Genomic DNA, 69370 nt, shown 5'->3' on the forward strand with positions numbered 1-69370 from the left:
TGCTGAATTTTGCTTTCTTCCTTCAGCAGCACTGCACTGATGGTGGCTGGCCTAACAGCCACATACAGATACAAAGTTTCTCCCTCTGTTGGGCTAGCCAGCGTTGGGAGTTGAGCCAGATACTCCCGAAGCTGCTTGAAGGCTTCTTTTTGCTCTTCCTCCCAAACGAGCTCTTTTGTTTTCGGGAGTTTCAGGGCTTTGAAGAAAGGTAACCCCTTATCCGAAGCTCTCAAAAAATGAACCTCGAGAGGGCTGCCATTCTTCCGGTGAGCCGCTGAACATCCCGCTTTGTTTTCGGCTCAGGAAGGTCGAGCGCTGCTTTGACTTTGGAGGGATTGGCATCAATCCCCCTCTTGCTGACCATGAACCCAAGGAATTTCCCTGACTTCACGCCGAAGACACACTTCTTCGGATTCAGCTTCATTTGATGTTTTCTTAAGGTGGCGAAGGTTTCAGCCAGGTCCTTAACATGGTCCTCAGATTTTTTGCTTTTGACGATCGAATCGTCAACATAGACTTCTATGTTTCGGCCCTTTTGATCGGCGAAAACTTGATCCACCAGCCTTTGATAGGTTGCCCCCGCATTTTTCAATCCGAAGGGCACCATTTTATAATTGTACACCCCGGCGTTCGTGACGAATGTCGTCTTTGCTCGATCGTCAGGGTGCATGAAGATCTGATGATACCCCGAGAATGCGTCCATGAAACTAAGCAAGGCATGGCCACTTGTCGAATCGACTAGCTGATCGATCCTCGGCAAGGGATAGAAATCCTTCGGACAAGCCTTATTTAGGTCCGTGAAGTCAACGCACATCCTCCAGGTACCATTGGCCTTCTGAACCATCACCACATTTGCCAGCCATTCTGGATATTGGCAAGGCTCGATGAAGCCTACCTCCAGCAACTTTTTGACCTCGGCTGCGATGTCTCGGTTCTTATTAGCGGAGTAATTCCGCTTCTTTTTCTTAATTGGTCGACATGTTGGGTCAACATTAAGCTTATGGGAGATGAGGTCTGGACTTATCCCGGGCATATCAGCTGCCGAGAAAGCGAACACATCTCTGTTGTCCCGAAGGAGTTGAATTAGTTCACAACGGGTGTTCGGATCAAGGTCCATCCCGATTGTTACACATTTCTCAACGTCTCCTTCGGCCAACCGAATTGTTTCAGTCTGTTAGTTCATATCCATTGCTGATGGACTGGACTCTTCAGAATTTGGCATGCTGCCTATGTCAGCAGGTGTCTCAGTCTTTTTGTTCTTCGGCTGGCTCTCTGAATCTTTCGGTTCAGCTGAAGAGCTAGCCTTTTCCCTTTCGAGCCCTTTTTCTCTGGGCACAGATCCTTGGGCCGAAGCACTTAGGCCTTTCGCCTTTTTTGTGCTTGGCTCTCTTTCTTCTTCTTTCTCCTCCTCATCCTTGTCGTCGTCATCTGGGCGACTAGTGGATGGCTTGAGGTAGTTGCACCTTTGGGCGTCCTTTTGGCTGCCCTGGATCCTTTCGGGGAAGCCGACGTCTGAGACGTAAATCATCAGCTGATGATAAGTTGAGACGACCCCTTGGATCTCGTGAATTATGGGTCTCCCCAAAATCACGTTGTACACTGAAGGACCGTCAATGACCAAAAATTCAGTCATGACATTCCTGGCTACCTCATCGCAGCCGATGGTGACAGGAAGTGTCACCTTCCCATCTGGATAAGTTGAAGCCCCGTTGAATCCGGATACCGGGTAGGGTACCGGCGTAAGGTGCTTGGGCTTCAGCTTGATTTGATTGTAGGCCTTTCGGAACAGAATGTTTGCTCCGCTGCCACCGTCAACAAGGACCTTGCTGACGTCGTGGTTGGCCACCGTGGCGATGATCACCAACGGATCCTCGTGAGGGAACGTTACCCCCCGGCAGTCGGCGGCTGTGAACGTCATGTTCGGCACCGGCGATTGGGGAGGCTGAATGTCGGCGTTGTTCACCTGGTGGGTCAGAGCCCTAAGGTGTCGCTTGTGTTCCCTCCGAGAGCATATTCCTCCCGAGATAACATTGATCGGAGAGAATTTTCCCTCCGCATTTTTACTGTTCTTCCGGGGGAAATCGAGGTCTTGCCGAGGGTCCTTTGCTGACTTCTCGGCCTCCTTTTTCTCGCGATGATCCGCGATGTATTTTTTCAAGTATCCCTTCCGGACCATGTCCTCGATCTGGTCCTTCAGTTGGATACACTCCTCAGTGTTATGTCCCGAAGATTCGTGGAACTCGCACCACTGATTTTTATTTCTTCGCTGATACCACTCTGGGAGTGGTCTCGGCTTTCGGTAACTCTGCTCTTCCTTCGTCACGCTGTTAATTTTGGCGCGTGGAAGAGAGAGCGGAGTGTAGGACTCGTATCTGCCTGTGTATGAGGCAGATTTTTCCTTCTTCGGCTCGTTGGCCGAAGATTGTTCCGAGGCCTTGGCCTTTCCCTTTGTCCTCTGGCCTTGGCCTTCAGACAAGAGTGCTTGTTTTTGCTTCCCTCCCCCAGATTAAGGTTGGGTTTTTGTTTTGTTCCACTCTTCGGCTCGAATGAATTTATCCGAGGCGTTCAGAGCTTCCTCCAAGGTCTGCGGGGTATGTATGACCATGAAGTCTAGGAACTTCCCAGGCCGAAGGCCATTCTGCATTGCAAAAACGGCTAGCCCTTGGTCCAGCTGAGAAACGCTGGATGACTCATTGCTGAAACGGGTCAGATAGTCTCGGAGGCTTTCGGCCTCCCCCTGTTGCAGACCCATGAGTTCTGCAGTAGTCTTCTCTCTGCGGTTTGCCGTGGAAAACTTGCTCCTAAATTTGGAGGACAGATCGTCCCACCCTGTTATAGAGCCTTGCTTCACTCCCTTGGAGATCCATGCTTGCGCGACCCCCTTGAGAGTGGTTGGAAAATATTTGCACCAAGTCGCTTCGGATCTGGGGCAAAGATGCATATGAGCCTTATACGAGGCAATGTGGTCCTTCGGATCCGAAGTCCCATCATATGTGATGTGCGACGGTATTTTAACCGTGGGCACGTGCTCTTCCAGTATCCATTGCTCGAATGGGGAACTGGTGGGTAGCATAACGGCCTTGCCCTTGTTCCTGGCCGAAGGGACCGCGCTCCGCCCTCTTAGAGAGGTAGGAGTGGTTTTCGTCCCTGGCTGGGAAGTCTGGGCCTCGGCTGCAGGGAACGAGAGGCGACTGTGCACGCTCGATTCCTTGTCGATCGAGGACGCTTCGGCGAACAGTCTCAGGTTGTTCTCGGCGAGCAGATTCTAGCCGAGAAGCTGAGCTGCTGCTCTTATGCGTTTCTGGTCGGGAGGTTGAGGATCCTCTGAAAAAATTGAGGGTTCTTTTTCCTCTCTCTTTCAGTTCTCCAGGTATCCTCTTCCCACTTTTCCAGTTCCCGGAAGGAAGGAGGTTTCCCACCATCATGGTCTAGCTTCCTCCGTTGATGCCGGGTATGCGGAGGAGTTCGATCGCGAGGTGGAGGCATATTTTGTGCCCTCATTGCCTCCATGAGCACTGCCAGCACTCTCGCCACCTCCTCCGAGCTGAGCCCCGTCAAAGGGGTCCTCGGCTGAGTGTGGGAATGAGAGCGGATGGTCGATGGTTGGCTTTGGGGCACTGAATGAGTCCTATGATCGGACTGACCTCTGCTAGACCGAGAGGGACTCGGCCTATGATGAGAGTTGTGAATTACGGGAGAAAGGGAATCCTCCCTGTATGATCCTCCCCCCGAACTGGCACCCTTGGGAGAGTTCCGGTCCGGTGAGGGTGATGGTGTAGGAGTTTTAGGCTTTTCGCCTGCTCCTTGACGGAGGCTTTTGCTCTTGCGGTTCTTAGCCATTGCTACTAAGATGATTGCAAGATGATTTTGATTAAAGATTTGGCTTAAAGATTTTTGAAAGTCTTCCCCACAGACGGCGCCAAATTGTTTCGGAAGAAAATAATGGGACATTGTCGAAGGTCCGATAAAGTGGTGAAGACTGGATTTGGTCCAAGTGATGTTGGGCCGAAGGTTTCCTGCACAGCAAACACACGTAAACTAGCCTCGGGGGTGTTGCCGAGGAAGGCCCCTCCGATGCTAAAGTCAGTACAGTGTGTAGAGAGAGAAAGCTATGCAAGAGAATTAATTGCTTGAGGCTTTGTGTGTATTGTTCGTACCAATGTAATATTGATGGTTTTTATACCTTTGTATATATGGAGTATGTGGGTCTTGGCCCAATTGACTTGCCTTGTAGACTGATCTTGACTTTAGCACAATTGGAGAGTTGAACCTTGACCTTGGGCTTTTAATTGGATCATTTAATGACTAGGCCCAATTGGACTAAATTGGACCCAAACACCGAGTATGATATTATGCATCAGCTTTGATTAATACCAATTCCATACGTAACAACACCTTAATACATTGAACATGAAAGTATTTCCTCCGTCTTTATTTGTTCTTCCAATTTCCTTTTTTTACTTCTCGAAAAATTCAGAATCAGAAGAACAAATGGAGACAAGGTTGTTTATAAAATATAAGTTCTTTATAAAATAATTTGTGGGCAATTTGGCAAAGTAATCCAACGCGGTGGATGTTCAAGTGATCTTTCCTTCAACTATTGAGCTAAGGGAGACAGGGATATCAAAATGGGCCACTTTTTACATTTGGGTTTGCTTGCATTGGGCTTTTGTTTAGCCCATTTGTATCCGATTGCATTATTTAATAAAACCATATAGCATGTACAGAACAATAAGCAGTATTACAATAAGTCATGAAGCATTAATTTAAAATAATTCAAATAGCTTAATAGCACAATCTCTCCAAAATTACTCTTTCCAAATAGTGATGTTACATATGCATAATTGCACAAGTGAGGGTGCACATAGCAGATTCGCGAGGTTTGAAATAAAGGATTACAGTTACAGTCTAAGTTTTAGGCAACTAAAACCAACACAGAAAGAAAATATACAAGTAACAAGTAGCTTAAGAAGGCAAGTGCAATTAATCATTTACATGAGTCTAACAGCAGCTGGAGCATATACCTGTAGATGGGCATTACCACCCTTTGCCTGTGAATATTATATTTAACTATGCAAGACTTCCTCCCAAACTATCGCAAAGAGTTGAGGCCAAACAGCCTTCCAAATTCGTGAGCCAAATTCGTGAGAAAGAGTCTAAACAAAAAAGTGCCATCGTATGTCAATTTTTCCAATGGCCATCGCGAGATGCAGCATTTTGCTGGTGTGGATCAGTATAAGAAAGCCAGGTCATCGTCTATACAGGTATCTTGAAATGGGAAACTTGAGACTTCTTGCAATCTGAGCAGATTTAAAAGGAAAGAGCATATAAAATGACATAAATTTGTAAGAAAGAAACTCTGTTCAATATCAACCACATCAGAAAGTTACCTTCACAGCCAATTCTTCAGAAACAGTAGACTTGTAACGAATTGAGCCCTCCAGTGGACAACTGCTTCCCTTACTTAAAAAATTAGCATTACAGAGACTGGACACTTGCAAAAGAACACTAGAAGTGAGGTCATTCTGAGCTCCTTGGTTTCCCAGAGAGCCATCATCATCATCATGCACTTCTTCGTCAACAGACTCATCTATCCCATATGTGATGCACTGGAAGATAGCTAATAACCTTTCCAATGGAAAAGTCCCAGGGCCCTTCAAAAGTAATTCCTGCTCTGCCATTTCCTTCTGCTCCGTTGACTTCTCAGAACACCTGCAGAGTCATTATATGAGAAAAACTAACGCATGCACGCACACATACACCTTTTTCAGAACAGCTTTGCTTAGAACCAAAGCAAGACAGATATATTGCCAATATTGCAGGTCTGTCGAATACTATGGGTGGCTAAAAATCATAAAAAAGACGGGCAAACTCTAGAATGTTAGCATCTTGGGAAGACATCCCCATACATGAAACGACATACACACTAGCAGGCAATATTGTTATATCAAGTATGTCTCACTATTTAAGCTATAGCCACTAGCCAACCCTCATCATAAAAATGACAGCCATTTGAATTGACAGACCTAACTCAGAATGACAAGACTAATGATGCACTGCTTATTGAAAGCTTGGAAAAAACTTACTTTCTCTTCTTTCTCCCATTAGATTGACCTCCGGTTGAATCAAAAAATGAAGCATCAAGAGTAGCAGGATTTCTTGAAGCAAGAAATGCTGAAATAAGAAGATACTTTGCTGAAACAGACATGTGGAAATCCAACTCTTCATCCTGAGCTCCCAACTTCTTTGCACCTGCCTTTCCCTTCACTACATTTGTTTTAGCTTCAACATCAAGTGATGAAATTTTAAAAACTTCATTAAGAGAAGGGCGAATATGTGGCACAAGATGACTAAAAAGTCTTCGCTTTGCATCTTCTCTTTTTTGTTTGGTTTCCCAGCTAAAGTTAGATCCTGGGTCATTCAAGGGCTCACAGTATCTCTCATAAAGTGGATGGAAAGCGACAGATAATTCATCAACTTGCCTTGTGACTCTAGAGAAAGGCTTCAGAACAATACTGTAGGCAAGAACACAATCACATGAGCACAAACATACCCTCATTACCAATCATTAAGTTCAATAATTAGAAGAACTTAACAAAATTTAAATCTAGTATAAGTGAAACTTACTCTAGGAAACAGGAATTAAGCTCTGGTTTTTCTCTTTTCAGCATGAAAATTTGACGAAGATCCTTCTCCGTATATCCAGGGAAATATAGAGAGACAGGCTCAAAATGACCAGAATTTGTGTAGTAAACATCAGGAGACACTTTACTTAAGAAGATTATACCAACTTCAGGCAAACCCAGCATACGATAGAGACCAAACAGAAAAGGCAAAACAGTAGAGCTTTTATCCCAGGCTCGAACAAGCTCAAAATCATCGAAAATTAAGTAAATCATATTCCCTAAATCATCTATAGACCTTCTCTTCGAACTCAATTTGGCAGATTTCCCCTTCAAAATATCCAAAACACTAACCAATGCTTCTCTAACAAAGTTGGCAAAATCAGAGGGTTTATCACACTTCTTCACACTCAAGTAACCATTTTGCTCACTCCTTTTATGAAATGCCAACTGATTCAATATAGACTCAAACAAAATCCTAGGACTATAACACGAAACACAGCTCGAATACACGAATGGCCGCTTAAGATATCGAAAAATCTCAAGGATGATGCTAGTTTTCCCGGTTGAAGTACCACCATAAATGAATAAAGGAAGCATAGGAGAATTCAAGGGACCCAAATGACCTAAAACCTCAGTAATCTGGGTATTTCTACCAGGGAAGCTAGAAATAAGATCATCCAAGCTTAAATTTTTATCATCACCATTTCTAGAACTATATATAAAATCATAAACTGTTGGTTTATAAGAAATACTCTTTCTAGGTTTTTCTGAACAATTATCAGCAGAAGCCAAAGATCTTGTTGTTCTTCTACTAGATTGTGGGGTTTCTTCATTACCCATTTGAATTCAACTGCTAATTAACCAAATTCAATACGTTAATCCAATACCCAAATCCTCAATTGAAAGATAATCCTATAACTAAACATCAATCGTTCAGTTTCAAATTCACCCTGAAAAAAACCTAATTCAAAGCTGCGACGCCGCAGGAAGAGAGTAAGTATGTGAGTGAGGAAATTAAGCAATGAATCAAAGTAAGACGAACCTACCTAAAGAGAAACAGGGATTTTGAAGTTGATTTCTCGTCGGAAATGTTTGAATTTGGCCGGAATCCTGCTTATTTGTTCCTCAAATTGGAGCCCTAGAAAGCCTCGAAAATTAAAATAAATGAAAGCGGGATACTTTCCCTCTTTTTTTCCTTTGTATGCCATAAATAATCTCACTACAGTCTGGCTTGCTAGCCCGGCCCAAAAAAAAAAGACGGGTTTTTTCGGTGCATTTTTTATGTGGTACACCCCCACATATTCTTAGGTGCACAATCATGCACCTAGAAATAGGTGTAACAACAACACAATATGAATATTAGCTTTTTAGAAAGTGAACATTAGGTTTCTTCTCCTTTATTTTTCTCCTTCATTTTTTTATTTTCTCTCTCCTCTGTTTTTTTAATTTTTCTCCCTTTTTTACACTTTTTTTGATTGAATTTGTTTCTTACAACATGAAAGTAGTTATTAAGTATGAATTTTTGTGTGAATTTCAATTTTGTGCTTTAATTTCGATTGATTAAGGTGTATATGAATATTTGAATTCACAAATTATACTCTATTTTTCTCCTTCCTTCTTTAATTCCTTTTTCCTCATTTTTTATTTTTTATTTTTTTTTCTATTTTTCTCAGTTTTTCGATTTAACGATTGAATATGTTACTTACTATATGGAATTGGTTGTTTATTTGATTTTTTAAATTCATATGAATTGATTTTTTTTTAAAGCTTCGATCAATTTCATTTGTGTATGAATTTCATTTGATTTTCTGTATTTTTTTTTATCAATGAACATAATCATGCAAAATATGAACATATGCATAGGTTCCCTTAAATGTGAACATTAGCTTTTCAGAAAGTGAACATAAGCATAAAATATATGAACATATGCATTTTAGAAGGTAAACATAAAAATTCAAAATATGAACGTAAGCATTGGTTTCCTTAAAGTGAATATAACCATTTAAAAGGTGAACATATGCGTAAAAAATATGATCATATGCATTAAGAGAGAGAAGATATGCATAAACAGACTTAATGAGAACACCAAATACTTACATTATGAACATATAAAATATTATTATGAATATAAGGCATTTTATTATGAACATTAAAAATTGAAGAAATAAAAATAATATGATTATGAAACATATGCATCATAATTCATAAGTATTAAAATATATGAACATATGAATTTCAAAATATGAACATATGCATTGGTTCATTTTTGAATGCGTATGAACATAATTAAGCATTTCAGAAGGTGAACATATACATAAAAAAATATGAACATATGAATTTAGAAAGTGAATATAAGCATTTCAGAAAGTTTACAAACGGATTCAAAATATGAACATAAGAATTCAAATTATAAACATATGCATTTCGAAATGTGAACATAAAATATCCGTTTGATTTCACTATTTTTTTTTTTTACAATTCCAATAATAAATTTCGAACAATATTCAAACAAAATTAAGTGAAATTTACATAAAATTGTCATTTTGGGGAGGATCCTTTTGATTTTGCATCTCTTTCCTAATGTTTATTGAAGTTTTTGCAGTTTTTTAGTAAAAGAATGAAATAGAGTAGAGAGAAAGTGAAAAAGAGGAGAGAGAAAATCATATAGAAAAAGAAGATTTTTGATACACTTATTGGGTGTGGGTGGGTGTATTGCAGTTTTCGTGTTTTTTAGTTTTAGGGCTTTTTTTTAATTGGGTTGTGTGTAATTAGGCTTTTGGGCTACGTTGTTACACCTATTTAAGGTGCACAAGGGTGCACCTTAGACTAATTGGGTACACCCCACAACACTAAATGGGTAAATTCTAACCAATTGAGTAAATATTACTTGACTAAGTAAACCCCTGAATAAATAACCTCGTACACATTGTGTGGCCAACCATATATGAGATTTTGTGAATTTTTTTTTTGATAAAACCCCCCAAAAAAACCAACTTTGTCCCGACATGCCTGCCCCCAACATGCCTGCCACTTTTAGCGTGTTTTGAGGCTTTGAGCATGAAAATTGATGTTAAGCTCCAGCTCAGACCAATTTTTTATCACCTCTAACATGATCTAAAGTTGTGCAGCTCTATTTTATTTAGGTTACATTGACCAATTTTTGCATGCAATAATTACATTCATTAGGCAATAATGGAATAATGGTACAACAAAGAAAAAGTAAAAAATAACACACAATTCATGTTTATCGTACAAAATAAAAAAATTGTGCAAAGCTCTTAGGTTATAAATACATACAATTTATTTAAAAATTATCCAACAAACTTGTTCAAATGGTCTACTTTGTATTTGGAAATTTGAAACCCCAAATGAGATCTTAGGCAGAAAATGCCCGCATATTTCACAATGACAATTGTACAAATGCCAACACAAAATTACTGTACAGCTTAAACCATCATGTGCAGAATTTTTACCAAGTAATTAGACCTTTTTGCAATTAAGCTAAGTTCAGACCACTCCCATCTCCATTCAGAAAGGCCATTTTCCAGGAACCATAAGCTATAATCCCGCTAATAATATAATACAGCAACGTAAATCAAGCAAAAGTATTAAAAGCTATTTTAGCTCCATGAGAATATCATCTGAATCATCACACTCCAGCATCAATCTCCCATGGTATGTCGTATCTCACGTTTCTCTCACAATCATCAATTGTCGTCATCATCTCAATGGTCAGCTGGGGCAGCAGTGATATATGTACTTCGGCGACTTCCTCCAACAATCACATCTTTCAGGCGTGATAATATCCTTCCTGATTTCTGTCAAGATAAATTCACATATGTTAACCATGAGCCATCACATATATTAATACTTACATTCTATCCATTCCTATACAAGTGTATATTAAACTCATGCAACTAAGCAGCAGCTGTGGTCACTGGCAAAAAGTTTGGCATTAAAAAAGGGACATTAGTTCAGGATCAAATCCTATACAAGTCTCTCTCTCTCTCTCAGTTGAGAGAAAACAGTAATTTTACACTAAATGAATAATCAATTTACTCACCTGATTCAGAACGAAATAAAATTGCCCTAAATTTTTCTTAAGATATTTGGGTTGGTTCAGGGATTGAGATTAATATAGATCACCCACACACATTAATGTGCACGTTAGCAGAACTTTTCTTGGTGGTCACCCTTTGACGAATACAGTTTTCGGCATCTTACTTTGAATTGTCTCAGAATTCTCCTAAGAGAAGTGCTTATTGGGAGCCTGATTCAAAGAGAATTGCAACAAGGATGGAAGAGGAAGAGGAAGAGTTCAGTTTTACATGGGAATCTACACCATTGTCTTCTCCTCTTACTTTCATTATGGCACAGTTGTAGTACGGGAAGAGAGAATAAGAAGCCTCATGGGAAGCAGAAGAGAAGTTACCGCTATGCAGTGCATCATGCCTATAAGCTAGATACTCGCAGGTCAAGTTTATGGTAACTCTCTCTTGGGTAAATGTCGGTGTGTGTATCTCACATTCTCACTGAAACCTGACTAACTCTCCCGGCTATCAGGGAGCAGCCTTCCAAGGTGTAACTACAATAAGTTAGCAAGACCTCGTGCTTCATAGATAACCCCTAGGCAGTTTTTAAATCAGTTCATAGCACTTGCATTTTGCTCTCATAAATAAGACAGGAGATTAGTAACTCTTCTTACTTTTTTAGTACCCCACTTAATTTACACCTATAGTTAGTTAATTACCCCCTTACAAGTTCCACTTCTGTTTAAATTGCTAACTCCAACAAGACAACTTCCATGCCAAAAACCAGAATACAACTTAAAATATGACAAAGACCTAAGAATAATTCTCCTGGCACCAAATGTCCTATCACTTGATTCTCTACAAAATAGCTTCTTTAATGTGGAGTGTGGACCCATCACCTCAACAATTGCAGTTTTTATAAGGAATTTCATAAGTAGATTAGAGTAATTGAAGAACTAGAGCACCTGCAAACTTGTAATTCGACCTTGGGAAGTGTAACAGAGAAAATGTACGAGAATACGGCTGGAAAGGAATAATACTGTACCATGCATCTGCAAGCATATATTCTAAATTCTAACGTTTCTTGGCAAGTAACTATCTTTTGGACTTACTATCTACAACTACTGTTTTGTATCTACTTAAATTTCAGCAGAGGACCTATAAACTGTTTCACCTTTCAGTAGAAAAAGATTTCCTTATCTAACATGGGAGAATAAAATAAATACATATGGTCACACAGGTTCTCCAATAGCAATCTAGGCTGTTATTTAAGGACAGCTACAATTGTAATTTCATTTCTACAGCTGAATTAAGAATTAAATAATCATCAATCATATCTTAACTTAAAAGTAACAAACAAACAAGCAAACAATACCTCATTGCCAACACTGAGCTGCCACCTTTGTTGCAAAACCTCCCACCTCTCTTGTTGCCATCGTTGCCCAAGTATGACAAGACCCATCACAGCAGCAGCAACGAAAACAGACCAAAATGCATTTGTATCTTTAACTTGAGCACATAAAGAGGCAACACTTCTTTTCCACCAAGCCCCACAAGGGAGCCCAGAGTCATCGATTTCTCCAAACTCTTCTTCTCCAGACTTGGGTGGCCTCGATATAAAAGATGAAGGATCTAAGCCATGGTCAGATGGCTCATCAAAATTCTCAACTAAACTTTCACCATAAGCGGCTGATCCACCAATCTCTGTTCCGCTGTTAAATGAGCTAAATGTAGCAGCCTCGTACACATTTTGTTCTTTGTCATCAACAGCCAGTCGATGTAGAGTTGTCGAATCATCAAATCCTGAACCATGAACTGATAGCAGCCTACTGCTTTTCTCTTCAAGAAATGGAATACCAAGAAACTCCTCAGGAACATTCAATCCTTCTATACTCCAGTTTTCCTCTTCCTTCTGCTCAGCTTTACTCTCTTTAGCCACATTCAGGTCACCAACATCATCCTCTCCTTTGGAATTTTTAAGGCTTTCAGATTCTATGGGCAAATTTTCATGCTGACTTGGTGGAAAAACAAAGTGACCAGACATAAAAAGAGCTCTAGAAGTTTCTGCTTCATAATCTTCACCTAATGTAGGATCCTTCTCCTCGTGAATTGATTCATCCCCTCTTGGTCCAGGAGCAGCAGCGTAAGCAGAAGCTGTTAGTGACACAACTTCCCATTCATTTCCACGTGGCATGGCTTCCTCTCCCTCTTCACTTTCAGCAGCCTTGTAAACATTCTGTTCATTTCCTTGAGAGGTGGTCTCCTCTCCATCGTCATTATTAACCATCTTATTTATCAAACTATCAGATCATTCAAGGATCCGTAAAACTATGTTAGATAATTGAAAAAAAAAAACTTTATAATTCCACCATATACAACACAATTGCAACAATCATTAAGCCGCAAAGCCCAAAAAAAAAACTTTATAATTCCACCATATACAACACAATTGAAACAATCATTAAGCCGCAAAGCCCAAAAAAAAAACAAAAACCTTCAACCAGTGAGTTAACTAAATTCTAGGACATCAAAACAACAAACCACAGCTCCGACTGACGAACAAGATCAACACTACACGGCTTCAAAGAAAACTAAAAGTGTCATATTGTGCAACATTTCTCATTCACCAAGCAACAATCATTATCAAAAGGCCACAAGATGATGATTATAAATTTACAATCATGTAAAAAGAATCAAAGGTGCAACATCAAGTAATGCCCAAATATTCATTCCATAATTCGAATGCACTCAATTACCAACTTCATATGCATTCAAATGATAAACCTTCTCATATACTGTTTCGATTACCATCAAATTCGTTCATGAAAGCAATCAATCAAAGCTAATATAAATCAGCAAAATCCAATCAGAAATCTGCATATCAATCGAAAGCGACAACAGCAATTCGAACTTCAAGCTCACAAAAACGAACATCAACATCCATGCTCTCAACAAATCACAAATTCACTAAAACATCCTTCACATCATTCAATTCAGTCAGATATTCACAAATTCAATAAACATCCTAAAATTAACAAAAACTGGCATAGGAAAAATCAAATAAATCCGAAAAAATGAAACCCTAATAGATGAAAACCAAATCAAATCAAATCAAAAGTAATCCAAACAACAAAACTGATGCCAATAATAGAAATAATTGAATCAAACAACAATTGAGTGGTTCAAATATGTAATAATCCGATGATTGAAGAAATTAGAGAAGACAGAGAAAATGAAAACATACATAGAAATCGAAGGTGATCGCCGGAGAAAAGGGGAAGATGAGTAGGAGATAGAAACTGACTTTGGGAAATGCGAAAATTATAAATGAGTTAATTAAATTAAAAAAAACAATAATAATAAATACAGTAAATCAGGATGAGATGAGATAAAGGAAAACCGGTAGAACCGGTGACAGGTTGGTTTGGAGTTTTTGTGTACCGGCTTTCGTCGGTGAGTGTTTGTCACGTAAATACGTAATCAGAGAGGTGACCTAGTATTGGGAGTCAGGATTTTGTTATACAATGGTGTTTGCGTGCAAAGAGAGATAACACTGTACGATGCTCCATAACAAAACTACACTCGAAATACTACTTTTTAACTCCGTTACTCCCTCCGTTTTTAAATACTTGCTCCATTTCTATTTTTTACACTATCGTATTCATTTATCCTACTTATAAATTATTAATTTTCAATTGTTAGAATTTATGCTTATCATAAAACTAATATATAAAGCTAAACTTTTAGCCAGGTCACGAGGCAACGACACTTGGCGTTATAACTTTTCGCCAAGTGTCGCGCCACGTTGGATAGATTTAATAAACCTCATAAGATAAAAAAAAATTAAATTAGAATTCTATTTGGATAAAATACCAGTATTTCAAATGTACAAATTCAATTATAAATTATTAAAAAAAATATTAGATTATAATTCTCAAAAATTATCAAATAAATTATTTTTTGTATTATAATATTTTTTGGACAAAGGAAATAGTTCAAAGCGTAAAACATACATTATAATATATATTGATCGGTTAAAATAATATAGTTCACAATCTAGCAAATCGTATAAAGATTAAAAATTTATTTTAAAATTTAAAAAACAACCTGGGCATCGCACGGGTACAAAACTAGTTGATAATTAAAGATATTAGTGATCAAAGATTAGCATCGGCATTTGTGTCCAAGAGAAATGGAGCAAGTATTTAAAAACGGAGGGCGTATATATTAGCTGCAATAATTAGGGTAATATACTACTATTTGTATTTGTGACATTAAAAAATTTCTAATAAAATAGCAACTAATATGTATTGATACAATTTAAACAAAATCTAAAGATTCTTCATAGTCATGTTTATCATAATGTAAATAAAAAAAGATAATCAAAATAGAAGTTATAAAAAGCGTCCAAACTTTAGTTAATATCTAATAAAAGTTACTTATTCTGAGTTAATCAAAAGGTTGGCTTATTTAACGAAGATGGTACTCATGTTAATTAAACTCAACAACTTGGTGCAGGTTTCAGCGGTGTGGTGGTGCAATAAACCTGGGATTATTTAGTCTAACCCCGTGCTCGTTCAATCCCATTTTAGAATAATAAGTGGTATTGATCGCTCCATCTTCCAAGGAAAAGATTATATGTTTGTATTGGTCGCAGACATGATAGTAGATGCAATTTGGTTGCACTTTGGATGATTCGTTCACTAAAACGCAATAGGAAGCACTTCTCGACATGGCCAAGAACAGAGCATGATCTCCAATTGAATGTATCCGTCGACTCACTCTCATACCCTTATTATTGGCTAGCATGTACAATTCCACCTTATTAGTTTCTCGAGGCCAAACTTCCACCCCAGTTACCACCGTAACATGTCCACAAAACTCAACCAAGTGCGTCGAAAACGAAAGTGCATTGGCCACACTAACTCTAATCTGCACAAAAAAAAAGCAAGTCAAGTTTCAAATCGCCTCACAATCAATTATTACAACACACTTTCATTTAGGAATGTCTACACTCAAGTATTTATACGTCAGACACTTGGCTACTTGGGAGTAGATAGGAGGGTAAATGTATATAATCCCTACCCCAAGTACCTTCACTTGATCTGTGTAAAAAAAAACCTTGCCAAGTAATAAGCCAACACTTTGTTGGTAAGACACTTCATTTAGGTAACACTCCGTAACACTCTTAGGAGGCGTTTGGTTCGCAAAGTGGTATGGGTTTGGAATTAAGAATGGGGTTAAAGTGGTATGGGGTTGGAACTTGATACTTAATACCATGTGTTTGGTTCAATTCTGGAATGAGATCTCTCCCCCTTACATGTTGTTTGGTTAGAAATTTATTGGAATGAGGAATCAACTCTATTTTTTCAAAAATCTTTATTTTAATTAATTTAACAAGCAAAACCAATTCTCTAAGAACAATAACTACAACGCAATAGTTAAATTTTAAACAGACACATTCAAAATTATCACAATACTTGAGATAATTATTTAATATCAAAACTAACACTCAAAAACCCTGTTTAAAATTCCAAGTGAACATATTTATTCAAAGAAAACAAATTCATAAACCATCACATTTGGCAAATTGTCATGAAAATAGGCAGATTATTTCAAGCATTACGACTCAAAAGGTCAAGCACCACCTCCTTTTTCCATTCATCATTAGGACTTGAATAGAAAATCTCCATTTGGCTAGGATTTGATGAAAACAAACTAGCAGCTCTTATAACTTCAGCTTGTGTAATTCTAGACAAACCTCCAATCTCAGATAATAGCCTTCTCTTTTGTTCAACAATCTCAGATAATAGCCTTCTCTTTTGTTCAACAATCTCTTGTTCACGCTCTTGTGTTGTACTCATGGCAGACGCAATAGTAGCAAGATGATTATTCATATCTTTCATATAACCAGGGAATCCAACTGCCATATTGTCAATAGATGATAAATTTTCAAATCGAGTAGCTCTTTTTTTCTCATTAGTCTTTGGAGTCTTTTCCTTTTTCATTCTCTTAGCAGGAGGAGGTTGGGGTTGAGTATAATCTGTAGCTAAACCAGGTGAAAGAGTATCATATAACTCTTCATTGTCACTATCATTATCAAGGTGAACAATGTCCTTTTCAAGGTTATGGATAGAGTCCTCAGGCAGCTCAGCCGCAAGCCCATTAGCTCTATCAACACCAAATATATCATCTAGCTTGCTAAGATAAGGAAAAGGAGTCTTCCATAATCCTCCATTTTTAGGATGAGTCTAAAAACATTAGTTATATGTTATATTAGATTAAGTAAAATGCAAGATTTTAAAAAATAAATAAAGAAATTAGTTACCTTGAAAAAATCATCATAAGCTTGTCTCTCACATTGTATTGTACTAGTTTCCTTATCCCACTGAAACCCGGATGTCTTGTTAACCATTTCAGCAACTATTGCATACTTATCTTTGAACCATTTGAACTTTGATTCAATGTGAGGAATGGCTTTTAAACCACATCCAGGGAACTTAGTGTTCAGCATAAGCTCCAACTGATTCAAGTAGCCATTCCTAAACCCTCCTTCTCCTTTCCATTGTTGGTCACAACTTAACTCCAACAAACAATCAATCAAAGCCTCTTCCTCCTCTTTCTTCCAGAAGCGCTTATTCTTACCTCTTCCACTTTGAGAACTTTGACCATTTGTAGCCATCCTAATTAATCAATTAAGTAAGAATACATAACCAGATATTTTATTTATGATATGTAGGAAGCAATATTGTATCACATAATGAAAGCAATTAAAAGTTAAATAAAAATATCATGTCCCTTGATTAACATAAAACACAGATGAGAAACAAAAAATCATAAAATACAAAGATCGTTTCACAAAACACCAAACACAAGGACAAGACTACAGAGAGTCATTATTCATTAAAAAAAAATCTTGTTTCGTTATTTTGCCTAGCTCTCCAAGCATTAAATAAAGTTTGCGCTAAATTATTCCTAAAGTCGATCCAAGCATTTAATGGTTGAACTTGAGTAATGTATTCAACATTATCACCAATATCCTCATTCTCACTCTCATCTGATGACTCATCAACCTCAAAATTTGTGGGCATGTGCTTTCGAATTAGATTGTGTAATAAAGCACATGCTGTAACAATGCGACCTTGTGTGCGAGTTGAAAAAAAAAGAATGGCTTCTAAGAATTGCCCACCTTCCCTTCAACAAACCAAAAGTTCTCTCAATTACATTCCTAGCTTTAGAATGTTTCATGTTGAAGTACTCCCCAGCACTTAATCCCCCCATTCTTTCAAGTGATAACGATGCCCTCTATATGGTGCAAGAAACCCATCACAATTAGTGTAGCCAGCATCTACCAAAAAGTAACAACCTTGAAAATCATAGAATAGATTGAAGTCATTATTAATTGTAGTAATCAAAATTGTTATTTATCATATGGTTATTTTTAATCACATGGTTTACCTTGAGGCACCTTTAAACCATTAGGCCTCGAAATTGCATCTCGTAAAACACGACCATCATGTGCAGAGCCTTCCCATCCAGGTAAGACAAAAACAAATTCCATGTTAGGTGTACAAACACCTAAAACATTCATTGCAAGGTTTCCTTTCCTTGTTCGATACCTTCCTCTATCCTCATTTGGAACATGAACTTTAATAAATGTACCATCTAGAGCTCCTAAGCAATTCTACAATTATAAGGAAAATACACTAGAGTATTTACATAGGATGTATATAGAACATTGCTTTTAATCAATTAAAGAATGAGCTTTTTTTTTTATCATATTTTAATAATGTTAAATATACCTGGAAGCATTTCCATCTACTATCCTCGCAATCTTCTGTAATAGGTGTAGGTTTTTTGAGCAAGTGATGATGTAGTTTTAGAACCGCAAGGAGACAAAGGTTAAATTGTTTACTAACACTTTCTCCACTCCTATAAAAGTAATGTCCTATGGACCTATTCATTTTATGATGAGATAATGTATACAAAAACATAGCTACAATCTCCTGTAAGCTCATATTTCTAGTCCCTCTCAATCCACCAATATCGCTTATCATCTCACAAAGTACACCAAAAGTATGTTTGTTCATACGCAATTCACTCCTACAGGCAACATCACTATCTCTAATCAACGAGTTTAAATTAACTAATCTATTACGTTTCTTATCTCTAATTCGTTGTATTTTATGTAGAGTTACACCTAAACTACGTAGCACGAAATACATGAGAATCATGAAATTTATTATAACTATTAAAGATATAAGTAGTTCTGTTTGTCGCTTTCTCTTTTTCCTTAACAAGGATAGTCCACATGACTCCATTTCTGTAAAAAAACACAACACAAAAAGGATTACCCTATAAATTGATTATTAGTATTTACTCATATGTTTTCCTAATATTCTTATTTCATTGTCTAAGTGCCTTTTTGCCTAATATATATACAACCTTTGGTGGGAGCAAAAAGAAAAATACAAGAGCAAAAGCCAAAGAAAGGCATGCAATCGGCAATCCACACAAAGAATTAAAAAAGAAAAGTCAACAGGTAGTATGTATATACGCTAATGAAATCAAAGATAGCTCACAATAGTGGACCCGCAATAATGAACACTCCATTTCATACATCAAAACTATTTCACAATTATATGTCGGTAATTTTTTTTTTGAGTTAATAAAAAATCTGCTAAATATATACAATTATTATGATAAAATTCAATAAATTTCACACAAAAGATGACTACTTTGATAAAAATATATAGCTATGCAGAATAATTATACAACAAATTTGGAGAAAAAGTGAAAAAAAAATTAGGGAAATATCATATAATAAGAACAAGATTTACTGGAATGCCAAACATGGAATTTACATGTAGTCCAACCAAAGAGATATGATTATCCAAATTCAGCAGTACAACATTCAATCGTTCAGTCAAATCACAAGCATCTTCAAAAAAGTGTTCATCTATTGCCATATGTTATCATTAATTTATGTGTGAATACTTATGTATCTCTAATCAATCAACGAAAATTCGTGGGAGGGTAATCAACATGATAAAATTTGTACCATCCGTATTAAGAAACAAATTATGCATCACTGTGTCACTGATAATACCTTAAGAACAAGATTTTAATTAATTTTTTTTTTTAAAAAAAGAATTACCTGGATGAAGGCTGAACTATTGCTGCTCAACAGCTCAAGGGTGAAGGATGAATATGGCAGCATAAGAGAAGATGGACTTTGGCGGTAATTTTCCTGTTTCCCTCATTCTTCCCTCCTTATATTTGATACCTAGGGGAATGGAATGGGCCAAACCCACCTCCCCCCCAAGGTTTCTAAACCCCATACCTCATGGGTTTGAAAATCATATTTTTGACAACCAAACATAAGGTATGAGTTTTAGTCCTTCTAAACCCATACCTCATACCTATATTCCGCGAACCAAACGCCCCCTTATAGTTTGTGTGATTCATTACTCTTTTAATATGGTAGTAATATGTCCCATGAAAATTCCCAAGAAATAGAAAGAACTAAGAAGGCATAATATATCAACTTTACCTGCACTGAAGATACAACATTAAGGCGAAAATCCTGGATACTAGCACCATCATTTTCCTTATTGTCACACTTTATTATTATGAATATATCAACTCTTCCTTTATTATCTGAAGCATACAAACATTGCTCCTCCTGTCGAAACAATAAATCGCAAAGAGTTGAATGATGGCGATGATGATGATAAGACCACTGGCCTAGCCCATCAAGCCTACACAATGAAAGGTTATTGTTGCTACTGGCTAGCACAACAAAGTAATAATCGGGGTAAATATTATACCGAAAGACTGACATCGCCTTGAAAGCTACAAATTGATAATGACAACAAGTTGGAGTTGGTGGTGAATACGCAAGTATATCAAAGCAAATCTTGGCAAACGGGTTATAAAGGCTAAGAGGGTGCTTATCAATGGGGGTGGGGTTAGAAAAGGAGGCCATTGACAATAGTGACAATAACAACCAATCATCAACCAGCCGTCTAGTGAAGTTGCTAAGATTTGCTTGCGTACACCACAAGGTGATCGAGCCATAGCCTGAGGCGAACCATCAAGTCTTTTAGACGGCCTGCTTAAGAGACGCTTCATTTCCCCAAAGATTTAAGCAGCTTATATATTTATTTTTTGTGCGTCTCTTTTTACTAATGGTAAGCCAAGGTGGTTCAACAGGTGCTCTGATGCTCGCGAATCTTTGCATACGACACTGTATCTGATGGCATCCTTCATACTACATTGCTTGATGAGGATTGCAATAATCAAGTCAATTATATCTCCAGGAAGAGAAGGATTTTCAATATTCTCATCAATTTGGCGGTTGCCTTTTATCCATTGCACAATACTACGAATCAAACGACTTTTACACACCCTACCATTAAAACCACATGTACATGTAACATTATTAGTTGTTCATTCAATTTCATGCATATAATTAACAAAATCATCATTTTAGTAAATCAGAGAATATAACCACATTGTTACAATTACAGACATAGGTGTTGACTAGTACGATGAGCAACGATGATCTAGACATGTTAGCCATGGCACGGGACTTAACATGATCTATCATATTATGATAAGTATTAAAAATTATCGTGCATGGCACGGGACTTAACCTAGTATATGAACACTACAACAAATTAATATTTTATTTTTTAAATGAAAAAAAAAATCAATATTTCAATTGAACTACATTTCAATAATAAAATTTCAGATAATAGTATACTACGGAGTATAATTTACCTCAAAGGGCTCAAACAAGCCGTCGACCGTTCCAATTTCATACCTTGCTGCCAATACCACGAGGAAAAAAAATTAAAGCTAAAAATACAAGGTACAATGATAATCGAATAATATCCCACATTTCCTACACATAAATAACAATCTATACTACTTGTATGATCATTCTTATTAAATTACATAATTAATGGGAAATTCATACCTTCATGGCTTCATCTTCTTCTCCTTAATTAAGCTTCATTGAGTTTGGGCGATTTATTAAGCTAGGAGTATTTTTGATATATATGAATTATTGTGTTTTATTTTTCGTTGGGTTTGTGCCTCTACATATATAATAAGGAAAATCTTTTGTATATATCCGATTTACAGAATTACTAACTTTTGCTGAATTTAGGATTTTTTTTTATCCATAAACCTTGAATAACTCTTATTTATAATAGGATAATAACCAAGTATATAAAGAATATTTCTTCAAAAAGTATATACATAATATGTTATTAAAAAAATATATATAGAGAGAATACGGAGTATTTTCTAAAAAAAAAAGTATTTCGTATATACATGGTATACTGATTAATGAGCACCAAGTACAGAGTACATCTTAGTCTAGTGGTCAAGTTTGTATTTCACAACTAAGAGGTTGTGCCCCACTAGAGACACTTTGGGGGTAAGTATTCCCTTACCCTTTCCCGTCACTTCCAAAAGTCTAGCCCGATAACCCGGGTTGGGAGGACCTGGGAGAGGTTCCGACCCGGTAGAGCCCTTCTCCTTAGCAACAAAAAAAACTGATTAGTGAGTGAGTGGCGGGTGATGGAGCAGTTGAGTTGTTGCATAATGTTGATTCATACTTCGTATTAGCAAGAGATTAGAAGAGAGAGAAAATCAGTAAACACTAAAAATGGGGGATTTATACGCTCTTGATTTCGATGGTGTTTTGTGCGATAGTTGTGGCGAGAGCTCCCTCTCTGCTCTCAAGGTGCCTCTTTCTCTTTCTTCATCTTCTTCTCAATTCAAAATTTCGATTAATTTCATTTATTTTTCAGATTTTTAATTCAATTACATTCCTAATTTTGTTGTTGTTGCTGCTGCTTAATCAGGCCGCCAAAGTCCGATGGCCAACTCTATTCAACGGCGTTGACTCCGCCATTGAAGACTGGATTGTTGACCAAATGCATATTGTAATTACTTCTCTTTTAAATTCTTGCTTTAAATTGGTTTTAGGTTTTTGTGAGTTGAATTATACAATTTGGTTCTTGTGAAATAACTTTGAATGATTAAAAAAAAAAAAAAAAACCTAGGTTGATTACAATGCAACATTAGAAATTTTAAAATTGATGACCTTATGTCCTCAAAAGGGATTGTAAATTAGGTTTTTAAATGTGAGTACAATTTTATTTTGGGATATACGAGTAGTAGCTTACAAGAAATGAGATAATCTAGTTGGAGTTTTGAGTTCTTAATTTGGCCCATTAGTGCTCGAATTTCGTATATTTATGGAATTGGGTTCAGGAACTACTAATTTGTCTACCTGTTTATACTTCTATTGTTAGGTTTTGATGTTGTATATTTTAGATGAAGAGCAAACCTTAATACACTATGCAAGACATTTAGCTGCCGCCCTGAATTGTCGTGTAAGAATTTACTCGAGTTACTGTGAGGCCGTCTCATGTGAGAATTTTCCTTGAAGGAATTATGAAATCCTATGAATTCATCTAATTATGTTAGGATAACTCTGTATTTAGGTTCACTAGTTACGTGAGACCATGTATTATTTTACCGGAAACTAACACGGAGTAAAATTCAGTATAATACTGAATTGATGATGCACATTCTGAAAACTTCTAGTGTGTAATACTTCAAAATCTGATAGCAATTTCTTCTTTTCAATTACTTTTCATTTTAGCCTATAAGAAACCTGCTTGTTTGATGTTTCTCATCCGTGTTGAACCCTTGTACTGCCTCCGTTTCAAATTATTTGCAACGATTTGACATAAAGTGTGAGTAGAAAATGTCTAATCATTGCAAACAATTTGAAACGGAGGTAGTATATTGTTGTCAGTTTGATGCCATTGCATGTGGCATTTGAACAGAGAAGCAGCTAGAGTGCAACTGTTTACTAGGTTGTCAGAAAAAACCAATTTTGCATATTCATTTATATCACCAAAATATTCTTGGTTGAATTAGATTAGAACTTTCTTATTTTATTACGATTTGGTATTTGCTGATCAAGTGGAAATTACAGCATAAAGTTTGATGCCATTGATGCAGGTGCGACCTGTGGTTGAAACAGGATATGAAAATTTGTTACTTGTGAGATTGCTGTTGGAGATCAGAATTCCTTCCATCCGTAAATCTTCAGTGAGTAGAATTGGGGATATTCAAGGATATTCATTGTTCCCGCAATAGTTTCAGTTTATCACTATCATTAGTTTAATCTATATGATTCTATCATCCCTCATTGACAAGGCTGCAGAGGGGCTCACTATTGAAGGCATACTCGAGAATTGGCCTAAGCTGAAGCCAGTTATTATGGAAGCGTGGGATGAGAAGGAGAACAGAGAGGCCTTAATAGAACTTTTTGGGAAAGTAAGAGATGAATGGATTGAGAAAGATTTGGCTACATGGATTGGTGCAAATAGGTAACTTCTGTTTCCATCATGATCAGTGGGCATATATGTGATGCACTTAACAATGTGCTAATAAATCCTCACATAATGGAAGATGGACTGAAGTGGATGGTAATAAAGAGGGTTGTAGTCTTGCCTTTTCACTCTAATATATCTTTGTTATTCTTTACTGAATTGCTTCATCAATTTGACCTTTTGTAGGTAAAATTATTTTTTTTCCTGCGTTCAATAGGGTATGTGTATGATTAAAATGATTTTCAAGAACAATGCATATTTCCTATCAACAGATTCAATACTATTTACACTTAAAGAGAATAACTGGGAAAATTGTAAATTATTCATCTATTAAGGGATAAACCGGGAAGCTTAGACAAGGCTTAGTGTTGACATCATAATCTTTTACTGCTACTGAACCCACTCGTTTAAGGTCACTTGCTTGAGGCAATCTGGGAATTTTCATTTAGACCACTCTGAGGATATTATGCGAATGCTTAATATTATCTGGAATCTTGCTTGCAATTCTTAAATTTTTCTGACTTTTTATGTTATCTGCAGACTGTATCCTGGTGTTTCTGATGCTCTAAGATTTACAAGCTCAAAAATATACATAGTTACCACAAAACAGGTATTTTCTATCCCTGTCAATGTATTAAAAAAAAGGTTGAAGTAGCAAGTAATTGAAAGAGAATGGTGGAACATATAGAATGAAATAATGCGAAATTCTAGTATAACTTCTATCTTTTTCATTGAAGATTGTGACTTCTTCCCTTTTAACTATTCAAGTTCTTTCTCTCATGACTTTCTTACTTGTCTATGTGCTTTTTTTTGTCCCTAATCAGAGCCGATTTGCAGATGCTCTGCTGCGAGAGCTTGCTGGTGTGACTATACCTCCCGAAAGAATCTATGGACTTGGGACTGGGTAAGTATATTTTATCTTGAACTATGTCTATGCCAAACTCACTGATGAAAATTTCTAGATCTATATGGTCCCATAGGATTTTTTTATACATCATTCTCATTTTTCACTGAACTCAGCCCAAAGGTGGAAGTGCTCAAGATGCTTCAGAAACAATCAGAACATCAGGGACTTGCTCTTCAGTAAGATCTTTATCCTTTGCTCTATAGTTGGCTTAATAAATTTGTAGATGTGCTTTGTAAAACACTACGGAGTATAATGTTTCCAATTTTGTTGATTTGTGAATTTGTGGTTGTTACGACCCTACAATTAGTACTATGAGCAACTTTGGTCTGACATTATATCCATATACAGCTTTGTAGAGGACCGACTTGCTACACTAAAAAATGTCATAAAGGAGCCAGAGTTGGAAGGCTGGAACTTGTATCTAGGTAAAGCAGTCATTTTCATTTGTTCATGTGTTTCTTTTCTTCCTTTGCTTGAACAAAGTCCACATCTGATTATTGCTTTATCATAATCATATAATCAGGTGACTGGGGCTATAACACCCAAAAAGAAAGGGAAGAGGCAAGGAGTATCCCCAGAATTCGCATGCTTGAGCTGTCCGAATTCAGTAAGAAGCTAAAATAGATTCACAATTTGTTTTAATGTATTTATCTGTCTTGCTCACTGCAATTAATGCACAGCATTTCTACTTAAACTTACTACACTGCAATTCATCAATTATCTTCTTTTGTTGTATATCCAAATCATAGAGCTTGCTGTGATACACACTGTAATTACTGAGTATTTCTGAAGTTTTTCTGACACTTTCTATGTTCTTGAACTCATCAGAAAGAAACTAAGGTTTTGCGTTTGACAATGTCAACTATGCATAACAAATCTGTAAAATTTATGCATTATTACATGCCCGTCAAAATTCAATCACATCAGTTAAGTGGAAAATTACAAGCTAGGAGTTTGTTTTCAGCTTCCAAGGAATGGTTGTTAGGAGCCAAGCCAAGAAGATACGCCAGACAATAGTATTGTGTAGTAAAGCTTTGGAGCTATAGCTCAATTGCTCATCCTTGTCATACCACTCTGGAGTTTTGTACGTCTCTCCTTGGAGCATATCAATAACCTACTCCAGTGGAAGATCTCCTGGTCGGCGGTAAATTTTGTCTCATATCTTGATTTCGTATGCATCTGGCTGTCTTAATATGAACTCCTTCAGCTGGAAAAAGCAAGGTGTAGAATCATGATAACCTTTCAATAAACAAGACGATCTGAGGTTGTCATTCATTACCATGTCTAGCTTCGAGTGATGAAATGAGAGAGCATTTCTTTTCACGTAATTAGTACCAAACGACGGATGTACTCTGTACTGAACTACAGTGCTTACCGAGGGACAATCTAACTCAAAAACTACAACTTAAAGCAAATCATCAGGTTGTAATTGATTAATGAGAGTGAGGGATAGCTCAAGTAGTAAGAGCTCCCCCCCGGTTTCAGAATATCGTGGAATCGATTCTCATCTCTGCCATTGTAGCTCTCTAAACACCAAAAAAGCAGGTTGTAACTAATTATTGTGTGATGATAGACCTTGTTAATCTATAATAGGCCACATTAAATTACAGGTAAAAAAGCTACGTTATTGAGAAACTTGGAATTTCTAGTTTAGCTTGTATAAGTAGTTAAATACTTAAATTAGGACAAGTCTACACTGAAACGGGGCCCACTAATATCTCCCGCCGAAACTGTTTGTGGAAATCTTTTGTGTACCTTATAATAGTGATCACTGAATAGTGATTGAGTGGCGGGTAATAGAGCAGCTGAGTTGCTCCATAATATTCATTCAAATATTACCAACAAAATACAAGACAAAATCATTAACACTGAAAATAATGGGGGATTTATACGCTCTTGATTTTGATGGTGTTTTGTGCGATACTTGTACCGAAACTGCCATCTCTGCTCTTAAGGTTCCTTCTCTTTATCTTCGTCTTCTTCTCAATCCTAAATTCGATTATTTTCAGATTTTATAATTCGATTGAATTCTTTGTGATTGTTGCTTGATCAGGCCGCCAAAGTTCGATGGCCGACTCTATTCGATGGCGTTGACTCTGCCTTGGAAGACTGGATTGTTGACCAAATGATTATTGTAACTCTCTCTTCTTATTTTTCGAAATTATTATTATTTGTTGGGTGAAAATTATACTTAGTACACTTTAAAAAAGAGAGAATTATGTGATATGATTACAAATCAAACTTGATTGATTGCAATGTAAAATGTTTTTTTTTATGATCTTAAAATGAATTATAAATTTTGTTTTGTGGATCTGAATATATCTTTATTTGGTAATATAGGTGGTTTTAGGAATATACATTTGGAATCAAGTTTCGGAACTACTAATTAGTACTAGCATACTGTTTGTACTGCTATCATCTAGTTTAGGAATATAATTCGTACTATGCAAGGCAATATGAGTTGCCACCCTGATTCGCCTTGTAAAAAGTTACTAAGTTATTGCGAGGCAGTCTTATGTGAGATATTGCCTTAAAGGAATCATGAAATTCAATGCATTCAGGTTTGCTTTTGTATGTGAGTTGGCTGTCAACAGGAACATATTCTATTTTCCCGGAGGCTAATAATTAAATTGGTATAATGCTAAATAAATCGGTGTAATGCTGAATTATTGTTGATGCTCATTCAGAAAGTATTTTTGTGGGAGCTATTTCAAAATTTGTTAGAATTTGCTTCATTTCAATTACTTTTCTTTTTAGCCTGTAAGAAACCTGCTTGTTTTTAATATTACTTCAAATGAGGTGCTGTCTGTGGCCTATCTGATATATTTTTTTCCAACTTATAAGCTGCCCTGCAAACGATCTGTGGTTCTTATAGATGCTAAACTGCTTTATCATACACCTTTTAAACCATCCGAGTCTTCTGTGTAGGCTGTGTTTAGACAGGCTTTGACCTCAATCAATAACTAATAGCATTGCAAAGGATCTGGATTTATGCTGCCATCTTTGGTTTGTTTGAGTATTGGACAATAACAAGACTGTAAAGTCTGTCAAAAACAAAACTATTCTTATCTATCGTATGCTAAACTAGACCCTGTAAGCCTGGTATTTTGAAATTTTTGGTTCTGTTTTCTGTATGAGCTTGAGCTTGGACAGAGTAAAACTTCCACTTTGCTATTTGCTGATCAAGCGGAAATTGTAGCATAAATTTTGATGATATTGTGTTATGAACTAGACATAGGAGGGTTAATATTATGATTGCACAATAAATCAGTTAAGCACAATAATCACCATCTTCATCTCTTCATCATTTTCCTTAATATGCTGAATTATTACATATTGTTGCAGGTGCGACCTGTGGTTGAAACAGGATATGAAACATTGTTGCTTGTGAGGTTGCTGTTGGAGATCAAAATTCCTTCCCTTCGTAAATCTTCAGTTAGTACCTAGATGCCTATGGTTCCAACAATATTTTCACTATCATTTATATAGCCTAACAAGCTATTGTCCTGCATTGACAAGGTTGCAGAGGGGCTCACCGTTGAAGGCATACTCGAGAACTGGCCAAAGCTAAAACCAGTTGTTATGGAAGCATGGGACGAGAAGGATAACACAGAGGCCTTAATTGATCTTTTTGGGAAAGTAAGAGATGAATGGATGGAGAAGGATCTGGCTACCTGGATTGGTGCAAATAGGTAACTCTTTTTCCACCATAATCAGTATGCATATATGTGATGTACATAAAAAAATCACTTATAAATACTCACATAATGGAACATGTTTCAATAACCCCTCTAGCATTTAATCCCGAGCCTCACTCAGAGGTAAAATGGACTGCTTTGTAGGATCAGCATAAGATGGTAAAAAAGAGAAATGTAGTCTTGTGGAGACCTTTCCTCTTTTCTAATATATCTCCATTGTTGTCTGCTTACCATTCAACTATTTAAAACTTTACACAAGTGCTTCAGCTTTTTTTCCTTTTGTAGGTAGAGTTGTTTTACCTACATTCAACTGGGTATGCAGAATTGAATTAAATGATTTCTGAAGCACAATGCATATATCCGCACAACAGATTCAGCACTATATACACTGAAAAGAGTAAATGGAGAAGCTTAGGCAAGGTTTAGTGATAACAAAAGTTGAATCTTTGTAAGGATTTTCTGACGTCATAATCTTTTGTTGCTACTGAACCCACATGTGGAAACTCACTTGCTTGAGGCAAGCTGGGAATTTCAAGACTACACTGAGAATGTTATGCGAATGGTTGATACACAGTAACATTAATTGAATCTTAGGGATCTTGTGTGCTATCCTTAAAATTTTCTGAATTTGTATGCTATCTGCAGACTGTATCCTGGTGTTGCCGATGCTCTAAGATTTGCAAGCTCAAAGATATACATAGTTACCACAAAACAGGTACTTAATATCACTGTCAATAAATAAACATACAAGAAAAGGTTGAAGTTGCAATTTATTGAAATAGAATGATGGAACATAGAGAAGAAAATGTTGTGAAATTCTAGTATGACTTCTGCTTCACATTTCCCATTGAAGATATTGTGTCTTTCTGCCTATAAACTAATCAAGTTCTTTCTATGTGCTTTATGTCCCAAATCAGAGCCGATTTGCAGTTGCTCTGCTGCGAGAGCTTGCTGGTGTGACTATACCTCCCGAAAGAATCTATGGACTTGGGACTGGGTAAGTATGTCTTGTCTGGAACTATGTCAATGCAGACCTTGCTGATGAAATTTTCTAGATATGACCCTGTAGGATTTCTAATACATCATTCTCATATTTTACTTAACTCAGCCCGAAGGTGAAAGTGCTCAAGATGCTTCAGAAGCAACCAGAACATCAGGGACTTGCTCTTCAGTAAGATCTTTATCCTTAGCTCTTAGTTGGCGTAATTAGTCATATGTGTGCTTGGTAAACACTATAATGATTCCAAGTCAACATTCTGTTAATGAATTGTGGTTTTTACAACCCTACAATCAGATCTATGGACAAATTTGGTCTAACATTATATCCAAATGATATACAGCTTTGTAGAGGACCGACTTGCTACACTAAAAAATGTCATAAAAGAGCCAGAGTTGGACGGCTGGAACTTGTATCTAGGTAAATTATCTGCTCATGTGTTTCTTGTCTTCCTTTGCTTGAACAAAATCACATCTAATTATTCCTTTATATGTGTATCATAAACCTATAATCAGTTGACTGGGGCTATAACACCCAAAAAGAAAGGGAAGAAGGAAGGAGTATCCCAAGAATTCATATGCTTGAGCTGTCCGAATTCAGTACGAAGCTAAAATAGATTCACAATCTGTTTTAATGTAATTATCCATTGTCCTGCTCACTGCAATTATTGCACAGCATTACATTTCAATTCATCAATTACCTTCTTTTGCTGTAATTCCTAATCACAGAACTGGCTGTGATATTTTACACACTGTAACAACTGAGTATATCTGGAGTTCTGATGACACTTTCTTTGTTCTTTCACTCTTTAGAGAAAAAACCTTGGTTTTACACTTGACAAAATAAACTATTCATAATAGATAGTTAAAATAGTCATCTATGCATTACAAGCCCAAAAATTGAAAAATTACAAGCTAGGAGCTCATTATCTACTGCTAGGTGTTAAGGATTCTTTGTTAGGAGCAGAGCCAAGCTGAGGACTGAGGAGACACGCCATACAGTACTATTGTGTAAACCTTTGCGGCTATAGCTCATCCTTCTCATGCCCCTCGAAACTGTTGCCTGTCTCTCCCCGTAGCATCTCAATAACCTCCTCCAGTGGAGGATCTCCAGGTCTACGGTAAACAACATCTCCAATCTTGACTTCATATGCATCTGGCTGCTCCAATATGAATTCCTTCAGCTGGAAAGAACAAGGTAGAATCATGATAAAACCTTCTAATCAACAATATCTAAGGTTGACATCCATAACCGCGCCTAAGGTAATGAACAATGACACATTAAACCGCTGTAGTCGCGTGTTTAGTACCCAAACTACAGGCTTCCTTTTACTGCTTAGCAGTTAGCACTTAGGGACAATCTAATTCAGTAATTTTACTAAGGGCACCTTTACAATGTATTCAAATAAATTCAATAGGAGATTAGGAGTCGAGTTTTGGTACAAACATTTAATTGGAGATCATTCTTAAGAAATTGAGTTATACCTTAAATTTCTCATAATAACATGTCAATTATTGTATATGTTTCACCATTCAAACTTTAGCATATCCGCCACACCAATGTAGTTTCTTTTAACAATGTTCGTGAATAGTATCAAAAGTCAAAATTTATTTTACGGGAACATACCTCGTCCCTGTCTTGACCTGCCTCCATGGTAAACATGACAGTGCTAAGATCCACCCCCATGAACTTGACCTCCAAACCTCCCGTTTTCGAAACTTTGCTCCATTTCATGGCTATCTCTGAAACCTCATCCTGACAATCCCCATTGCCAAAAATCAACAGATCAGTACAATTGATATAATTACTACTCCGTACCTCCATTACAGGTTATGTGCAACGATTAGACATTTTCCCTCTCTGTTTTATGTCAAATCGTTGCACATAACCTGTTACGGAGGTAGTACCTACAATTCACCTAAAAATGCAAATCTACAATTCACCTAGAAATGGGAAATAAGTCTAGAAATTATCATACCGGGGTTCGACGAACGCCTAATCTGAGCTTGATAAACCCGAAAAGGGGACCGGTGTGATGATTGATCATCTGAGCTTGGATCTGGGAAGGGTCCATTTTATCCAAATCAGAAGGATTTAAGTCAAATTGGGGAGATGGTGTGGGTGTTTTTTTGCCCCAGTTTATCCAGTCATCGTCTTCTTCATCATCGATTACGTCGTCGAGGTCGTCGGTAATGTGGATTTTGCCGGCATTAGCCAATCTGGGAATGCGATGAGTGAGGAGGGATATAGTGAGGAAGAGGAAAGTAGAAAGAGAGAGTGTGATTTGGTAAGTCATGGTTATTTTACAAGTGAAGAAGAATGTTAAATTTTGGGCGTATTTATAGGTTTTGACTTTCTGATTGATTCATTTTTGTGAAAACATCAATAATAGAGATTAGAGAGTAGTATAACTGTGTAATAGGTCATTCAGGTCTAAGTTATACTGATTTCTGAATTAGTACAGTATAAACAATCAATTAGAGAGTACTAATTTGCTGATTTCTGAATTCTGATTGATTGTTTATACTGTATTAATTTGCTGGTTTCTGTGAATTGTACTGTAATATCAGGTAATCTGTAATGTTGAAGATTGCAGGATGATTGCTGTTGCACGGGTGTGCCGTGTGCAGTGTCAATTAGCTGCAATAAGATGAAGTGGCTCATCTCATCATCGTGGTGGTGTATTGGAATTTGAGCTAACTCATGGATGGCGTTGAGCTGCCACACTGGCCACACACAATAAGTTAGTGGGATTGGTTTAAGGCTCATATTTTGTTTGATATGTTAAAATATTTTATTTTGATCGATAAGAACTCGACATATATGAAGTATTAAACTTGTACTCCCTCTGTCCTTATTTTATTGCCCTATAACAGTCTCAAAGACGCGTCTAAGAACGCACATATTTTCATTTTCATACATGTAAAAATTATAAAAACGTGATATTAATAAACTATGTAATGAGCCGAATCTAACAAAATCGCTCATGACTATATTATCTCTTTTAGATTAACAGTAATTTTCGGTTAAAGTTTACAAAGTTTAACCCAAAAAATGACAATGGAGCAAAAATAAAAGGACAAAGGGAATACAATGTAAGAGTTAAAAATTACTTGTATTACAATTTGAACAATAATTGTGTTTCTAAGATTGTGTTTGGTTCACTTGATTGGATTATGGCAGAATTCGATTTCTTAATTTGAATATGGTATGAAAATTCCACCCCTTTCTAATGCTTTTCCAAATGGGGAGCTATTTCCAAGTTTTGTGGACATGATTTTCATGAGCTTACATAATTTGAGTGGAAAGTTTGGCAAGACTCTTCTTCATTAACTAAATTTATAAAAGCTTAGGGTTCTGTTGGGATCGCCGTGGTTTTCTGTTTTTTGGTTTTTTGTTTTTTTAAAAGTATATTATATATGTCACATAATGAATCAAAAAATATTTAGACTTATTAAAATCATGATAATTTTGAAAACTGACAACAGAAAAGTAAAAACACCTTTTTCTTGTTTCTTGTTTTTGGTTTTTAGTTTTCACAAAAACAGGAAACTGAAAACCAAAAATGATGCCAAACAAGTCCTTAGTTTCGTATTTTCGTGGATATGATTTTCATGAGCTTATATATAATTAAATAATTTTGAGTGGAAAGTTTGGCAAGACTCTTCTTTATAAATAATTTCCAATCAAGCTTAATCATTTTTTTTTTGGGTGTTCCACCCACTTCACCCTATCCGGATTTGGGGATCAGTTTTGAGTGGTTAGGTTTCAGTCCTCTCCCGATTGTTGTTGTGGGGGATTGAACACGAGTCCTTTCTACCAAGTGTAGTCTCAATCACCACTACACCAACATTCAATTGGTAATCAAGCTTAATCATAGAAAACATGTTCAAAGTTTTCCTTATAAAAGTCTTATAAATTTTTTGAAAAAGTCTTCCTTATAAAAGTCCCAAGCATACTATAGTGCCGTTATATATACTCCGTTTCATTTCAACAACTAATTCATACTTCCTCCGTTTTCTTTTAGATGCAACACACACTTTTTCACGGTATTTAAGAAATGTGGGGTTCACATGATATAATACACTTTAAAATGGGATGAGTAGTTGTTAGGAGTGTAATTTAGTGGGCCATGTACTTTAAATAAGGGAAATAGTATAGTTTTTCCCTAAAGTAACTTTTCTTTTATAGTGTGTTGCAACTTGCAAGGATTGTGACATTTCCTTTTTAGGAAAGTGTTGCAAGTAAAAGAAAACGGAGGAAGTAATATTTTTGTGTATACATGATCAATCTTTGAATAGGGCAATAGTCCCAAAACCAAGTTGAAAGCATAGTGCCATTATACTACTCTATTGATTTTATCTCAACAAACTAATCAACAATAATGTATAATGTGATCGATTTTTGAATAGATCCTTATCATCTTGAAGTTAGATTACAGAGTAGTATTAGTATATACAATACCCCCTTCATTTCTTATTGTTTGCACCATTTGACCCAAAAAGCTCTCATAAAAATTAACACCATAGTATAAATAAAAAAGGACTAAGGGAGTATGATTCATCACCCAAATGTGACTCCAACAAATTCACCCAAAAGCAAAACCCGTTTGTCCCCTCCAATGCGCCTCCGCTCAAAACTATGCTTTTAGGAACTAAGGCTAGTTCCATTGTACCTAGCACTCAATCTCTAATCATTTTAAGGTACATCATCACTCACCAAAGCAGCCACGATTAAGTGCAAGGTATCTAATCAATTTCTTTTGAATTTACTTGACGATATCCATGACGACAAATAGTCAAGACCATACCCCTCCACAATAAACCACATGCTCTGCAAAAATGACACAATAATAAACTAACCAATCCCTCAATTTCCTAAAATAAACTATACCATTAAAATGTTGTACCACATTTAACAGTTCTTTCTTTTTCACCAACTAAGCATATAAAAACAAATATAACAGTGCACTAATGCTTATAAAAACAATAGATTTCTTGCTATTGCAGTAGTACTGCTCATTCCACTCATTCCTTTTTCTCTCTCTAAAAATTTTATCTTTCTAGCTGAAAAACTGAAGAAACTATGGCAACTGTTTTGATAAGAAGATCAAGATCAACCTCAAACTTTCTTAAAACAACAATCAGATGTTTTAGTAGCAGTTCTTTTTCTTCTGTTGCACAACCTGTTGCTGATTCTGGTTCTTCTCCTTTTCCTTTTGCTGGGACTAACATCAAAGCCAATGTTTCCCAAGTGAGTACATTCATTGATTCTTCTATAGTTATTCAGTATTCTTGCCTTGGCGGAACTTGATTTGGTTTAATAATAATACTGTTCAAAAGTATATATATTTTGATTAAGTACATATGTTTATATACCCATCATGGTTCATGTTAGTTGTTAAATTTAATTGGCTGATGAATGTTTATAACATTACTTGATGAATTAGGGAGGTTGTTTATAAATTCTGAATTATTCTTGTTGATGGTTTACTTTAATTTAGATGGATAAATTTAGCAAATAATAAGACAAGGTAGCTTATAATCTTACATTATGAGGTGGAGATTGCTCATTAGTGTCCCAACTTATTTGGGTACTTTCTGTATTTAGATAAGGGCAGCTTTCACTTAACTCCAGTAGCTACATTGAGCCATATTGCCCTTTCTATCCGGGGCCGAGTGGGCCCGTCTAAGAACGAATTTGGATTTCAGTTACAACTTTACTAGGGACCAAATGTCTTGATCATTTGCAATTTTTATCTTAGCTCAAGTGGTCTGAATTTTCTTTGATATGATACCTTAGCTTAATGTTTAAAATTTAGACCTTGTAAATGGTTCATATAATCATATGGCCAAGTATACCCTGTTTTTTTTTATTTAAAATGGCGGCGGTTGAATGAGATATTTCCATTGTCAGTAGATTTTATGTATCTCATTTTGTGTCTCATCTTATGTCCAATTATCTTGATTTGTGCCGCATTATCTATGATTTATCAGTTAAATTAGAGTGTTGGCTGAGTCAAAATCAGAAAGATTGACACTATTACATACAGTATGACAGGACAATTAATTAAAGCTTGTTAGATTGGGTCCATAATTTTCCACTGATAGCTATGTGCTGAGATTGCTGATGTTAAAAAAAAAAAAAAAAAAATAAAATAAAAAAAAAAAAATTGTTTTTTAGATTCTGCAAGTTAATTGCCATAGTAAAACCCCTTTGCTAGAAATCCTTCATACCTTGATAGAATTGCATGAAACTACTGTAAAATGTTTTGAATTGATTTATATACAATACATTGCAGCTTATTGGGAGAACTCCCTTAGTTTATCTAAGTAAAATTAGTGAAGGATCTGGAGCATACATCGCCGTTAAGCAGGAGATGATGCAGCCTACTGCTAGTGTCAAAGACAGGTATGTTATAAACCTACTATAGGCAGTAATATGTGACACCATGTGCTAACTATATTATCTACTGTAGACCTGCACTGGCAATGTTAGAAGATGCAGAGAAAAAAGGATTAATTTCTCCAGGAAAGGTAATCTAAAATTAGTTACTGTCAAGCTAGTGTTACCGGGAAATATATTTGTTAACTGTTATGCTGGGTCGATGATCAGACTGTGTTGATCGAGCCTACATCAGGAAACATGGGAATAAGCATGGCCTTCATGGCGGCGATGAAGGGATACAAAATGGTGTTGACTATGCCATCATACACAAGCATGGAGAGAAGGGTGACTATGAGGGCTTTTGGTGCTGAGCTTATTCTCACTGACCCTGACAAAGGAATGGGGGGAACTGTCAAAAAGGCTAACCAGCTTCTAGACTCCACCCCTGATGGTTTTATGCTTCAACAATTTAATAATCCTGCTAATACTCAGGTCTGATCAGCTAATTACTTATATGTTACAATACTATTAGTCCCACCCTTGGAGAAAACTAGCTAACTAGTGGCTGAATAAACAGGTTCATTTTGAGACGACGGGTCCTGAAATATGGGAGGACACTCAAGGGAAAGTGGACATCTTTGTCATGGGAATCGGAAGTGGAGGCACTGTGTCTGGTGTTGGACGCTATCTCAAATCTCAAAATCCTAATGTTAAGGTATATACATGGTCTGTTCTAAGTAAGACTGCTTTGAATTGTGCATATACTGATTAATGTGATTCATTTTTTTACTGATGTTACAGATTTATGGAGTTGAACCAGCTGAAAGCAACATACTCAATGGAGGCAAACCAGGTTTTGCTCAACTCTGACAAGTTTCCAGCTTCTTTAGTCATGTTAGTTGAATAAATACTCATTGCATCTTGATTTTTATTTTCTGCCAATGTAAACAGGTCCTCACCTTATAACCGGAAATGGAGTTGGTTTTAAACCAGAGATTTTAGACATGGATGTAATGGAAGCAGTTCTTGAGGTAAGATTCGAGTGGTTTAGCTCGAGTATTGTTAAAGATTACTACCTGTGCTCAGATATTGTGCATTTTTTAACAGGTAAAAAGTGATGATGCTGTAAAGATGGCCAGGCAGTTGGCATTGAAGGAAGGACTTATGGTAAGATGTCTAAGAAACTAAGAACAGATCGATTATGCTGGTTTCTGATACTTCTTATCATCTTTGCTAGTTTGATAGATTATTACGAGTTCATGTCATTTAGTAGATTAATTTTAGGCTCTTAGCTAATGTTTATGTATATATGTAGGTTGGAATATCATCCGGAGCTAACACAATTGCTGCCCTTGAACTTGCTAAGAGGCCGGAAAACAAGGGAAAACTAATTGTGGTATGAAAAGTTATCTTTATATAATCTAAGTATAACTTTCATCTTCATTCATCTGGATTTAGTTTGTAGTCGCATCACTAGTTCAAATTACACTTATGTCGGGTTGTGATTATCTGATTTAAAAAATTGTGTTTTCTTTCTTGATCATAGACCATCCACCCGAGTTTTGGAGAGCGATATCTGTCGTCTGCCCTGTTTAAGGAGCTGAGGGAAGAGGCTGAGAAAATGCAACCAGTCCCAGTTGAATAATTCAGGGATATAGCTCTTTGCTAATTAAAGGATCTATTAATGTTTTGCCATTACTATAAGTTGTAATACTTTAATATTTGTTTAATGATCATATGTCAAAAAAAATTGTATCATTGCAAATCTATTGTGTATTTATGTTCAATAAAGCTATAGGAAAAAAATTTCATCGATGAACTAATTGTCGTTTTTACAGAACAATAGGCAATCGCTTTGCTAAATAGTGGGTCAAATACCCAAAGGCGTATAGACTTTGTTCATTTTTTTTTCTATGAGAATTTAAATTACTATAATAGGGTATTAAGTTCGCATTATTTCTATGCCCTTGGAAAAAAAAGTTACTGCTATATTACTTTCATGCAATAAAATAAAAATACTTTGGAATAGGGGTTTTTTTTTTTTAACTTCCCCCTCTACTCTCAAAGTCTCAAGCGATGAGCTGAGAAGCTGAGCTGGCTAAACCTGTGAGAGGTGCATTAAATATACTCGTTAATTACATAAATGTGTCTTAAGGAATATGAAATAATTAAACATTAGACTCTCGTGTTAAAGGAATAAAGTTTTTTTTTTTTTTTGAAAAATATTTATAATTTTTTTTAGGAAATGAAAATATTTATAATGTGAAATAAGTGGTTAGTGTTTTATAAGTCATTTACTACATGATATCTGTTTTAATTTCTATCAAAATACTTATTACACATATAAAATGGTGTAAATGTCATTTTTTATTTCAGTAAAATAAACGATCGATTAAACGATTATTCTCCATATATTTCTCTTATGTTGTCGGTGTCATCTAACTTGACTTTTTTGTCACATCAACAATTTTGTCATCATCTACGCCTCTTATATGTTTGTAAGTTCTTTTTTTAAAAAAATATTTTTTTATTGTTATATGCATGATTATATAATTTCATCTATGTCCTCATCATAATTTTTTTTCTTTTTTGTTGAAAGATTAGCAGAAAAAAAAATCATGCTACTTTTTGTTCATCATATTAATTTTGTTTTTGAGGTCACTTGGCATATTAAATTATATTGGGTTTTACTAGTATATGTTTTAATTTATGCTTAAGACATACTATCGCCGTTTCTTTTTAGCTGACACGTATTCTTTTTTAGAATGTTTTTTTTAGTTGACACATTTCCTTTTGGGGTAAATTTTTTACCTTGCATTTACAAGCTATCCCATATTCCCACTTGCTTTTTCACTCTCTCTCCTCTCCTTAATATATGTGCCTAAATCAAACGCGTCAACTAAATAGAAACAGAGGAAATATAATGTGGGTAAGTTCCTTAAAAAAAAAGGTTTATGAGCAAGGATATTAATTTTGCCATAAATTGTGGCAATTAAATTAAGTTTGTGTTTTATACGTGACAAATTTTGTGTGTGGGGTTTTTAAAAAAAAAACTTTGTAATCTTTACTTTGAAAGGTTACATGCAATGTGAGTTTATTATTGAAGATGAGTTACTGTCTTACCAATATAATTGCAATTTTATTTAAATTTGTAAATATCCACTATACAGTCTATAAGGTATTGTATATATAGATGCTATATTGCTATGTATAATTCATATCTATATATCTTTATAGATAGTGTTGTTATATGCATCCAACTGAAAATTAATGAGATGACTAAAAAAAAAATCATATCAATTGTAGTAATATAAAAAACAACATTAATGACAAAATCACACAAGAATCGTGTTATTAATGTTTCATTTAGTGAATTAGAGTTGTTAATTGTTTATTTAACACATAAGAAAATAAATAAATAAAATTACACGGATTGAGTACTTCCTTGAGAATAAGACTTTATTCTTTTCATTTGGAACAAGGTGGATTCATATGAAATTTATTTATATAAGGTCATGAACTTTTGGGTTAAGCTATGTGATGTGACTAACTCTAACAATTTTTTTTTTTTTTACTCTAATTCACTACAAAAAGACATTATATATAGTTTAATACTTGAATTCGCCTGATTGTATATTTTATAAATTCCTAATTAACATCAGCTTTTCAGAAAACGCGTTAAATATTTGATTATTATTTAGTAAAATTTAAAAATGCGAATAATTAAAAGTTGATTACTCTGTATTTACCAACACGATACGAGTACTCCGTAATCCGTATAGTAGAGTATAAAAAATCTTGAAAGGTCCAAAGTTAATCGAACAAATTGCTTTACTTGGAGACACAAAACTCTAACCACTTTTTTCCCTTTTTCTTTTTCTTTTATTTATCCCCTTAACCATAGTTAGAGAAAAAGAGAGAGAATAATAATAAAAAATAAAGGCAAAATAAAAAAAAGAGTTAGGGTTTGACTGATAAAAACCCAGAAAATCGCTTGAAAAAAAAGTAAAATTCATCCAAAGAAGAGAGAGAAAGAGGCATCAAGAAAAAGAAAAAAAATTACAAAAAAGAAAAATTAAAAAAAGCACAAATCAGCAGATTCCGACGAGTTCGGACTGTTGAGCCAAAACCCACATCTTCTTCTTTCTTCCGATCTGAGAATTTGGACCCAGAAATTTGCCGCCAAAATATACTTTTCTTTTTTTGATTTCTTACCTCATTGATTATTATCATCACACCTTCCAATTTTCCTATTATTGTTGAAATTTATAGACTGAAAAAGGGGAAAAAAAGTGAGTGAAAAAAAGTGGGGTATTGGGTATTTTTATTTAAAGAAATTGACACTTGAATTTTCACAAGTGGGGGCAAAATTTGAAATGAGGGTTTTGTCATTTTGTTGATTAGGATTTCTGGGAATTTTCCCATTTTTTGATTTTTCTTGTTTTTTGGGGTTGTTTTAGGAGTTTAATTTTATGCAATCTGGCGGTGGGTCCCAGCACGCCGGTGCCGGCGGGCATGGACGGAGTCCGGCGTCTGCCGCCGCATCGCCATCGTCGTCGTCATCGGCGGCTTCGCAGCAACAGCAACAACAGCAGCAGCAGCAACAACAACAACAGCATTTTGATTCAATTCAGCAGCAGCAACAACAGCAACAGCACAGACAGGTTAGGGTTTAATGCTTAGCTTGTTATGTTGTAATTCTGGATTCTGGGCTGTTTCTAGATTGGTGGTGTTTTTGATTTTTTCACTTAATTTGTGAGATTAATGGGGGTTGATTTGCCAATTTTCGACCTAATATTAGAATTGCCTTAAATGGGGTGTTTTCAATTTTGGTTTTTGAGCTGATTTTTGGTTTCTGGGTTTGATAGTTTGTGTGATGTTAGTCAAATTTCAAATGGGTTTTGCTCAATTTTGTGATTTATGGTGTTAATATTAGAGATATCTAAAATGGGTTATGCTTAATTTTGGTTTTTTAAGAGATGTTTCTTGCTTGACTTTGAAGAATATCACTTGAATATAACTCAATTTCGTGATTAGTGATGTTGATTTGGTGTATTTTGAATGTTAAGCTGGTTGTTTTTTGTGGGCTGACGTTTTATAACATGTGGTGTAGAAGTGGATATTATAATTATTAATTTTGTAGTTTGTGGATTGACCTGAAAATGTCATTTTTAATGCAGTACGAGGTTTTAAGTGAAATAAACAAAGGTTGGCCAGGTGCTTTCCTGTGTTGCTTTATACTTTTCCTTGCCTGACCACTCTTCTTTAGTCAATTGTGGGTATCTTACTTTACTAAGAATTAGAAGTGGCAGTTGGGTGAGAGTTATTACTTCGAAGTTTGAGCTACTTAAGTACTGGTACTGGTAGTTTGAAGTTGTCTCTTTCTGACTGCAGATTCTCTTAGGTGTTTATTCTTTATTTTTATTTTTTTTCTGTAGCTGAAAATTTATTTGTTTTCTACTGTTTTGTGAGCAAGATTTAATCAGTGATTGTTGCTAATTGTTTGCTCAAGCATCATGGTTATTGATATGTGTATTATGATTTGTGCGCTTGTCTGATTTATAATTTATTATTTATCTCTGAAGTTTGGTTAAGAATCCGTATGACTTTGGAGAGGAAGATTGTCTTCTGTAGTTTTTGAGTTGCTGCACTGAAATGTATATCTCGAATCTAGTTTTTCTTTCTTCTAAAAAGTTTTAGGATCACCTAAAGGTTCAATTGTTTGGTTTCATCTGTATTTGGTTAGAGCCCATATTGTTTCTGCTTGCCACTGCTCATGTTCAAATAAAAGAACATTAACTTGCCTATGTCTGTTGTATTTGTGTTCCTGGTTTGATACCCAGCCCTTATAACTCTGGTGTTTACTTAGTCACAATCTGTTATAAAGATTTTGATGTGTTAGGTATATTGGCTTTTGATGTAATTGTGTACTCTTACATTGAGCTGCTTTTGTATTTGGTATGAGGTGTCTGGTTTTTCTTTGATTTGGACAACACTGTATGATGTTTTTGGAATTTTTTAGGATATTCTGAGCTCTAACCTTGCATAATTACCTTTTGTAGTCACTACAACAACAACTGCTACGAAAACCTGAAGGAAATGAAGCCATCCTAGCTTTCCAAGCTGCTGGTTTGCAGGGTGTTATGGGTGGGGCTAATTTCATGGGATCTCCGAGCTCATTGCAATTTTCACAGCAGCAAAGAAAATACATTGATATGGCTCAGCAACATGGATCTCCTCATTTACGTGAAGAAGGTCAAAATAAGAATCCTGCTCATGAGCAACAAGGTTTAAATCCAGTCCATCAAGCATATATGCAATATGCTATGCAGGCTGCAAAGCAAAAATCTGTTATGGGCATGCAACCTCAAGGGCAAGCCAATATGGGAATAGGAAGCCCTTCATCTTCAAAAGACCAGGACATGCGTATGGCAAATATGAGAATGCAGGAGCTTGCTTCAATGCAGGCAACTAACCAGGCCCAGGCAGCTGCATCAAAGAAGTCATCTGAGCCTTTTGGTCGTGTCGAGAAGCAGATAGAACAAGGTCAGCAGGGGGGCTCTGATCAGAGGAATGAGCCAAAGCCCCCTATGATGCAGACTACTATGGGGCATCCTACTTCTGCTAATATGATGAGGCCTGTACAAAATCCACAGGCTCAGGCAGGGATTCAAAACATGGGAAATAATCAAATGGCTGTTGCGGCTCAGTTACAGGCATGGGCACGGGAACGCAATATTGATTTGTCACAACCTGCAAATGCCAATTTGGTGGCGCAGCTGATGCCATTAATGCAGTCTAGGATGATTTCTCAGCAAAAGACAAATGAAAGTAATTCACAGCCTTCTCCTGTCCCTATGCAAAGGCAGCAGGTTACTTCCCCACCTGCTACTAGTGAAAGTTCGCCCCGTGCAAACTCTTCAAGTGAGGTTTCTGGGCAGTCAGGTGCTTCTAGAGCCAGGCAAACAGTTCCACCTGGTCCATTTGGTTCAGCTTCAAATGCTGGTATAGGTAACAGTACTAACAATTTGCCTGCACAGTTCTCTGTACACAGTAGAGATAACCAGGCACCTTCAATGCAATCAACAATGGTGGGAAATGGAATGGCTTCTGTCCAGGCATCCCGCCCTTCTACGAACTTGAACCAAGGTTCAGAACATTCTATGAATGTTAAGAATGCAGGAAATGGTCAGGAAGCATTGCAAATGCAGTATCCCAGACAGTTGAACCAGCCATCACCTAGACCAACAAGTGCACCTAATGATGGAGGATCAGGAAATAATCTTCCTCTCCCAGCTCAGCCGCCATCCCAGATCTCGCAGCAGCAATCTGGATTCACTAAACAGCAACTTCATGTTCTCAAGGCGCAAATACTTGCCTTTAGACGCCTGAAGGTTTTAAGTCTTTCTATTTACTTCCTTTTTTACTATCTGCTTGATTTTCAGTATTCGTTGTACATTCTTTTGGACCCGTTTCAAACTTGATTTTTGTTGCTATGCTATTACCTCCTAGTTCTCACTCTCATACTTTGTGCCCTCTCCTTGTTTGCACATTCCGAAGGCAATCATTGCAATATGTTGAAGTGTGTAGGATTAAAACCCTGGTTACTTGGTATATGACACTAAAGTTCTCTGTCGTTTTTGGATTTACAAATGACCCATAATATATGTCCAGTACAAAAATAATTGCCAAAAATTCTTGAGACCTTAGATTTTGTCATAATATATATATATATATATATATATATATATATATATATATATATTAATAGAATTTTGAGTGCTGTACTTGTAGGGAATGTGTTGGTTGGAACAGAATTGCAGACTGAAAATACAATATCTATCTGATCGTATATGAACAAAATTAGTGATTTCATCATTGAACTTTTAAAACTTTGAAGTTTCCTTGAAGGACTGAATATTAATGTTTTATACTTGTTTTGCATGTCAACGATTGTGTTATGCTCACTTAAACGTGTTAGGATACAATTAAAGATGTGATATGTCCATTTCTATTTCATTAATTGTTTTCCCTATATAAAAAATGTGTCCATTTCTGAAACTCATTTCTTGCTCATCTTGTTTTCTGTTCAGAAAGGGGAAAGCACTCTTCCCCAAGAATTGCTTCGAGCTATTTCTGCCCCTCCTCTTGAATCACAACCACTGCAGTCTGTTGTCCCTGCTGGTTCTATTAATCAGGATAAGTCTACTGTTAGAAATGCTGATGAAAGTCCAAAGCATGCGGACTCTGGTGAGAAGGCTCCCCAAGCTCCCCCGCCTGCTGTTGCAAAAAATTCCCTCAAAGAGGAGATTTCTACGATTGATGAAAAGGCAACAATCTCAACTAATATGGCAGGTGCAACATCTGTAACTAGAGAGACTTCTTCAGTATTATCTCCTGAGAAGGAGGATCTGCAAGCTGCTCCTGTTGTTATTAAAGCTGAACAAGATGTTGAACGCAATATACAAAAAACTCCTATAAGAAATGATGTTGGTACGGATAGGGGTAAGGCTATTGTGCCAGTATCTGTTGGTGAAAGTGCACAGGCTAAGAAACCCCTGCAAACAACTTCATTGTCCCAGCCAAAAGATGTCGGCTCAAGTAGAAAGTATCATGGTCCTTTATTTGATTTTCCCTGTTTTACTAGAAAGCAAGATTCTCTTGGGTCTGCAGTTATGGGTAATAACAACTTGTCTTTGGCGTACGATATCAAAGATCTTCTTTCTGGGGAAGGTATGGAAGTAATTAATAATAAAAGGGCAGAGAATTTGAGGAAGATTGGTGAGTTACTAGCAGTCAACTTAGAGAGGAAGAGGATCAGGCCAGATCTTGTTGTGCGACTGCAGATTGAAGAAAAGAAGCTTAAACTTTTGAACCTTCAAGCACGTGTAAGGGACCAAGTAGATCATGAGCAGCAGGAGATTATGGCAATGACTGATAGGGAATATAGGAAGTTTGTCCGTATTTGCGAGCGACAACGGTTGGAGCTCTCAAGGCAAGTTCAAGCATCACAGAAAGCTATGAGAGAAAAGCAGCTCAAAGCTATTTTTCAATGGCGCAAGAAGCTTCTTGAGGCACATTGGGCCATCCGTGATGCCCGGACAGCTCGCAACCGAGGTGTTGCAAAATATCATGAGAGGATGCTTAGAGAGTTCTCAAAGAGAAAGGATGATGATAGAAATAAAAGGATGGAGGCATTGAAGAATAATGATGTGGAAAGGTATCGGGAAATGCTTCTAGAGCAGCAGACTAGCATCTCAGGTGATGCTGCAGAGAGATATAATGTTCTTTCGACATTTTTGACCCAAACTGAAGAATATCTTCACAAATTGGGGAGCAAAATAACTGCCACAAAAAGTCAGCAAGAGGTTCAAGAGGCTGCTGCTGTTGCTGCAGCTGCTGCTCGATCTCAGGTATGATGACTGAACTCTAGCTGGCAGTCTAGTGTTTGTAAAACCAATATGGGCCTAGAAATTCCTTGATCCTGCTCACTTGTTCGTTTTGTACTTCGTATCTTTTATGCCTTTATTAATTCATGTTTATTTACTGATTTTTTTTTCAATGTTTTTGCCTCATGGTGTCTTGGGATAAAGGGCTTATCAGAAGAAGAAGTTAGAGCTGCTGCCGCTTGTGCTGGTGAGGAAGTCATGATCCGAAATCAATTTTCCGAAATGAATGCTCCTAAGGATAGTTCATCAGTGAACAAGTATGCTAATCATTTTCTTTCGCATAAGTAAATATGTCATGGTTTACTTTTTATGGTCAAATTAGTTACATTGGATGCCTATATCGCTGCCAGTTTGTGTTAAACCTTTCATGCTATCTGGTTATTCCTCTAAACTAATCTGTGGCTCTATGCTGGTTTGATAAAAGTCCAATTATTTGGATCTTTTACTTTCTATATTGATGACTGTAGTTTATGAATTGTGTATCTATCATAAGCAACCATCTTTAATAACCTTCTAGAAATTATTTAACATAAAACTGCCAACAGGTATTACAGTCTTGCTCATGCTATAAATGAGAGGGTTGTGAGACAGCCTTCCATGCTGAGAGCTGGGACTCTGCGAGATTATCAGCTAGTAAGTTGCATTCCTTTGATTAGTGAAATTCATTTTTAGTGTATATTCGTGGTCTTCTTACCCTTTGGTCACAATTGGTAGGTTGGTCTACAGTGGATGCTTTCTTTGTATAACAACAAGTTGAATGGAATTTTGGCAGATGAAATGGGTCTTGGAAAAACTGTACAGGTAACTTGCACCCTTTCTCATCCCCTTCACCAATAGAAATTGTTCCATGTATGGCTGCTGCAATTTTTTTGAACATTTTTTAATTGGAATGCGAAACATTTTTCGATTGGAGTGAGCAAAATTGAAGATATGTAAGAAGTGGTTTTAGCAAAAGGGAAAGGAAACTCCCATTCTTTTCATGTGGTAGTGCTTTCTTTTTATATATTTCTTTCCTCTACTTCAAATGAATGGGGTCACCCCAAATGCTGTCTTTTTTGTCCCCCCAACTTCTATCTCAGTCTCCCTAACTTCCTTTCTAGCAATTTGATCTTTTCCACCACCAGCTGCAGCTCAAAGCCACCAGCACCCGCTTCCATAGCCTCCCACACCACCACCACCACCATCTTTGCTCTCCCTCCCCCCCCCCCCCTCCAACAGTCCATACCCTCATTAGTCACCTAAAATCGCTGCCCTTTGCCCCACTGCATATGAAATCTTCTGAAACTAACCCATTTCTCAACTGAAAAAAAGCAACGGAGGCTCGTTCAAGCAGTCATATCCATCCCTTTTACCCTGAAAAACCCCTCCCAACATTTTGTTCTACCACCACAGTATACACCCTCCAGAGAAGGAAGAGATGGTGGAAAACTAAGACAAAGAAGTGTGCTATTTTTTGGTTTAGTTTTGGGACTCAAACTTTGTGTAGACGTATGATATTCTGTTTCTATTTATTTACTTAATTTTTGTTTTTTTTTTTAATATTAACTAAAGTAATTAAAATGCGTTTCTTGATATATTTCCATTCATCTCCTTTGCTGATTTATTTTCTTTGATGAACCAAACAACCCATAGTATATTTGACAGTGTTGAAACTTTAGAGAAACACTTTTTTTTTTTTGAATATATATGTGTATTCTTTTTTCAGGTGATGGCATTGATTGCTTACTTGATGGAATTCAAAGGGAATTACGGACCCCATCTAATCATAGTTCCGAATGCTGTTTTGGTGAATTGGAAGGTCTGTGGCTACAGTTCCCTAGTCAGCTAAGTAATCCATGTACTCCACATGTTTCTTGGCCTTTGCTAACTGCATTTATTTTTTCAACAGAGTGAGTTGCATACCTGGCTGCCGTCTGTATCCTGCATATACTATGTTGGTGCGAAGGACCAAAGAGCCAAATTATTTTCTCAAGTAAGGGTTGTTTTCTTTGGTTTTCCGATGGATGTACCAATGTGATAAACGCTCAGTGGCTTAACATTCTCTTTCTTTATTTCCCAGGAAGTTTGTGCCATGAAATTTAATGTTCTTGTCACAACCTATGAGTTCATTATGTATGATCGTTCAAAGCTCTCTAAAATTGATTGGAAGTATATCGTGATAGATGAAGCACAGAGAATGAAGGACCGAGAATCAGTTCTAGCACGTGACTTAGACAGATATCGTTGCCAGAGGCGTCTTCTTTTGACAGGGACCCCTTTGCAGGTTTGTTAGAAATTATTACTGGAACTTGTATTCTATCATTTGTGCTGCTCAAATGCTTGAGTTGTGATATTTATTGTCCGTGACTCTGTGTTGGTGTCTTAGTGATACTAAGATCAGCGTAATAATATTTTGCTAATATTCACATGCTCAACGTTCTTTTTATTGATCGGTTGGGGTTTTCAATGACTGAGCTGGGCCTCTTCAGACTCCTGCAATCTAGTAGTTGTCTGGCTTCTTTTAGTTTGCATATGGGTGTCTGCTCATTTGAAGTGTGTTTGCAATACATCTTGGATTGGAATTTTTAGGATGTATCTAAAATTAGAGATAGAAAGCACCTGCTGCAGAACATAAAATAGTTGGGACGATAGTAGTGACAGGTGTTTTGTATGTGTGTTTTTTCTCTCATGATGGATTTTTCGATCTTGTAGAATGATTTGAAGGAACTGTGGTCTCTCTTAAATTTACTTCTACCTGAAGTATTTGACAATCGCAAAGCATTCCATGACTGGTTTTCTCAACCATTCCAAAAAGAAGGTCCTACCCATAATGCTGAGGATGATTGGCTTGAGACAGAAAAGAAGGTCATCATTATCCATCGACTTCACCAGATCTTGGAGCCATTTATGCTCAGACGCCGTGTTGAAGATGTAGAAGGCTCCCTTCCTGCTAAGGTATGTATCTATCTACTTCTTTGATTATAAATCTAATTTCCTTCTCTTGTCTTTCTGACATCCAACTTGGTTGCAGGTGTCATTTGTTTTAAAATGTAAGATGTCTGCTATCCAGAGTTCTATATATGATTGGGTTAAAACTACCGGGACTCTTCGTGTGGATCCTGAGGATGAGAAGTTTAAGGTCCAAAAAAGTCCGTATTACCAGGCTAGAGCTTACAGAACTTTAAATAATAGGTGTATGGAGCTCCGGAAACTTTGTAATCATCCATTGCTTAGCTACCCATTTTTTAATGACTTTTCAAAAGATTTTCTTGTGAAGTCATGTGGGAAATTATGGATCTTGGACAGAATTCTTATTAAACTTCACAGAACTGGACACCGGGTGCTTCTTTTTAGTACCATGACCAAGCTTCTTGATATCTTGGAGGAATATTTACAGTGGAGGCGACTCTTGTATAGGCGAATTGATGGAACTACTAGCTTGGAAGACCGGGAATCTGCAATCGTGGACTTTAATGATCCGCAGACTGAGTGCTTTATCTTTTTGCTGAGTATCCGTGCTGCTGGACGAGGTTTAAATTTACAAACTGCTGATACAGTCATTATTTATGATCCTGATCCGAACCCCAAAAACGAGGAACAGGCAGTTGCCAGAGCTCATCGCATTGGACAAAAAAGGGAAGTCAAAGTCATCTACATGGAAGCAGTTGTTGATAAAATACCTAGCCATATAAAGGAGGATGAGTTCAGAACTGGAGGGATGGTAGACTTAGAAGATGATCTTGTGGGAAAGGATCGATATGTGGGTTCGATTGAGAGCCTAATAAGAAATAATATTCAACAATATAAGATTGACATGGCTGATGAAGTAATCAATGCTGGACGTTTTGATCAAAGAACAACTCACGAGGAGAGACGAATGACATTAGAAACGCTATTGCATGATGAAGAGAGGTATCAAGAGACTGTTCATGACGTTCCCTCTCTGCAAGAGGTAAACCGATTGATTGCAAGGAGTGAAGAAGAAGTTGAGTTCTTTGATCAGATGGATGAAGAACTTGATTGGATTGAGGAGATGACGAGGTATGATCAGGTACCTGAGTGGCTTCGTGCCAGTACCAAGGAAGTTAATTCAGCCATTTCAGCTTTGTCCAAGAAGCCATCAAAGGACATATTTAGCGGCAATGCGGGAGTGGAACCAGGTGAAACTGATAAAAGAAGAGGGCGATATAAGGGGAAGAAAGTTCCTGTGTACACTGAGTTGGATGATGACATTGGAGACTCCTCTGACGCTAGTTCTGAAGACAGAAATGAATATTCTGCTCCTGAAGAGGATGGTGAAGTTGGAGAATATGAAGATGAGGAGGATGCTGCTGCTGCAGACAATAAAGACCAGTCAGAGGAGGACGTTCCTGTTAATGATGGGTTTGATTATCCTCGAGCTAGTGAAAGTACCAGAGCTGGCCATATGGTAGATGAACCTGGATCCCCTGGATCATCATCTGACAGTCGTAGGATGACACGGGCAGTCTCACCCTCTGTATCTTCTCAGAAATTCGCAACTCTATCAGCTATAGATGCCAGGCCTAGTTCTGGCTCCAAAAAACTGGTATATTTTCCTCCTGTTCCTACAATCATTTATGTTGCCCTTTTTTTTTAAAAGAAAAAAAAAATTTATATATAAAACATATATATATACCAATTCATCTTTTATTAATGTTCAGCTTGATGAGCTCGAGGAGGGGGAGATTGTTGTTTCCGGAGATTCACATTTGGATATACAGCAGTCAGGTAGCTGGAATCATGAGCGTGAAGAAGGAGAAGATGAACAGGTGGTTCAGCCCAAAATCAAAAGAAAGCGTAGCATAAGACTTCGGCCAAGGCATACTATTGATAGACCAGAAGAGAGGTACAGTGAAAAGATGTCTCTTCAACGTGGAGATCCATCACAATCTCAATGTTTACCAGATCAAAAGTTTGGAAGTCAATTGAGGATTGATCCAGAGTCCAAAATGTTTGGAGATTCTTCTGCTTTGAAGCAAGATCAGTGTGATATGTCTTCAAAAACTCGTAGGAGCTTACCTTCAAGGAGAACCGGAAGTTCATCAAAGCTGCATGCCTCTACTAAATCTGGTAGATTAAATAGCTTGTCTAATCCCACTGAAGAAGCATTCGAGAATTCCAAGGACAGTTTTGATGGTATCAAAGATGTGAACACATCCGGAAATTCAAGCTTTGGTGCTAAGATGTCCGACATCATTCAGAGAAGGGTATGTTTTAATCGGTCCACTTTAAAGATAAACGTGCTTACATAAATTCGAATTTGGCTGTTTTCACTTAGTCCCCCCCCCCTCTCTCCCACCCACCCTCTTCCCTCCCCATATTATTGCAAAATTATATAGCAGACAGCCGAAAAATATATTTAAACATGCTAAATTTTATGTACTTTAAATTGCTTGTCCTTATTAAATTCCTAGCAGGCATGTGAAGGCTTTGTGTGATATTTTTCTATAGTACAAGTGTATTTAGGTGACTTATCTTTATTAGTCCGTATAAGTAACCAGAGTTGGTTATTAATTTTAAAATTTTTAATCATGCAGTAGTTGTTGGTATGCTCTCTAGGTCTAGGGGCTTTAAGATTGTGGTTTTTTTTTGTTCCATGTCTCAATCTTAAACTGAACATTTTTCTCCAATTTTTTTTGTTTATGTCACACGGTCATCTGAAGTACAGCTGTTGTCTAGATCGTTCACTATACTTGATTTGTCATATATATTTCAGAATTGTTTATCCTTGACACTGTGTCATGCCCATAATCTGCTCTGAACTTGTAATATGAGAGGACCATAGTATTGTAATTGACAATTGCATTACCTCTTCTAAGAATATATTGATTTAGATACCTGGAAGTAGGTTTTTTGGTGATATTTTTTTTTATTTTTTTTATTTTTCCCCTTTTGGTGGTTAAGATTGATTTTTTGAAGTTTGTGCGAAAGCATGATTCAATCTTTTGTCCATCTGTAGTGCAAGAATGTGATCGGCAGGGTCCAGAGGAGGATAGACAAGGAAGGCCATGTTGTACCTCTCCTGATAGATTTGTGGAAGAAAACTGAAAGTTCGGGCTATACAAATGGACCAGGAAACAAACTATTGGATTTATGTAAAATAGACCATCGAATTGACAGACTACAGTATAGTGGAGTGATGGAAGTTGTTAATGATGTGCAATTGATGTTGAAAAGTGCAGTGCAGTATTATGGTTTTTCACATGAGGTATGTCTTCCTTGTTTGTTAATTGTTATCAATATTAATCATGCACTTCAGAAGTTTAATCTTTACGACACAAATAAGCTGTATGTATGTTTAATTACAATAACTAAAGTGATTTAGCTATACAATTGCTGTGCTCTGTAATGCTCTCCTAGGATTTTCTGTCTAGCGTTGTTTGTGCGCTTGACTAATAATTATCATTGTGGATATCAAAGAATATTACCCGTTTATAGAAATTGGACTATAAAGGGCTGTAAAAAGTCTGATAAATCCTTGTTTGTAAGGTTAATTCTTGTTTGTAAGTAATCCTCTCCTACTGAACTGTCTTTGGCTGAGCTCTAATGTTAGTAAGCTAATATGAATGCATCCATGTATCTAAATTTCTATCCATCATTCCATCTCTTATTGCATGAAGGAACTCTGGTGCAGTTCCAATTCATTAAATCTGTTGATTTTTATTTTATTGTTGACAAATATTTAGCATGTATGAAGAATTGGTACAAATGACATTAGCTTACCCAGGGAACGAGCTTTAAGAGCAGTAGAGCATTCTGTCCCCTGGGTCAACAATTGCTCTGTTGTCCCTTTGTTTAATCATAAAAAATATTCTTGTTATGGGCTTGTTACATTAACTTGTCACTGGTCTCCTTGTATGAAGAACAATTTCCTAAAAAACTCTTGAAGTTCCATTTGCAGAACAGATGTATTTTAAAAATTTGCATTACAAGAGACTTTTTAGTCTCTGTAAAATAAATTTAGTTCACCCTCCTATTACTCCCTCTCTGAAAAAAAAAGGGGGAAAGATGGCATTTTGCATGCTGATCTTAATAGTTTTCTAGTTGCTTTCAGCATGTGTAGCAAGTTGACCTTTATATACAGATAATACAGAGCAATGGCTACATCATTTGTTTATGTGAGATGTAGACTGTTGTTTGTTTGTTTCAAAGTATATCAAAAGAATTATCTTCCTCATTGAAGAGTTGTGTTCGACTTTTTAGATAGCTAGTTGGTAGGAAGGAGTTAAATTATGTGTATTTTGTAGTGGTAATTGAAGAGTGAGCTTGTCCTCATCGTCGATAAAACAAGATTATCATTTGTCAGGATGCTCTAGGATTCTGTTCGAAAGAAATGTGTGGGTATAATCCTCTTATTTTGAGCTCTGCATGTTTCCTAGTATTGGAGATAAAGGGTCAAGCTTTTATCCACATGCCACTCTCAAAATAAGGAAAACTTTTGAGCCAGTGCATGTTTCCTAGTAGATAGTATTTAGAACAAGATATTTAGCTGCCTATGTCCTAATTTAATTAAATTCTTCACAGATTTTAATACTGCTTATTGTTTGTATGGGCAGGTGAGATGTGAAGCAAGGAAAGTTCATGATTTATTTTTCGACATATTGAAGGGTTCTTTCCCAGATGTTGATTTCCAGGAGGCCAAAAGTACTGTGTCTTTCTCTGGTCCTCCATCAACTGCAGCTTCTGTTGCCTTGAGATCCACATCTGCATCACAAGGTAGTAATAGGAAGCATAGATTGATGAATGATGTTGAACGAGGTGATGTGAACCCATCGCCAAGGCAGTCATTGCGAGGTCCACCTATAATAGCTAACGAAGACTCAAGGACGACGAGATCCAATTTGCCTGTAAAAGAATCGAGGCTCGGCAGCAATAGCAGTCGAGACCAAGATGACTCTCCCCTGCTGACTCACCCAGGAGACTTGGTTGTTTGCAAGAAAAAGAGGAAGGACAGGGAAAAGCCTGCGGCTGTGAATACAAGATCTGGGTCCACAGGGCCTGTCTCTCCTCCAAGCATGGGACGAAGTAGTATAAGGAGCCCTGGCTCAGTGTCAACCCCAAGGGATAGTCGAGCAGGGGGGCAGCAGCAGATGTGGTCCAATCAGTCGGTCCAACAGGTTAATGGCAGCGGTAGTAGTGGTGGAACGATTGGATGGGCCAACCCTGTAAAGAGATTGAGGACAGATGCAGGAAAGAGGAGACCGAGCATTATGTGATTGAAACATTATATTACATTTGAAGTATGATGATGTTTAAAGAAAATTCCTTTGCCCTTAATGTGTAAGCAGGTATAGGGTAACTAGTAGATCTGTACAAGTACAGTTAGGCTTTTAGGCTTTACCCCCGCTCCCTCTAATTTTTTTTTTTTAGTGTTTTTCCGCCTTTTGCCAAGCATATACTTCCTTTTCGTTGTCATATATAATTGGAGCATCACTGCCGCCATTGTATATCTGGTGCTCTGTCCTGTGAATGTTTTGTTCTCATAGCACTATAGTCTCCTCTTTGGCTCTCTGTTAATGTCATTTAGTTTGCGCTGTGGCGCACATTAGTTATCAGTCGCAATGCTGTATCCCCTTTGATATACAGAGTAATTCATCACACCTTATTTTTGAGTCTGCAATCCGCATGACTGCCAAATTGTTTTTCTTTTTTTGGGTGAACATGACTGCTAAATTGTTTTATGCTTTTTTTTTAAACAACTTTCACATGGAGTAATGAATGATCTGAAAATTTCACTCCATAATTTGATACATGTTTGGACATGCTACTCGTGATAAATAAATTTTAAAAAATTATATAGGAAGAAAAAGAATTTTACTAACAAGTACTTAAACGATATTTACAAGCAATTCTTAGGAGATCTAAAATTTTGTAATACAAGTGAACAACACCTTAGAATTTATTCGTAATCATTTTAAACATACAAATTGCCACCGTGATATTTTTAAGTTGGACTACAACAGATAAATTTTAGATTTCAAACTAATTTTAGCACAAATGACTTGTTTTTGTTAATTTTTTAAATTGGTCTTGTTTGTTTATTTAATAAAACAAAACAAATATGCGGAAAATGAAACTTTTGAAAACAAAGGAAGATGATTAGGTGTCTGGTTTGTAATTTAAAAAAAAAATGAAAGCACAGAATTTATTTATTTTAGCCTTTTAGGTAAAGGTAAACCACTTGAAGTGGAGAGATTAAGAAAATCCCTCAAATGAGCTCTATGAGATTTGATGCCTAAATCATAGAAATATGAGGGAGTGTGTTAGGAATATAGGAAAATATATTATTGTGATATATTTTCCATAGATCTTATGATATTATATTTAGGTTAATAATATATCTTAGTGATATTCTAAGATAGATTTATGGAAGTTTATATGATAGAGTTTATATTGTGTAGGTTATCTTTTGTAGGCTATAAATAATAACCAAGATCATCAATACAATTCAACTCATTCTCTCATAAATAATTTGTCAGAGTGAGATACCCTAAACAAGTACACTACCAGCAAATCGAACAATTAGAAATCTAAACAATTGTGCATGAATATTAAATAGACAGCATACATTTATTTACAAAGACAGATTGAACAAATTAAAGGAACTTGGGGACAGTCACTTCCCCCCAACAAATAATTCCCAACAGACTAAAGTCTTTACATTAGTGTTGGGAATTGATTCAACCAGACCTACATGATAGATAATGTACAGATACAGTAAATTCAATGAGATGATGAGTACATGCAACTAAGGATCTGCTTCACCCACCATTGCTTCATCACTCGAAGCATATTCATCCTCGCTCAGTTCCTCATCGCTACTCTTTTCTTCAGGAGCAGCTCCTGCATCTTCTGGCTTTGCATACTTTTCACAGTATTCTGTATAATGACATACATACCACACAAGATCCATCATGATCTATTAATATAATCAGGAGTGGGATTATTTAGCAGTTTAGGGATCTACTGACTTTCTGAATGACATTCTTCTCTTTTCTGAATACTTAAGATACTTGATTTGATAGTCTTAACAATCACACAATAAGTACAAACACTTCTGTTAGGAATATAGGAAAATATATCACAATAATATTTCAAAACCATTACAAATGTCATTATATCTTTCTAGTAGATTTTCTAAGCTCCCAAAAAGACTGTAGAATACTGTCACCCATGAGTTTAAACAGGTACCAAGCTCGAAAACAAGGAGATGAGAAAATATGGCACATTTTATGTTATGATTCGAGTGGTACAAATAAAAAATAAAAACCTTGCTTGTTTGAAAGTTTCAGTGGCGATAATAGTGACAGGGAAAGGAGAGAACTTTCTTAGAATAGCAAGTAACATTTTTAAGATATGAAAGGTATAATCCATACTGATTTTGTGATAGTCTTCCATGAATACCTTTTACACTATACATGCAGCCGATACATTCTTCAACTAAAAACAGAATTAATAATTAATTTTTATCCAAATTGACTGTATATAAAGCCAAATTTCTATAACAAACTTTCTAAAAATTATAGGCCACTTTATAGATTTAGTTAATTCCAAGTTTTCCCATGCTAATAATAATAATATCCTCACTATAAATTCATAGATAACTACATTGCAGTACAATGAAAAATATAAAAATACAAATAGTGAAGCATATTCATGGACTTTCACCTCAACACCCCAATTAATTCACAACCAAATAACTGAATATATAGAGACCAGTGAGGAATAATCGGTGAGTTGAGAAGTTATTCTGCTTTGTTTTAGATTGACATTTCGAAGTGTCCAGCCACTCAAATAACTGGGCTTGTAATCCTCTTGATGATGATTCAATTGCATTGCTAATACAGTCATTTATTTTTCTTCACCCAAATACCTGTTTTGTTCATTTCTATCCAGTCTATGACAGGTCTCCTCCCCCGACTTACAAGTGAACTTTACTACTCTCTTCCACCTCTTAGCTAACCCATTTAATGAAGTACAGGAAAAGATTAGAATGCCAAGTTCGAGTAAGCTTCATAAGCCCCACCTCCCAACCCCAAAGAATAATTAGCTCTCTTCCATCCAAATAGCTTCCTAGAGGCCTCCTCATTAATCAGATTCCTAAAACTACTAGGATAGTACCCTAAGGAGCAAGGTAAAATGAGACGATATTATGGATGATAAACCCTGCCAAGGGAGAAAATCTACCTAGACAATGGAATCGACATTTATCTCAATAATTATGAATGATACTGGCTAAGTAGCTTAATGAAGGAGGGCTGAAGCATTAAAAGACAGCACTGCAAGTCTGTTGTTACTTGTTAGCAATTGACAAAGTTGCTTTGCACTTGTCTATAAATAGATGAAAGTTGAGAAGGATCATGACAGAAAATTCCGAGAACCTAGATGTCCTACACTGTATGCAGACTAACTTACCAACCAGCCTCTCCTTGATTCCTTGAATGCTTGAAATCTAACCCTTACATTTCTACAGTAATTATGCACTTTTAGTTTTTAAAATCCAAGGATACTCATTGCATATTGGATCAGGGGTTAAAAATTTGACTGAATCCTCTGCAATTGCAAAGGTAAAGCTGGGTGCATCCTACGATTTTTATATTTACCCTGCCTTTTTAGAGGTATTGGGTAATGTTAATGGCCTTAATGTAGACATTTTTCTCCTACACTCTTATTGGCAGAGCCAGATCTCCCACAGACTTGAAAATTACTAAAAAGTAACAGGTTATCAGATGTTGTGAAGCTGCAAAACCTTACCCTGAACCATCCTAGACTGGACAAGTCATCATAATCAAGAAAGAAATAATTATAACTTCAGATGAATATAGTTTTCTTAAACCTTTGGAATGTATGTAGCATGACAGAAAATGAATATAGTGTGCTTAGCATGAATGAACATTAGAACCATACATAATTTTTCAAAGAATTAGAGAAGGAAATGAAAACCAGCAAAGGGAACCCATCTCAGCCACCAAAATTGCCAAAAAAAATAATTAAAATCATCATGACAGTTGATACCTTTAACTCTTTGATCATATGCAGCTCGATCTCGCATCATCAGAGCAGCAGCCTCTCCATTAAGGGGGTCTGAAGGATTTGGGTACAACAGAAGCTGTGGGAGGAACACCTCAAAAACATTTACCAAATCTGGGAAACATGAACATAAGCATGTTAGAACAACCCCCTAAACCAGCAACAAATTATGAACTCATTGAACAATTATAAAATTCACTAAAAGAGATATCTGCATTACCAAACATCGGACTCCAAGTCTGATTAATGACATCAAGACAGACTGATCCCGACCTGAATATACAAAGTACCCACAAAACAGTGAGCTATAGATTATTCAATCAACAAAGCACCGGGTAACTAAGTATACAAAAATAGAGCAATATACAATATCCTATAAACTTACATCTCATCAACATTGGGATGGTATATCTTGTTTATAAACCCTATAGATGGAGATTTGTATGGGTAAGCATCTGGAAGCTCAACCCTAATCCTCCACACACCTCCATGATAGGGACCTAACACAATCCAATTTCAAATCCATAACTAATCCGATCAGATTACAAGATACCAACAACATATATGCTGCTTTAATTTTCATATGAAGAAAGTGGGATACTCAAATTATATAGCTATATCGCATGAATCTATATACCATGCTCATTCACAAACCACTGAAACAGATTCCTGAATACAACTGAGACTTAATTAATGAATAAATGGTCGCATTGGAGATGTTAACAAAAGTCTTTTTTTACTGTAAATCAATTGTAACATGTCACTCAAATCCATAAGAATTAAGATCTTTAATAATCAAAACCAATTTTAAAAAATTGCATTATATATAAAATTTGATTAGTGAATGATGATTAGTGAATGAACTAAGAAAATCGAGCTCGGTATGACCTATACATAAAAGCATATACACAACAAACTAATAGGCCTACTCCACATTCAAGCCTAAACTAAGAGCTAGTGACCTATTGTGAATGCAGGGGATTTCAAAATAAATTGTAAAGGGATTTTCTCCAAGGTAGTATCAATAAAGATTATCCTTTACATAAATCATTGAAACATTATAAATTGAATATATACTTATGTAATGAATCATATCCAAAATTGTAAATTCATAGGTGAATATAAACAAGAAAACTACCCAGAAAAAGGAACCATTCTAAATATAGCTAAATTGTAATAAGAAGTTCCCCAAAATACCAATGATCTTCAAAAGGTCAAAGTGATAAAAACTATCAGTATTAAGTAAATACCCAAAAAAAATTCATCAAACAAAAAAGCAAGCAATTTATTCACATACCAAAAACAAAAACAAAAAAATTATTACCCAATACAGAAAAATCAATAATTTACCAAACAAAATAGAGATTAAAAGTGCAGATAATTACTTTCAGTGGGCCCATGAAATTCCACATAGAATTCTTGCATACCATCATTAATCATCTCCACTTTGTAATCACTCATCATCCTAATTTCACAAAATCAATCAATTAATCACCAAATACAAAATAAATCAAAGCTAAATTCTTTAGAAAGTGAAACAAATATTAAAAACAAAAAATAAAACAATTAATAATAATAAGGTAAAATAAGTTAAAAAAAAAATGGGGGAAAAAAGTTAGAAAATTCACAGTTTCATCAAGTCCATCTCTCGTCGTTTACTTGGGGAAGACATGTTTGCTCCTTTTTTGCAGTAATAAAATTGTGGGTTTTCTGGGTTTTAGAGAGAGAAATTAGAGAGAGAAAGAGAGGTGTTAGATAAAAGCAAAGAATGGGAGGTCTGCAAACAAACAACAATGGTTGAAGAAGATACAAGAAAGAAGAAAAGTAGGACTATTACCAAATGAGGGCCCTATTTTTTTAATGCAAATAGTATTATTGATAATTGTTAATTACACTGTGCTTAATTAATTAGATTAATATTTGGTTAAAATAATCTTAAAAAAATAGATGGCTTGCATTTTGAAGATTCTCTCTTTTCATTAATCCACACCTATCACTATTGTCAGAGTTTCTTTCTCTGACTAAACTACAGAATTTTCCAATGGTGGTATTAGTATTAATCCTGAATCTTATCTGTATGATTACTATAATTAGATATTTAGTTAATGAATTTATTCACTACTGTATCACTTGTTTATGGGGATTACTCACTTTTTGTTATACCGCATCTGTCTAGAATTAATAATCACGTTATTTCAACCGAATACATTTCCTTTTGTATGGACATAGCACATAGTACTAAATTAGATCAAGGTTTATTTGAATATTTTAGTCCACGTTGGTAATTAATTTATTGTGGAATTTATGATATGCGGATGTCAACTAGTTTAAGTGATTTCCAGCAATTATTTTGGTGGATTAAGGATGCATAAGATTTTTTAAATTTGTCATATAGGCATCATGTGGACATAGTGATATCACCGTTGTTGCAATTATAGGCTTGGTGTTATGTTGCTTTCCTTCTCAATATTATCTCTGCTTGTTTTCCTTTTTCTTTCAAGGAGAAGAATACAAACTAATTTCCATTCATCAAAACAATATGAAGCACAAATGTTATGAATAAGACAATAATGTATGCCCACTTAAGATAGAACGTTTTATTTATCACTTTGACATATACCCGAATTGTCTTTATACAACCTTTATCCTTTACTTTTGTTCATGATAAACAAAACAAAAAAATGTTTATTTAGTGTCATTTTTATAAGTAAATGAGATGGTTTCGGTCATTAAGTAGGACTCTGAAGGCTCTTTTGCATGATTAAAAAACTTTTATTTAGCGTCATATTTTGTAAGAAAAAAAAAATGATTACAAATATGGCATGATTGGGTTCGGTTAGGGGAAAGTTGGAAAAGGCATGAATGAGATGGTTTTGAGCACTAAGTAGGACTCTCAAGGCCCTTTGGGAGCCCTTGGAAATACCAAGATCCATAATCTTGTCGGGAATTACCAAAGCCAAATTTGAAGGCTTATTATAATACACGAAATCGGAGCAATCTAGAAAATTTTGAGACCTAATCTAAAAAATTCATAGAATTATATGAAATAAATCAGGGTCATATAAGGTTGGTAGGCCCATATACGGTCAGTAATCGGTAAAATAACGACCCCATTAAAGTTTTTAGTCAATACAAGAGACTTATACAAAAATATCCATATTGACAATTTAAAGACAAAGTGGATGGTTCCACCCACCCAAATGGTCACCGGGGTGTATTGGGAGCTATGGCCAGCAGTGGCGGATCTTGGTCGAAAATATTAGAGGGGCCGGGATTTGAATTTTTTACCTCTCGATCAAAAATAATCAATATGCCTCAATAGTTTATAAGATAATATAAGTTATTTAAGTACATTTACTAATCAATACAATAATTAATGGGGGGGCATGCCCCAAATGGCCCCAGTGGAAGGTCCTCCTCTGGCTATGGGAAGCATCTCGGAAAATTTTATTTTTCAAGTTCAAAAACACATAATTTATCCAAAATTGAAGGCTGTAATTCACAATTTTAGACCAATTTCGAAGGTTTCAAGATTTGGTGTTGAAAAATCTAGAAATTTTAAGGGATATATCGTGGTCATATAATGTCGTTTGAACCATATATGATCATTATATGTTGTCATAAATGTCTGTGGTGGCCTTCATTTAATGAAATCGACATAAGTTGTGTAATCAGTAAATTGACTATTCAAAGCAAACTATATGGTTTAACCCACCCAAATTGACTCCCATGATGAATTGGGGCTCACGGGAAGCATCTCGGCTAAGCTTTTTCCTGGGTCCAAAATTAAAGGCTATAATCCACGATTTCATACCAATTTTGGACGTTTCAGGACTTGGTGTAGAAAAATCTCGAAATTTTAGGGGATATATCCCAGAGTCATATAATGTCGTTAGGTGTATTGGTATCCACTGGAAGCATCTTGGCTAAGTTTTTTCCTGGGTCCAAAAAAGTCAAAAATCGTCCAAAATTGAAGGCTATAATCCACGATTTCGCACCAGTTTTGGACGTTTTTGGACTTGGTGTTGAAAAATCTCGAAATTTTAGGGGATATATCCCAGGGTCATATAATGTCGTTTGGAACCATATATGATCATTATATATTGTCATAAATGTATGTGGTAACCTTCACTTAATGAAATCGACTTTAAGTCATTGTGTAATCGAGTAAATTGACTGTTTAAAGGCAAACTATATGGTTTCACCCACCCAAAGTGACTCTTGGGGTGTATTGGGGTCCACGGTATGCATGTCGGATAAGTTTTTTCCAGGGCCCAAAAAAGTCAAAAATCGTCCAAAAGTAAAGGCTATAATCCAAGATTTTGGACCAATATTGGACGTTTCAGGATTTAGTGTTGAAAAGTGTTGAAATCTTTGGAAATATATTCCAGGATCATCTAATGTCTTTTAGAACCATATATGTTCATTATATGTTGTCATGAATGTATGTTATGACCTTCATTATATGAAATCGGTGTTAGTTGTATAATCGAGTAAATTGACTGTTAGAAGGCAAACTATATGGTTTCAGCCACCCAAATGGACTCTCGAGGTGTATTGGAGTCCACAAGAAGCATCTCGGCTAATTTTTTTCCCGAGCCCAAAAAAGTTCTGAATTGTCCAATATTGAAGGCTATAATCCACAATTTCGGACTAATTTTGGATGTTTCAGGACTTGGTGTTGAAAAATCTCAAAATTTAAGGGGATATTTCCTAGGGTCATATAATGTCTGTTGGAACCATATTTGATCATTATATGTTGCCATAAATGTCTTATGTGACCTTCATTTAATGAAATCGGCGTAAATTGTATAATCAAGTAAATTGGTTGTTCAAAGGCGAACTATTTGGTTTCAGCCACCCAAATGGACTCCCGGGGTGTATTGGGGTCCACAGGAAGCATCTCGGCTAATTTCTTTTTCCAGGACCAAAAAAGTTCTAAATCGTCCAAAAGTGAAAGCTATAATTCACGATTTCGGACGAATTTTTGACATTTCAGGATTTAGTGTTGAAAATTCTCAAAATTTTAGGGGATATATTCCAGGGTCATATAATGTCTTTTGGAACCATATATGATCATTATATGTTGTCATAAATGTCAATGGCGACCTTCATTTTATGAAATCGACGTAAGTTGTCTAATCGAGTAAATTGACAGTTTTAAGGAAAATATATGGTTTCACCCACCCAAACGGACTCCTGAGGTGTATTAGGGTCCACGGGGAGCCTCTCACCTAAGTTTTTTACCAGGCCCAAAAAGTCCAAAATCGTCCAAAATTGAAGGCATATAATCCACGTTTCGGACCAATTTTGGACGTTTCAGAACTTAGTGTTGAAAAATCTCGAAATTTTAAGGGATATTTCTCGGGGTCATATAATGTCTTTTGGCACTATATATGATCATTATATGTTGTCATAAATGTCTGTAGTGACCTTCGTTTTATGAAATCGGCGTAAGTTGTGTAATCGGGTAAATTGACAATTCAAAGGGAAAATATATGGTTTCACCCACCCAAACGGACTCTCGGGGTGTATTGGGGTCCACAAGAAGCATCTAGACTAAATTCATTCCCGATCCCAGAAAAGTCAAAAATCGTCCAAAATTGAAGGCTATAATCCACAATTTCGGATCAATTTTTGACGTTTCAGGAATTGGTGTCGAAAAATCTCGAAATTTAAGGGGATATTTCCCGGGGTAATTTAATGTCTTTTGGAACCATATATGATCATTAGATGTTGTCATAAATGTCTATGGTGACCTTCATTTTGTGAAATCGGCGTAAGTTGTGTAATCAAGTAAATTGACAGTTCAAAGGGAAAATATATGGTTTCAGCCACCCAAATGGACTCCCGGGGTGTATTGGGGTCCATGGGAAGCATCTCGGATAAGTTTTTCCCAAGCCCAAAAAAGTCCAAAAATCGTCCAAAATTAAAAGCTATAATCCACGATTTCGAACCAATTTTGGATGTTTGAGGACTTGGTGTTGAGAAATCTCGAAATTTTAGGGGATATTTCCCGGGGTCATATAATGTATTTTGGAACCATATATGACCATTATATGTTGTTATAAATGTTTGTGGTGACCTTCTTTTAATGAAATCGGCGTAAGTTTTGTTATCGGGTAAATTGACTGTTCAAAGGGAAAGTAATATGGTTTCACCCATCCAAATGGACTCGCTAGGTGTATTAGTGTCCATGGGAAGCATCTTGGCTAAGTTTTTCTTGGGTCCAAAAAAAGTCCAAAATCGTTCAAAATTGAAGGCTAAAATCCACGATCTTGGACCAATTTTTGATGTTTCAGGACTTGGTGTTGAAAATTCTCGAAATTTCAGGGGATTTGGGGTCATATAATGTCGTTTGGAACCTTATATGACCATTATATATTGTCATAAATGTCTGTGGTGACCTTCACTTAATAAAATCGGCGTAAGTCATTGTGTAATCGAGTAAATTGACTGTTAAAAGGCAAACTATATGGTTTTACTCACCCAAATGGACCCTCGGGGTGTATTAGGGTCCACGGGAAGCATCTCGGCTAAGTTTTTTCCAGGGCCTAAAAAAGTCCAAAATCGTCCAAATGTGAAGGCTCACGATTTTTGCCAATTCTGAATTTTTTTTCCAAAAATGAACTAAATGCCTGAGAAGATTCCCGGGATCATATAAGTTGATTTGGAATCAAAAGACACCTATAAAAATGTCTATAAAGTCTCAAGAATGAGTTTTATTTGATTCAATAATGTTGCTATTGTGAAATCATGTTGCATTATTATTGGTAGTAAAATAGATGGTTTCAATAATAACCAACTTGCCATCCTGGGGTCTTTGATTAATCTTCTTAATCTAATCATGTAATTGTGAAGAAAAAAAAGAGAGAGAGAGAGAAAATGGTAAACACATTCTTCTATTTTGGTGTCAAGTGCAATGTCACATAGCTTAAAGAATAGGGCAAAAGTAGCAATCAACCTGACCTTCACTAGGAATTCTTTTTACATCGATTTTTGGAGAGATTGTTTCATTGTTTGAGTGGAAAGATACCTAAAATGATGAACACATGCATCTTTCTATCTTTTCTACTCATTTTTATCACCCCTCTATTGAAGTCATTGGAGGGAGTTGCTTTTTTTTATACAAGTATGGCATGTTCTGTTACAATTCCTATTAATTTTATGCTCTACTAGTGCTATTATAGATGGAAATAAATTCGACTAAAACGTAAAATACTTTATCAACTAAACTAATCAATGCTAGTTAGAGTATTAGGGATACATATAACACCATTATATCCGCACATTTTAATGACAAACTTGTGATTAGGGTCTAATTAAGGTCCTTTTCACCACCTCTAAGATTGTTTATTAACAAGAACAAAAAACCTAAAAAGCTAATAATTGTTAATATGTTATTGGTTTGCAATAGATAGTGTCCAACATAAAAGCTCTAATCTTTAAAATTAGTGAGTACTTTTTTATTTTTTTTTTGAGAAAAAATTAGTGAGTACTTGATTCCACAATATTTCTTATATAATTTGTATCATATAAGTTACTGTTTTTTTTTTTTTATTGATAATATGTATGGATAATTCAGATCTTAAAAAGCATTTGAAGAAAATACCAAGTACTGAGAATTGTAGATATGTAATTTCAATATCCAAATTATCTTGTACTTCCAATTTTGGTACCATCTTTAATATTGTACTGATGAAGAGATCTTCATAGATTAACTGTTATCATGTTATGTAGGACACCTATCACACCTTCTCCCTGAATATAGTGTACAAAACAAAAAAATCAGTCTACATTCACAATAGAATCGCACAATGAAAGCGAGTTAATTTTTTTAAAATGAAAAAAATATCCGGAGCTAAGTTTTTGGCCAGTCCATATAAAGCCTTGTTAGATGATAGCGTTAAAATAGTGGTTAACATTTTGACCAAGACACCAAATTAGTGTTTCAATAAATTATGTATCGCATTGGTCTATCAACTATTACGTACAGTAACTTATTAACTATATGCAACATTACAGTAAAACGTATGAGTTTTAGTGAAAAAAAAAAAGTTGACAACAAAATTAAGAAAGGAAGAAAATGATGAGAAAACAAGGGGCCAGATCTCTGAATTACATGATGGTCCCATACCAAATAGAAGACTAAATACTAAGAATGATGATGCAACTAGCACCATTCTAGGACTTTCGCTTAACAAACATACATTGATTAATAAATGCTTCGATAGATATGACCTAATTACGCTTCTGTTTAAGTGTCTTTATTTGACCGAAAAATTTGACAATGTAATGCTTTTTTAATTATTACGGTAATAAGTATAAATTATAGAGAGTTAATAGTTAAAAAGGAAAATGATAAACATAACTCTTAAGGTTGTGTATAAGAAGCTAAAAAAAGAAATGTTAAGAATAAATTAACATTAATTACATTGATTTACGCATGATTTTGTCATAAATTCCTAACTTAAATTCATTTTAAAAAGTATATTTAATGTTTATATACAACCCTAAGAGCTACATATATCATTGCCCTTTATGCTTTGAATTTTTTTTTTAACAATTACCTTAGATGACTACGGTTAATTTAATGTATAAAACACAAACAAACATTAATCAAAGCCTCAAAGGACTGTATGTGGATACCAAATAGTGTAAAAGTCAAGATGAGATACTTAAATAAAAACAGGGGGAGATTTTTTTTCATTAATCAATTAAGATTAATTATAACTAAGGGTTAATACTACCTCCGGTCCAAATTACTCGCAACTTTGGAATATTTTATATCTCACAAATAATACCCCAAAGTTGCGAGTAATTTGGACCAGAGGTAGTATAAAAAGAGAGGCAAAAACTTGAGGCAGAAGCGTATGCGTTGGAATGATAGTAGTATATCTTAATATGAAAGCTTAGTACCACCACCCTATTCTAGTTAAACCCCCCTTTTAAATTTAATACTGAGTGCTTTCTTGGTGAAATATAGACTTGGTTGATGTATGAAATACCTAAATGGGCAAAAAAATTGCAAACAACGTAACTTGATGTAATTTGCGTGCAAGTAACCTCTAGTGCATCCATGAGATAACTTGTCTATTAATAGTTCAATAATCTTTTTCTTTGTTTTTTTTTTTTTTTGGGCGTAACCGCGTAATCAATAGTTCAATAATCAATACTACATACGAAGTTCATCCCCGAACAATTAATTAACCCCTAGGATTGTTCAACAACATTATTCTGCATCATCTAATTCGAAGTATACTAGCATCACCGTAAACAATATTTCGAGTTCAGATGAATAATTAAACAAAAGAAAGTTATACTTTCTGTTTCTTTTATCACGCTTGCCAATGCAAAACTTTAACAATCAATAACTGAAATTTTCCAAAAGTAAAAATTATAAAAGTTATATATTATGATAGTACTTATTGAGACGAATCCAAAAAAATCATACATGAATATATTTTTCCTTACATATTATTCACAAAATACGGTCAAAGGAGGGGTGGTGAATAGTGTAAAAGTCAAAGCGGGTCGAGTAATAAAGAACGGAGAAAGTATATTGTTTTTTTGGTGTTCCACCCGATTCACCCTTAGGATTAATCCGGATTCGGGGCTTTGTTGTAGGTGGTTAGATTCCAGTCCTCTTCCAATTGTTGTTGCGATGATCAAACACGCAGTCCTCCCTACCAAGTGCAGTTCCAATCACCACTGTGCCAACATCCAATATATTGTTAAATCTATCAAAAGTTGACCCGACCCGAAATACCGACTCAAACCCGATCATTAAACGACTCATCTGAACCCGAAAAAATGGTGACCCAAACCCGACCTGAAACCAACCCTAGACCCGAGTTAACCCAAACCTGACCTGAAACCAACCCTAAACCCGAGTTAACCCGAGAATGTGACACCCAAACCCGAACATGAACCTGGAGATGACTCGACCCGAATGTAACCCGTAAATTATTAACCTGAACCGAACCCGACTTAAACCAAAATTGACCGAAACCCGTTTTTACTAGTCAAAACCCGAATTTAACCCGACTTGTTACTAACCTAACCTGAATTCAACCCGACCAGTTCCTAACCAAACCTGTTACAAACCCGACCCGAAATCAACCCGACTTGTTATTGACCTGACCCAAATTCAACCCGACTTGTTATTGACTTGACCCGAATTATATTTTACCAGACCTATTACTAACCCGACCCAAGAATTTAACCCGATCTGTTACTAGCCCAACTCGAAATCAACACAACTTGTTATTGACCCAACCTAAATTCAACCCAAATTGTTCCTAACCCAATTTCAAATCACCTTAAATGCAATTTAAACCACCTTATTATTGTTGATCAAAGCATTTTGTCTAGGGAGACCAAGTAGATCCAGGCCAGCAAAAGAAAGGAACATCATCCTAAAATTTAAGAGTTAAATATACTACATCCGTTACATATTATTTGCAACGATTTGACATAAAGTAGAAAGGAAAAATGTCTAATCGTTGCAAATAATATGTAACGGAGGTAGTAGTATATATTTGTTGATGATCAAATGAGATAATTATCTTCCTAAATTATAGACTATAGTTCCCTAGTATACTGCCATATATATGATAGTCAAAGGAAATAATTAGCTGGATAACCCGACTTGAAAATGACCCAACCTGATTATAACCCACAATATATTGATTTGAACCGAACCTTGCTCAAACCCGAGAATGATCCGACTTGATTATAACCCGTAAATTAATGACTTGAACCGAACCGACTCAAACACGAGAATTACCCTATTCCATTTTAACCTGTGAAAATCCAAATTAAACCCGACCTATTGTTCACCCGACCCGAATATAACCCGACCCAAACCCGATAAGAAGTATGACCCGACTAAAACAAGACCCAACACAAACCCGACCCGCTTAAGTTACGGAATTAATCTGAGTCGACCCGACCCTAATTGACCCGACCCACACTTACAGGCTTCAACCCAAACCGTTTACCCGAATTGACAGTTCTACCCGAAACCTACAAAATTTCTAAAAAAGCGTGGATATTAGTCTTCAATTTTAGGATTTTTTTACTATTTCACAAGAAAAATAAAAATTGCCGAAATGTTTACAATGGTCCCTAATACCTTCCGGGAGTCTAATTGGCTGGGTGGAACCATCCAATTTGCCTTTAAACAACCAATTTACCGGTTTATAACTTGCACCGATTTCATTAACTTAAGCCTACCACGAACCGTTATGACAACATATAATGACCATATATGGTTCCAAACGGCATTATATGACCCCGATAAGTATCTCCTAAAATCTCAATTCTTTTCGACATCAGGCCACGAAACATTCGAAATTCCTCAAAAAAACGTGGATATTAGCCTTCAATTTTGGAATTTTTTGACTTCATTTTCACCCGGATATAAAAATTGCCGAAATTTTTACCATGGTCCCTAATACCCTCTGAAGTCCAATTGGGTGGGTGGAACCATCCAATTTGCCTTAAAAATATCAATTTACCGGTTTACAACTTGCACCGATTTTATTAATTCAAGCCTACCACAAAAATTTATGACAACAAATAATGATCATATAAGGTTCCAAACGACATTATGTGACCCCGAGATGTATCTCCTAAAATTTCAAGACTTTTCAACACCGGTCCCGAAACCTCTAAAATTCCTCAAAAAGTGTGGATATTAGCCTTCAATTTTGGAATTTTTTGACTTTTTTTTGTTCGGAAATAAAAATTGCCGAAATGTTTACCATGGTCCTTAATATCCTCCGGGATTCCAAATGGGTTGGTAGAACCATCCAAT

General features: G+C 36.1%; 10 protein-coding genes across 12 annotated transcripts; 4 read left to right on the top strand and 6 right to left on the bottom strand.

Annotated features, from left to right (window-relative positions):
- Positions 1-4785: 4785 nt before the first annotated feature.
- On the bottom strand, positions 4786-7991 carry LOC110714327 (origin of replication complex subunit 5-like). 2 transcript variants are annotated; one of them, XM_021892832.1, is made up of 5 exons: positions 7673-7991; positions 6628-7598; positions 6087-6515; positions 5391-5712; positions 4786-5300 (listed from the first exon to the last, which is right to left on the bottom strand). In XM_021892832.1, the coding sequence occupies exons 2-5, from the start codon at positions 7464-7466 to the stop codon at positions 5250-5252; spliced, it is 1641 nt and encodes a 546-aa protein (XP_021748524.1). In that variant the 5' UTR covers positions 7467-7598; positions 7673-7991; the 3' UTR covers positions 4786-5249. The 2 variants fall into 2 exon arrangements, with proteins under 2 accessions (XP_021748524.1, XP_021748523.1); XM_021892831.1 differs by having other exon boundaries at positions 6628-7991.
- Positions 7992-9904: 1913 nt separating this feature from the next.
- Positions 9905-14151, bottom strand: LOC110713880 (ATG8-interacting protein 2-like). The gene is made up of 3 exons (XM_021892316.1): positions 13902-14151; positions 12033-12957; positions 9905-10444 (listed from the first exon to the last, which is right to left on the bottom strand). Exons 2-3 carry the CDS (start codon positions 12942-12944, stop codon positions 10352-10354), a joined length of 1005 nt encoding a protein of 334 aa, XP_021748008.1. The 5' UTR covers positions 12945-12957; positions 13902-14151; the 3' UTR covers positions 9905-10351.
- A 2013-nt stretch (positions 14152-16164) lies between these two features.
- On the bottom strand, positions 16165-20470 carry LOC110714453. Its single transcript, XM_021892968.1, has 3 exons — positions 19815-20470; positions 16986-17340; positions 16165-16908 (listed from the first exon to the last, which is right to left on the bottom strand). The coding sequence occupies exons 2-3, from the start codon at positions 17337-17339 to the stop codon at positions 16273-16275; spliced, it is 990 nt and encodes a 329-aa protein (XP_021748660.1). The 5' UTR covers position 17340; positions 19815-20470; the 3' UTR covers positions 16165-16272.
- On the bottom strand, positions 17348-19807 carry LOC110714454. Its single transcript, XM_021892969.1, has 3 exons — positions 18460-19807; positions 18116-18341; positions 17348-18023 (listed from the first exon to the last, which is right to left on the bottom strand). Exons 1-3 carry the CDS (start codon positions 18976-18978, stop codon positions 17926-17928), a joined length of 843 nt encoding a protein of 280 aa, XP_021748661.1. The 5' UTR covers positions 18979-19807; the 3' UTR covers positions 17348-17925.
- A 1757-nt stretch (positions 20471-22227) lies between the features above and the next one.
- Positions 22228-26591, top strand: LOC110713953. Of its 2 annotated transcripts, XM_021892404.1 has the most exons (10): positions 22228-22415; positions 22537-22617; positions 23708-23797; positions 23906-24078; positions 24622-24691; positions 24906-24985; positions 25102-25164; positions 25337-25413; positions 25512-25595; positions 25953-26591. In XM_021892404.1, the coding sequence occupies exons 1-10, from the start codon at positions 22338-22340 to the stop codon at positions 26003-26005; spliced, it is 849 nt and encodes a 282-aa protein (XP_021748096.1). In that variant the 5' UTR covers positions 22228-22337; the 3' UTR covers positions 26006-26591. The 2 variants fall into 2 exon arrangements, with proteins under 2 accessions (XP_021748096.1, XP_021748097.1); XM_021892405.1 differs by lacking the exon at positions 25953-26591 and having other exon boundaries at positions 22229-22415; positions 25512-25838.
- Positions 26592-26728: 137 nt separating this feature from the next.
- LOC110713954 lies at positions 26729-30470 on the top strand. Its single transcript, XM_021892406.1, has 9 exons — positions 26729-26943; positions 27042-27122; positions 28334-28423; positions 28508-28680; positions 29332-29401; positions 29604-29683; positions 29795-29857; positions 30027-30103; positions 30199-30470. Exons 1-9 carry the CDS (start codon positions 26866-26868, stop codon positions 30297-30299), a joined length of 813 nt encoding a protein of 270 aa, XP_021748098.1. The 5' UTR covers positions 26729-26865; the 3' UTR covers positions 30300-30470.
- A 5-nt stretch (positions 30471-30475) lies between these two features.
- On the bottom strand, positions 30476-32519 carry LOC110713956. The gene is made up of 3 exons (XM_021892407.1): positions 31662-32519; positions 31310-31438; positions 30476-30866 (listed from the first exon to the last, which is right to left on the bottom strand). The coding sequence occupies exons 1-3, from the start codon at positions 31977-31979 to the stop codon at positions 30708-30710; spliced, it is 606 nt and encodes a 201-aa protein (XP_021748099.1). The 5' UTR covers positions 31980-32519; the 3' UTR covers positions 30476-30707.
- Positions 32520-34650: 2131 nt separating this feature from the next.
- On the top strand, positions 34651-37893 carry LOC110714064 (bifunctional L-3-cyanoalanine synthase/cysteine synthase, mitochondrial). The gene is made up of 10 exons (XM_021892528.1): positions 34651-34936; positions 35985-36094; positions 36162-36219; positions 36299-36562; positions 36648-36785; positions 36872-36923; positions 37022-37101; positions 37178-37237; positions 37386-37466; positions 37617-37893. The coding sequence occupies exons 1-10, from the start codon at positions 34769-34771 to the stop codon at positions 37713-37715; spliced, it is 1110 nt and encodes a 369-aa protein (XP_021748220.1). The 5' UTR covers positions 34651-34768; the 3' UTR covers positions 37716-37893.
- A 2161-nt stretch (positions 37894-40054) lies between these two features.
- LOC110714474 (ATP-dependent helicase BRM-like) lies at positions 40055-54131 on the top strand. The gene is made up of 15 exons (XM_021892987.1): positions 40055-40362; positions 40531-40734; positions 42133-43464; positions 44164-45483; positions 45664-45776; positions 46065-46152; positions 46234-46320; positions 47225-47317; positions 47408-47491; positions 47579-47782; positions 48211-48453; positions 48530-50065; positions 50181-50726; positions 51479-51727; positions 53076-54131. The coding sequence occupies exons 2-15, from the start codon at positions 40543-40545 to the stop codon at positions 53733-53735; spliced, it is 6747 nt and encodes a 2248-aa protein (XP_021748679.1). The 5' UTR covers positions 40055-40362; positions 40531-40542; the 3' UTR covers positions 53736-54131.
- An 825-nt stretch (positions 54132-54956) lies between these two features.
- On the bottom strand, positions 54957-59367 carry LOC110714037 (ubiquitin-conjugating enzyme E2 4-like). The gene is made up of 6 exons (XM_021892499.1): positions 59178-59367; positions 58935-59014; positions 57935-58049; positions 57770-57822; positions 57535-57663; positions 54957-55398 (listed from the first exon to the last, which is right to left on the bottom strand). Exons 1-6 carry the CDS (start codon positions 59219-59221, stop codon positions 55268-55270), a joined length of 552 nt encoding a protein of 183 aa, XP_021748191.1. The 5' UTR covers positions 59222-59367; the 3' UTR covers positions 54957-55267.
- Between the last annotated feature and the right edge of the window lie 10003 nt (positions 59368-69370).

The sequence above is a fragment of the Chenopodium quinoa genome, unplaced genomic scaffold (assembly GCF_001683475.1).
Source record: "Chenopodium quinoa cultivar QQ74 unplaced genomic scaffold, ASM168347v1, whole genome shotgun sequence".
NCBI classification, from domain to species: domain Eukaryota; kingdom Viridiplantae; phylum Streptophyta; class Magnoliopsida; order Caryophyllales; family Amaranthaceae; genus Chenopodium; species Chenopodium quinoa.

Coding starts and splice junctions, on each gene's coding strand:
- LOC110714327 (XM_021892832.1), bottom strand. CDS start 7,466: ATGGGTAATGAAGAAACCCCACAATCTAGTAGAAGAACAACAAGATCT. Junction 6,516..6,627: donor CTTAATTCCTGTTTCCTAGA/GTAAGTTTCACT, acceptor TCTTGCCTACAG/TATTGTTCTGAAGCCTTTCT. Junction 5,713..6,086: donor AATGGGAGAAAGAAGAGAAA/GTAAGTTTTTTC, acceptor ATGACTCTGCAG/GTGTTCTGAGAAGTCAACGG.
- LOC110713953 (XM_021892404.1), top strand. CDS start 22,338: ATGGGGGATTTATACGCTCTTGATTTCGATGGTGTTTTGTGCGATAGT. Junction 25,165..25,336: donor CATCAGGGACTTGCTCTTCA/GTAAGATCTTTA, acceptor ATCCATATACAG/CTTTGTAGAGGACCGACTTG. Junction 25,596..25,952: donor GCTTGAGCTGTCCGAATTCA/GTAAGAAGCTAA, acceptor GTTTGTTTTCAG/CTTCCAAGGAATGGTTGTTA.
- LOC110713880 (XM_021892316.1), bottom strand. CDS start 12,944: ATGGTTAATAATGACGATGGAGAGGAGACCACCTCTCAAGGAAATGAA. Junction 10,445..12,032: donor AGCTCAGTGTTGGCAATGAG/GTATTGTTTGCT, acceptor TTATCTTGACAG/AAATCAGGAAGGATATTATC.
- LOC110714064 (XM_021892528.1), top strand. CDS start 34,769: ATGGCAACTGTTTTGATAAGAAGATCAAGATCAACCTCAAACTTTCTT. Junction 36,220..36,298: donor GATTAATTTCTCCAGGAAAG/GTAATCTAAAAT, acceptor GTCGATGATCAG/ACTGTGTTGATCGAGCCTAC. Junction 37,238..37,385: donor CATTGAAGGAAGGACTTATG/GTAAGATGTCTA, acceptor GTATATATGTAG/GTTGGAATATCATCCGGAGC.
- LOC110713956 (XM_021892407.1), bottom strand. CDS start 31,979: ATGACTTACCAAATCACACTCTCTCTTTCTACTTTCCTCTTCCTCACT. Junction 31,439..31,661: donor TAGGCGTTCGTCGAACCCCG/GTATGATAATTT, acceptor GGGGATTGTCAG/GATGAGGTTTCAGAGATAGC. Junction 30,867..31,309: donor CAGGTCAAGACAGGGACGAG/GTATGTTCCCGT, acceptor TGTTCTTTCCAG/CTGAAGGAATTCATATTGGA.
- LOC110714453 (XM_021892968.1), bottom strand. CDS start 17,339: ATGGCTACAAATGGTCAAAGTTCTCAAAGTGGAAGAGGTAAGAATAAG. Junction 16,909..16,985: donor CTTATGATGATTTTTTCAAG/GTAACTAATTTC, acceptor TAATGTTTTTAG/ACTCATCCTAAAAATGGAGG.
- LOC110713954 (XM_021892406.1), top strand. CDS start 26,866: ATGGGGGATTTATACGCTCTTGATTTTGATGGTGTTTTGTGCGATACT. Junction 26,944..27,041: donor CTGCCATCTCTGCTCTTAAG/GTTCCTTCTCTT, acceptor TTGCTTGATCAG/GCCGCCAAAGTTCGATGGCC. Junction 29,402..29,603: donor ACATAGTTACCACAAAACAG/GTACTTAATATC, acceptor GTCCCAAATCAG/AGCCGATTTGCAGTTGCTCT.
- LOC110714037 (XM_021892499.1), bottom strand. CDS start 59,221: ATGTCTTCCCCAAGTAAACGACGAGAGATGGACTTGATGAAACT. Junction 57,664..57,769: donor GACTTGGAGTCCGATGTTTG/GTAATGCAGATA, acceptor CATGTTTCCCAG/ATTTGGTAAATGTTTTTGAG. Junction 55,399..57,534: donor ATATGATCAAAGAGTTAAAG/GTATCAACTGTC, acceptor GTCATTATACAG/AATACTGTGAAAAGTATGCA.
- LOC110714474 (XM_021892987.1), top strand. CDS start 40,543: ATGCAATCTGGCGGTGGGTCCCAGCACGCCGGTGCCGGCGGGCATGGA. Junction 45,484..45,663: donor CAGCTGCTGCTCGATCTCAG/GTATGATGACTG, acceptor CTTGGGATAAAG/GGCTTATCAGAAGAAGAAGT. Junction 47,492..47,578: donor GAGCCAAATTATTTTCTCAA/GTAAGGGTTGTT, acceptor TTTATTTCCCAG/GAAGTTTGTGCCATGAAATT.
- LOC110714454 (XM_021892969.1), bottom strand. CDS start 18,978: ATGGAGTCATGTGGACTATCCTTGTTAAGGAAAAAGAGAAAGCGACAA. Junction 18,342..18,459: donor GTAGATGGAAATGCTTCCAG/GTATATTTAACA, acceptor TTATAATTGTAG/AATTGCTTAGGAGCTCTAGA. Junction 18,024..18,115: donor TGGTTTAAAGGTGCCTCAAG/GTAAACCATGTG, acceptor ATGATTTTCAAG/GTTGTTACTTTTTGGTAGAT.